At 53.9% G+C, this 70,253-nt stretch overlaps 2 long non-coding RNA genes across 2 annotated transcripts; one reads left to right on the top strand and one right to left on the bottom strand.

The window, feature by feature from the left end:
• Window positions 1-368: 368 nt before the first annotated feature.
• Window positions 369-37,291, top strand: LOC145533227 (uncharacterized). The gene is made up of 2 exons (XR_014073926.1): window positions 369-690; window positions 36,330-37,291. It is a non-coding gene; the product is annotated as an uncharacterized LOC145533227 (long non-coding RNA).
• Window positions 37,292-43,559: 6,268 nt separating this feature from the next.
• On the bottom strand, window positions 43,560-54,844 carry LOC145533228 (uncharacterized). The gene is made up of 3 exons (XR_014073927.1): window positions 54,692-54,844; window positions 52,457-52,601; window positions 43,560-45,305 (listed from the first exon to the last, which is right to left on the bottom strand). It is a non-coding gene; the product is annotated as an uncharacterized LOC145533228 (long non-coding RNA).
• Between the last annotated feature and the right edge of the window lie 15,409 nt (window positions 54,845-70,253).

A 70,253-nucleotide genomic window follows, 5' to 3' on the forward strand; every position in this document is an offset into this window, starting at 1 on the left:
AAGGTTTTGAGCCAAGAAGGAATATCATCTCATTCATAGAGTCGTTTAAAAATGGGGCGATCAGAATAATAAATTCGAAATGTTCTTTGTTGTTTGGATGCTTCTTGTCTTTAGATTTCCCCAATAGTGATCTAGTGGTTGTTATTTCCTAAGGGTTCCTAGGGTTAGTGTCTGTCTCTCCTCCATAGAACACCAGGCCCGTGATATCAGAGACTTTCTTGGTCTTGTTTACTTCTCTTTCCCTAGCGCCAAGACCAATGCTTGGCACACAGTAGGAGCCCAGTAAATGCTTGTCAAGTGACTGAGCCCTCTCTGCAAGGTCAGCAGTCTCGTTTCATTTTGTCAAAGGAGGAGCGGAGGGTGGCTCCACAGCCAGCCTGGGATGGTCCTGGGAAAGGCAGGTTTTATTTAGTTCAAAATAAGGAGAAGTTTTAAGGCTGGAAAATCAATTCTGTAAGGGACTGAGCTCCCCGGTAATGGGGGCGTCCAAAGAGGGTGCACACCACCAGCCCCACGATACTCATCTCTGATTTGAGACAGACTCTGTGTTGGCTCACAGATGTCACCCGACAATGAATGAGGTTGGGGTGTTGCCCTGTCCATTGTGCTGAGAAGTCGAGACCTAGAGAAGAGGTGTGACATTCCCAAAGCCACACAGTGACAAGCAGGGGAGCCCACATTGGAATCCAGGTATGACAACGCAGGCTTTTTAACTCCTTGGTTGCCTCTCAGCTCCACCACTTCAATGCTGTGTGACCTGGGGCAAGTCACTTTACCTTTCTGATCTTCCGTGTCTTGCTACATTAAATGGGGGTGTGGATACCTGCCTTGCAGGGCTGCTGGGTGGAGTTACGGAGGTCTGAGTGGATGACAGCCACACATGGTGCTCAGAGCTCATGGACCCCTCCTCTCTCTGCTCAGGTCTTATGACTTTGGCCCTTCTCCTGGGCTGTGGACCCCTCTTCGGTCAGCCGCTCCACAGAGTCTGGTCTCCAGGCACCCGCTGCCCACTGGGTGTTGATTCACCCATGCCATGCGCTTCTTGCCTTCTGCCTGTGTTTTCTTCTTCCTCCTTTTCTTGGTAAACCCACTGCCTTGTCTGATTGCCAAAGGGCCTCTCAGGGAGTGGCGGGTGGGGTGGGGAGACCCCTTCATCCCACAGAATCTTTCCGCTGCTTCCTCATCCCTCCCACCCTCGCCACGCCAGCTGAGATCACTAGGCACGAGGCTTGGACCAAGGGTGCGGGTCACAGATTGGGGTTTCATTAATCATACGGAGCAGGTGGGGCTCTGGCTGGTTCAGGGCCCCCTATGTGGGGTGGGGGGCAGGCTGGCAGGGACCTGGGGTGGAGGAGGGATGTCAAGGGAAAAATTCTAGGAACGATGGTGCTCACAGTCATGGCAAACAACTATGGGGAAAAGCCAAACTGAGTGCCAGCGGGTGTGCAGTGATGGGGGCAAGCTTGGTGGTGGTGGGCGGGGGGGGGGGCGACTGGGTTTGGAGACATTTCGTGGAGGAGGTGTGTCTTGAGCAGGTGTGCAGAGGGGAGATGAAGGGCTGGTTGTTGGGGTCAGCTCAGCTGGGCTTTAATCTCCTCTCTGCCTCCTTTCCCAGTAGGTGAAGGTGGTCAAGTTCGCATCTCTCTCTGAGCCTCATTTAGAAAGTGAGATAATAATCATAGCATTCCACTCACAGAGGGTGGTGAGGACTAAGTGAGACGACACAGATTAAGTGTCTAGAGCAGGGCCAGGCACACAGCTGAAGCACAGACTTGGTAGCGCGGACGGAGTGTCCTGCAGCCCTGGGTCTGAGTCTCTGCCCTGCCTCTGTGACTTGCTGTGGGGCTTAGGACTGGAGGTGTGAAGTGTCCAGTCTGACACTTGGCACTTAGTATGTGCGTGGTCAGGGGGAAGGAAATTAGGATCTTTGCATGCCTGTGAGACCATCCTGACATCCCCGGTGGGTGGTGACTTCCCTTGTGAGGTGGGATGTTCCTACTGCTCTCACAGTGAGGAAACTGAGGCTCAGAGAGGTAAAGTCATTAGCCAGGAGGTTGGCCCCTCAGTCTGCTCAGCTCTGGAGCCTGTCTTTTTGTAAGCGGGGGTGTCTCTGGGAGTGTACATTGCTGGGTGTATGTCCCACTGGACCCCTTAGGGCCATGCTGGCTACAGATGAAACAGCCTTTAAATGGTTAAAGAAAGCAGTGAAAGTAGCAACTCTTGGCCCAAGATTCCGAGATCCAGCAGTGTGTTCCCAGGGTCCCTGTCCCAGGCTGGGGACCAGGAAGTGGCTTTGCATATAGGAGGGCTGGCTCAGGGTCTTGCAACAGGGGCAGCTCCTACCAGGTTTAGCCTGGCCTTTCGCTTCCCACCCAACCAGCCTCATAGCCCTCTATTTATTTATTTTGTTACTATTGGTCACTTTGGGCCACTTTTTTCAATTGTCCGAAATCTGAATCTCCTCCTGATGTTTGGAGAATTCCTGGCTCTGTGAGCAGATTCTACTTTCCACAAAGGAGGCTGGGAATATGAAGCTAGGTTTCCAGCCTCCCTTGCAGCTAGGGCATAGGCATGTGATTGGGCTCGGCCAATCAGATGCACCGTCCTGGACCCGGAGGGAGTCCATTCTGCCTCTATCCAGAGACTCTAGCTTCAGGCAGGTCATGTCCCTCTCCTGCTCAGAATCTTCCATGGCTCCCCATTGCCTTAGAATAAACCCCACATTCCTCCCCATGTCCCACAAGAACCTCACCCCCCCCTCCCCCCGAGCTATCTCCTCCTCACTTCTCCAGTCACACGGGCCTCCCTCAGCTAAGCTCAACACTTCAAGCTCGTCCCTGCTTCAGGGCTGTGTGCTTCCTTTTCCTTCTTTTACACAGATGAGGGAATGAAATGAAGGGAACTAGGCAGGGCAGAAGGGGAGTTGGGGCTGAGGTTGGCCTGGCCTCTGCCTCAGTCTTGCAGGCGTCTCAACCCTTGTCCCAGAAACTTCTACCTTCAGGAAGACAAGATAGATTCCTTCCAAGAGCTGCAACTGTGTTTGCCTCAGCTCAGCCTAACTTGACATTCTCAAGGGCAATGGGGTGGCTGCGGTGGGGATGATACTGCCCCCAAGAGGGTGGAAATTGATTCTTGTGGGGTGAAAATCTCTTAAGGTTTTTATGTATAAAGCACAGACAGATATATGCACAAAAAAATAAACGGATATGCAATAGTAGATTAGAAGATAGGCATCAAAACTTCACAGGGAGGCAATTAGGAAAAAACTGTCTTAAAAATGCTCCTTGCATGCATGAAAGCATGCTTAGGCACTCAGTCATGTCCAGCTCTTTGAGACCCCATGGACTGTACCCTGCCAGGCTCTTCTGTCCATAGGATTTTTCAGGCAAGAATACTGGAATGGCTTGCCATTTCCTCCTCCAGGGAATCTTCGCAACCCAGACATTGAACCCTAGTCTCCTGTGTCTCCTGCATTACAGGCAGATTCTTTACCCGCTGAGCCATCGGGGCAGTCCACACAAATGCTCTTAGGGGCAGCAATTAAAAACAGTTGATTAACTTTGGTTTAACTCAATTCAGTTTAAAACTCACCTAAACTTGATTTAACTGAACTCCTCAACTCAACTCAACAAAACTCACTTCAGTTTAAACTCACACAGTTTAACTCCTCTCATCTCAGTTCATTTTGACTCAGTGTACATCAGCTCTGTGCTCCTCAGTTCAGTTTAAAACCCACTTGGATTTGATTTGACTCAACTCATCCTAACTTAACCCCCCTTACCTCAACTCAGTTCAGTTTCTCTCAATTCAACTCAGTTTAATTTACTTCAGTTCACCTCAGTTGCACCCACTTCAGTTCACTCAAGTCAATTCAACTCAACTTAATGCTCAACTCAGCTCAACTTCACCTCATTTCCTCAACTCCCCTTGTCGAAACTTGACTTAACTCCCCTCAGCTCAACTTGGCTCAGGTCCCCCACCTCAGTCACCTCACTCACTCCATTTGCCACACCCCCCTTCACAGATAGCCTTATGGCCTCGCAGAAGAGAGATGCCCCAGACTTGGTTCTGGCTGCCAGCATCCTCCCCGTCTAGCTGACATGTCCCTCAACAGGTGCTGTGATGGGAGAACTCAGGGTGCTAAGTGAGCAGCATATGGAAGCCCTTGGGAGCGCCAGATGACTTCCTGTAGGAGGAAGAGTTAGTTCCAGCAGAATACTGGGAGGAAGGACATTTCAGCAAAAGGCACAGCATGTGCAAAGGGCCAGAGGCAGGACATTCAGAGAACTGGAAGTTGCTCAGGCCGGAAGCATGATGGGAGGATGTGGGTGGGAGAAGAGGTGGCTGGGAGCCTGCACCAGCTGCTTGAGGCACTCTGGCCTGGGGGCAGTGGGGAGCCACAGTGGCATGGAGCAGAGGAGGAATGTGACTTAAAGGATCCTTCCTGTTGCTGGGAGGAAACAGTCTAGAGGTGAGACCGGGCAGTAACAACTAAGAAATCCAGCACTGGGAAGTTGGTGGGGAGCTTGCTTAAAGAAGAATTTAAGAAATGGATAATATTTGCTTATTCACTTAGTCGTGTCCGACTCTTTGAGACACTGTGGGCTGTAGTCCCCAGGCTCCTCTGTTCATGGGAGTTTTTCAGGCGAGAATACTGGAGTGGGTTGCCATTTCCTCTTCTACGGGATCTTCCTGACCCAGGGATTGAACCCACATCTCCTGTGTCTCCTGCATTGCAGGTGGACTCTTTACCAGCTGGGCCCAGTGTATCATATATATTAACTAATTTAATCCTTCCAACAACCTCATGAGGTAGCTACTACTGTTACTATTAACTTTATTTTATAGATGAGGAAACCGAGGCTCAGAGAGGTCAAGACATTTGCCCGAGGCACACAGCTTCTTCTTCTTTTTTTAAAGGAACCCTCTTACTTATAATATTTCTTTATTTTTGGTCACGCTGGGTCTTCACTGCTGTGCACTGGCTTTCTCTGGTTGGGGTGAGTGGGGGCTACTCTTTGTTGCAGGACGCGGGCTTCTCACTGCAGTGGCTTCTCTTGTCATGGAGCACAGGCTCTGGGCACATGAGCTCAGTAGTTGTGGCATGGGCTTCGTTACTCTGTGGCATGTGGGGTCTTCCTGAACCAGGGATCGAACCCACGTCCCCTCCATTGGCAGGTAGATTCCTGTCCACTGAGCCCCCAGGGAAGTCCGGCACACAGCTTCTCAGGGGCACAGCTGGGATCTGAACTCGGGTACTGATGCTCCAGAGCCCTCAGGAAGACTGAGCGTCCCCTTCAAGTTCTCCTGGCAGGTCCATCCTGCAGATTCTCACTCCACATAGTAGGTGCTCAGGAAACTCGTGCTGTGTCAGTGTATGGGGCTTTAGATCATCTTCTCCATGTGAGTTGGGGGAGGGGGGGCCCGTCTCCATTTCAAAGGAAGAATCTGTTATCTTTGTTTCACAGGAGAGGAAAGTGAGGCCCCAGGTCTCAGAGCCAGGGCGTGGTAGAGCCAAGCTTTGACTCCCCAGTGGGAAAGTGTTCTACAGACGGGCAAGGTCATCATCATCAGGGTCTACAGATGGGCAAGGTCGTCATGGTCAGGGTCTTCAGCCGTCTGGATGCTAACTTTACCTGCACGTGTGCACTGAGCAGGCCCTGCACATTGCACAGCCAGCTGACCCCACTCTGGTCCCTTCCCTACTTAAACTTCTCCTGCCGCTGCCCGCTGACCTGAGGATGCAATCCAGGCTCACACTTGCATCAGGGCCTGCCCGCCTCGCCCATCCTGCCTGCCTCTCAGACCTTGCCTCCCACAGCTCTCCCCTTCTTCCTCCCTGCTCCAGCCTCCTCCAACATGCCAGTTTCTCACCCCAGGGCCTTTGCACATGCACTGCCCTCTGCTTGAAACCCTCTTCCCATGGCAGTTCCATCTCATCCTTTGGTCTTCAGCGCTAATGTCACCTCTTCAGAGAAGTCCTCCTTAAGCCCTTGAGATCAGTTGCTCCCTATCACATTAGCTTAAAAAATGCCCTACTCCTCTGATGGTTTCTTACTTGTTTTATCATCTATTTCCTCTAGTAGAATGAGCTCTTGTGGGCATGACCACGTCTATCTTGTGTGCTACTCGACTGACTGACATCTGCGTGCTTATGTGCTCAGTCGCTTCAGTCGTGTCTGACTCTTTGCCACCCGGGGACTGTAGCCCGCCAGGCGCCTCATTCCATGGGATTCTCCAGGCAAGAATACTGGAGTGGGTTGCCATGCCCTCCTTGATAAACATTTGTGAATGAATGAATGAGTGAAGGAATGGATGGACACAATTGAGTGATCTCAGTGCTGAGAAGAGGAACAGACGTCTCAGGGCCCAGGCTGGGGTCTGATACCTCCTTTCCCAAGGTCCCCGGGTACTGGGAGGAGCCGTGCTGGGGCAGGAGGGCAGGCATGGGGGGCAGTGGGCAGGACTGGGCGAGGCCTCCTCCTTCTTACTGTTTTCATCCTCTCAGTAATTACGGGCTCAGACACTCCTCGATGCCTTTCCCAGAATAATAGCTGGGCCTGTTATCAGCAGCATCTCTGGGACCTTTTCACAAACAGTCATTAATCAGATCTCACCGCCACCCTGCCTTCCTCTCAGTGGAAACCGAGGCCCAGAGAAGTGAGGCCACCTTCTCAGCATCACACAGCCGATGGGGGGTGGGGGGCACAGATAGGCTATTTTGCTCCCAGCTCTCTGGTGTGGGATGGGGGCTTCTTCTTTGTTTTGCTGAGCAGGGAGCCTCCGAGTCTGCCATGGCTGGGGGGCCCTGCCCCCAGCCTTCCCCGAAGCCCCAGGGGCCTTCCAAGGTGGCCTCTTAATCACTGCCGGTTAATTAAGGAGGTTAAACAGCTCGGAGGACCCACGCAGGCCTGCCTGGGGAGAAGGCGGCCTGGCTGTTTCTCAGTGAGGCCGCTGATACCCAGGCCCCGGCTGGCAGGGTGCTGGGCCACCTCTGCCCTCTGGGGGTCGGGGGGTCTCTGGGGAAGGTGCCCTGGGGCTGCGTCGTAGTGTGTGCCCCCTCCCCTTCTTCAGGTGTGTGTGGGAGGCACTGGCATCGCTTAATGAGGCCTCCACAGCTGCCAAGGAGAGCTGGAGGAGTTGAAACAGGTTCTGGGTGAGGTGAGTTTCGTGGGCTGGGCAGAATCCATGGCTCTCTGCCATGTGGGCGCTCCCTGGGGCGGTGGGGGGCAGGCGTGGGACCCCTGCCTCCTCCCTCTGCCCCTGTGGGGTGGGGGCAGAGGACGCCCCGGAGGGGGCGGCAGGAATGACAGAGGACGGTGGTCAGGACCGGAGACTCACACCCCACCTGCCCAGCAACCCTGCGAGGAGCCTGCCTGTGGGAACCACACCAAGTAGGGCCAGGCCAACAGGGTCTGGGATTCCCAAGACATGGCTCACCTGCACTCTGACACTGTTGCGGGCCTCGGTTCTCCAATCTGAGAAATGGGGGTGCTTGGATGTGACGACATCAGGCTCAAAGTTTTAGGAACGATCCATCCCAGACAGAGCGACCTGACTTGCCGTGTGACTTTGGGCAAGTTGCTTCCCTCCTCTGGGCCCCTGTAGATCCAGCTGTACCCAGTGATGGGGGGTGGACCAAGTGATGATGATGAGTGGTCACTCACTCCTATGAGAGGCACCCAGACCCCCTTTCTCTGGGACACACAGGGAGTTAGTTATTCAGTCTGTCCCTACTGGTCCTGGGGAGACTGAGGCCCTGCAGTCAGGCCGAGGCAGTGAGGCAGGAAGCATCTAACTGGTGCCTGGGTGCTCCTCGAGGCCAGGCTGCGGGTCCCAGTATCTGGAGAGCCAGGCTCTGTGCATTGCTGAACCCCTGGGGTCCACAGTGGAACACGCTCAGGCATGGCTAGCTCACGGCAAGACCCACTGTGTTCCCAGAGCCTGTGTGGGTTGGGGCCTCGCTGGCTGTTTATTTTCTCCAACTTTTCTTTTTTAAAGTCACCTTTTGGGAAGTATAATGCAATTAAGGTCACTTTATTGAGGTCACTCTTTTGGTGCACAGTTCTCTGAATTTCATTGCATAACCACCGCCGTGACCAAGACATAGATTTCCATCATTCCAGAAGGTTCCTTGGTTCTCCTTTGTGGTCAGTCTCTTTTGATACCACCACGTGCGGACAACCAGTAATCTCCCCCAAATTTTTATTTTCAAGATTTTCAATCTTTCTAGAAACGTGCAAAAACCTTACATGGAACTGCAGTAGCGCCTTCATCCAGATGCTCCAGCTGTCAACACTCAACACTTGGCCCCATGGGCATTCTTGGTCTCTCTCTGCGTGATTTTTTGCTGACATGTTTGTAGGTTGCACACATCCCAACCCTTCACCCTAAATACTTCAACAAGCACCTCTGAAGAGAGCGGGCATTCCCAGGCCCAACCCCAATGCCATGATCACATCCAAGAAAGTTAACATTGATCTGGTCATGTTACTTAATATCCAGTCTGTGTCCAAATTACTGAGGTCGCTCCAAAGTGTCCTCGATGGCTCTGCATGCGTGTGTGTTTATTTTTCTTGTCTGGACTTTAATCAAGGATCAGGCCCTGCATTTGATAGGATCTCTTTGGTCTCCTTTTATCTGGAACATTCTCTCTGCCCTGGCTTGATATATAATATGCTTCAGTTTTTTTGTTTTGATCGCACTGGGTCTTCCTTGCTGCACTTGGGCTTTCCTTAGTCGCAGCGAGCGGGGCTGCTCCTCGTTGCGGTGTGTGGGTTTCTCCCCGTGGTAGCTTCTCTCGGGTGGAGAGCAGGCTCTCGGTGCTCAGGCTCAGTAGTTGCAGCCCACGGGCTTTAGTGGCTCTGCAGTGTGTGGAATCCTCCTGGACCAGGGATTGAATCCATGTCTCCTGCATTGGCAGGCGGACTCCCATCCTCTGGACCACCAGTGAGTGAAAGTGAAAGTCGCTCAGTCGTGTCCGACTCTTTGCAACCCCATGGACTGTCCATGGAATTCTCCAGGCCAGAATACTGGAGTGGGTAGCTTTGCCCTTCTCCAGGGGATCTTCCCAACCCAGGGATCGAACTCAGGTCTCCTGCATTGCAGGGGGATTCTTTACCAGCTGAGCTATCAGGGAAACCCTAATATGACCACCAGGGAAGTCCTAAAATGTACTCGTCTTAAAAGCTGCCCCCAGGATTCTTCATACCTGGGGCTCAAAGGCAAGTCCCAGGGGGACGTGAGTGCTAGGCGAGGGGGATGGCTGACATGGGGACATGGGTGTTCTGAAGGCCTTTTCTTAAAAACTTTGTTTAAAAGGAGAGGAAGGGAGGGAGGGAGAGAAAGAGAGAGAGAGAGACAGACAGATAAGCAGGTTCATTGTTTTAAGATTCCAGCAATGCTGAAAAATTCAAAGCAAAAATTAAAACTCTCCCAAGTGGAATTGAGGGGGCCCTGTGGCCCAGTGGCCATGGCTCTCATCTCGCTCTGCCTGCCCTGACCGTGAGACCTTGGCCAGGTGACTGCCCCTCTTGGGCCTCAGTCTCCCCACCTGTGAAATGGGGTTAACATCAGCCCCTCTTCCTCCCCCCACCTTTGTGAGCATTAATGAATTGACAGAGTGTATCAACAGCAGCGACTCTGCTTGTTAACAGTGTCCCGACAGACGTTTCTCTCGGTGCCTACATGCACGGGTACCTGTGAACACCGTATTATAAGGGTTGTGTTGTCTCCCTTTTCTCCTCTCAGCAGCTCATCAGAAGCATTTCCCCACATCCCCAAATGCAGCATTCTTCTATCATTTAAACTTCTTTAAACATGTATTAATTTCTGTTGATCGATAATGCATTTATATGGTGCCAAATTCCAGAGGTACAAGTGATGTGCAGTAAAGTGTGTTTCCCTCCTGCCCCTGTTCCCTCAGTTCCTCGCTGAGATGTTTTCTTGTTTTGCTTTCCAGAAGAGTTCTACGCATAGATAAACAGAAACATATTAATTTCTTCTTGGTTTCCTTATAGATATTGGAAGACCCCACACACTGTTTCTATGCCTTGTTATTTTCCCTGAACAGTAGACCTTGGAGAAGGTCTGCATAGGTGCATAAAGGACTGTCCTTTTTGCTTTTTTTTTTTTAAGCCCATGTGGTAGGCCTTATAGAAATGGACTGTTTAGTGAACCAGTTCCTTATTCAGGGATATCGAGTTGCTTGTAGGCTTTCACCACTACAAATTGCAACAGATAGCCTTGTGCAAACATCTGTGTGCCCATGTGCAGGTCTGGAGGATGTATTCCTAGAAGTGGAACTGTGGGTCAGGTGTCATGCATGTTTTCAGCTTTGCTCCACCACCATTTTCAATGGCTGCATGAATCCCGGTGTAATTTAACAGTCCCCTGACTGGTGGACATTTAGGTGGTTCCAGTTTGTCTCTCCCATAAACAATGCCACAATGGACATCTTTGTGCAGCTGTCTTTGTGTGCCAGAGCAGTTGGCTTAAGGGGAATTCCCAGGAATCTGAAGGCAGAGCAACAGGAAGCGCTGAGAACAGAAGACTGGCCCAAAGGGGCCGAGGGAGCCCCAGGGCCCACGGCCTGGGCGGAGGTCAGATCCTCAGGGAAACAGAGGCCTCTAAACTTGCACTGCTAGAATGTGGTCTGGGATCCACAGCGTCAGCCGGGCCCACCTGAGAGGCTGTAAGAAATGCCGTCTTGGGCCTCGCCCCAGCCCTGTCAAATCAGGACTCCTGCCATATTTGGCCGGCGCAGCCGAGTTTGAGAAGAGCTGCCCTAAAACAAATCTAGAAACCCCAAGACCCATTACTGGAGGAAGTGGCTCGGCCTTGGGTCTGGGGCAGACCTGACGCTTAACCCTGGCTTCATCATCTGCTGGCTGTGTGACTGGGAGTGAGCTGGGGGACCTCTCTGTGTCCCATCTTTACAACAGGAATGCGATAACACTCAGCTCACGGTGAGTGAGACTCCAGCACGATTATTCACGTAACCAGGTGCAGCGTGTGCTTGCATATGGGAAGCGTTCAGTAAACCCTGCCATTGTTAGCGAGGTGCATATCATACTGAGGAGATGCGGCCATCAGGTCCTCCCCGTCTGCCTTTTGGTGCCTCCTGTCTCTGTCATCCTTCTCTCTGTCTTTCTTTCTCTGCACCTGTCTCTCCATGTCTACCTATTTCTCTTTATTCTGCTTCTGTGTCCCTTTCATGTCTGTCTCTTTCTCCCCATTTCTTAGTGTTTCTCTCTTTTTATCTTTACCCTATGGGGGCCATATAGGCTTAATAAGCATCTATGAAAATGCTAAAAAGCCGGGGAAATGGGGCTACAAGACAAAGAAGAAACCTCAAACTAAAATTAACAACAATATAAGGGCAAAATCATACCATTACACAAAGTCAGGAATATCAAGAGCAAAAAATACACGTTTTCAGTGGGATGTGGGGCCCTTCAACCTGCTTGGTGGTTGGGATGGGGTCTGCCAGGAGACCTGGCCCAGAGCATCGTCACCTCTCTTTCCCGCTCCTTCGGCCAGTATGCGGCCTTGGCCCTGGGTAGAGCTAAATGATGAGGAGCAGAGATTCTGGTCCTATGCGGTCACGGAGTCGCTTCTCTGTCGCATCCTCACTGGGTGACCCCGGTGTTTTTCCAGCTCATTCACTGAGCACCTGCTATGTCAGACCCGGGCACGGGACACTGAATGATGGAAACCCTGCCTTGTGGTGCCTATATCCTCGGGGGTGTGCGTGGGGCAGATGAAAGAGAAGTGAGTGAATCAATACTCAGAGTAATTTCAGATAATGCTAAGTGATGGGACTAGAATAAAATAAGGGTGGGACTACTTTGCCCCGGGCTTCCCAGGTGGCACTAGTGGTAAAGAACCTACCTGCCAGTGCAGGAGACGTAAGAGATGTGAGTTCTATCCCTGGGTCGGGAAGATCCCCTGGAGGAGGGAAAGGCACCCACTCCAGTATTCTCGCCTGGAGAATTCCATGGACAGAGGAGCCTGGAGGGCTACAGTCTACAGGGTCACGAAGAGTCGGACACGACTGAAGCAACTTAGCACACACGTGCTTTGCCCTGGTAGGAGGGGAGTGGGATCTGGAAAGGCTGCTCTGAATTCAGAAACCAGAATGATGAGAAGGAGTTTGGGCACAGGAAGGTCTAGGAAAAGGGCATTCCAGGAGCGGGAACAGCATGTGCAGAGGTCATGAGGAAGGAACGAGCTTGGGGCCAGTCATGATTGCAAGCTTTCAGGGGATGCAAAGATCTCAGGAACCAAGCAGTCTGCTGAGTGTTTTGAACGAGTCACTTGCCCACTCTGAGCCTTTGTTTCCCTCAGTGTAAAATGAGAATGAATGATAAAGACCCAACCCTTAGGGATGAGTGAAGATGAAATCTGGTGGTGGGCCAGAATTCCTCTATTTGGGGGGACTCCGGAAATGGGGTGTGGGAGAATTTGTCTGCAAACTGTGGCACAGCAGGACCACTCTTTGTGCTTGGATTATCCGGGATAGCTTTTGAGGGGTGACGATGGAGATTATTTTGGGCTGAAAGCAGTGCTCCAAATTCCCCAGGGCTCAGCCTCTGATTTCAGGAGTTAATAGCTTACAGCACTCGGCATAATGCCTGGCACAGAGCAAGTAGACAGGAATGGGGAGGGCATTCCAGGTGGGAGGAAAGGCGTGGAGCTGGGAATGTTTAAGGTGTGTTAGGGAAAGAGTGCAGAGACCAGCTTGGCTGGTGGGGAGGAGTGAGAGAGGAGGCTGGAAAGACAGGTTGAGGCCCAGGATGAGACCTTGAATGCATGCAAAAGGAGGGTGGGCCTCAACCTGTAGGCAGTGGGGAACCAGAGTGCTTTCCGGAGCAGGAGAAGCCTTGGAAATGGTTTTTGGTTTCGGTTTGCTTTTTCAGTGACATATTTCAGACATTCAGAAAAACATTTAAAAGATAGTATAATCAGCTTTCATGCAGCCATCACTTACTCAGCTTAAGAAGAAAACACCCCAGTAGGGATGAAGCCTCTGCCCCCTGCCCCTTCCCAGTTACATTTCTCCTAGAAGCCACTGAAGACCTGGCTTGGTGTTCATGGTTCCACCGACGTCTTTGTCCTTCTGGTGTTTGTTTGATGCAGATATAACATGTACACAGTACAATACACAAATCTTAATCGTGTAATTTGATGGCCCAGGGGATCACTACCTGGATCCCGTCCCAGGCCATTCCGAGCCTTTGGTGTTGCTATTCTCAAATCCATACAAATGGAATCATCCTGTGTGTGCTCTTCTGTATCTGGTGCTTTCTCTCAACCTTGTGAGATCTATCTGTGTTTGTGTCAGTGGTTCATTCCTTTTCACTGCTGTGTCGTAGTCCACTGGTTAAGTAGACCACAGTTCATATAATCGCTGTACTGTCCATGGAGACGTACATTTTTTTTCTGGTTTCCAGTATTTCAAATAGCACTGTTATAAACATTCTTATGTATCTCTTTTGGCAGAGATAAGAACACAGTTCTTTTAGTGTATGTTCAACAGTGAGGTTATAGATGCACATATTTAGTCCTTATAGCTATGGCCAACTTCCCAAAGTGGTTGTACAACATCTTTATGCTTTTAAACACACACACACACACACACACACCCTTAGAGATCTGGGGTACTGTTTTGGTTGTGGGTGTGATTCAACAGATGGTGTCACTTGTACTTTTGCTTCTGCAACTTGTTTTTTCCCCCACTCAGTGTTCTGTCCTCAAGATCCGTCCCCATTGGTACAGCAGCTCGACTGCATCTGTCTATTTTTGGTGTAGGATCTGCCCTGTGAACAGACCACAGCGCTCTCCTCCAAGCTCTCGCGCATGGACGTTTAGCTTGTTCCTGACTGGGATTCTCTTTCCGGATTTTCATAAGCATCTGTTGTGTGTAGGGAGAGGCCAGAGAGGATGGGGGTGGAGGGGCGGCTGCACCCAATCAGGTGGGAGGTGAGGAGGAGGGGCCGCTGCAGATGGTTCCAAGGGACAGTTCACAGACCTGGTTGAGGTACAGCAGGAAGGAAACCAGACTTGGATTCTGGGGGCCAGAAGCCCGGGGTTGAAGCCCTCCTCCCACGTTCTGGCTGTGTGACCTGGGGCATGTCCCTTTGCTGCCCACAGCCTCAGTGTCCTCATCTGTAATTTGGCACCATTCGCCCTGCCTGGCAGGGGCTGAGTGAGCAGAGACGTTCAGCAGTCAGGGTTTGGATCCATTCATTAGCTGATTGACTTTGGGTAAACTGCCTCTTCTGAGCCTCTCAGTTTCCTCATCTGTAAAATGGGGACAAGAATAATACCCACCTCCCAGTGATTTTGCAACAATGAAATGCGATTCTGTGCATAAAGCACTTATTGAATGCTCAATAACTGGTAGCTACTCTTTATCATCACTGTCACTCTGGTTGACTTCTGTCTTTCCCACTAACTGGTAGGTGCTGGGAGGGCCAGGCTCCCATCTTTTGCCCCCATCTTTCTCTAGAGGTCAGCGGAAATATTTAGAGTCCAGCTACATGTTACTGCTGCATCCTGGGGGCCCTTGGGAGAGCCCAGGCCCCTCTCAGAACCTCTATTTTCTCTTGTAAAATGGAGCTTCTGGCAGTGCTGGCCTGACCAGGTGGCTTTCCACCAGGCATGTGGTCTCAAAAGGAGAAAGAGCTCTAGAGCGGGTCCGACTGAGCCCCCAGGAGTCACGATTTCCTAGCAGGGTTGTGGCTGTGGCAGTCTGGGGGAACTCCCAGAGATACGGGGGGTTGTCACTTCCAGTTGAGCTCCTTTGGGAAGGGCATGTGGGGGCCATGAGAGGAGAGAGGGCGGGGGATCCCGGCTCTGCCGACCCTCCGAGGGTGGGTTTGAGCAGCAGGGGTGTACAAGCCCCTCGCTGCAGGATGCGGACACTCAGGCCACGTGACTGGGAGGCTGGCATCGCGGGCTGCTGACCGGCCTCTGACGCTCGTGCGCTGTGTGGCCCTGGGAGCCTGGCACACCTGCTCTGTGCCCTGATCTCCTTGGCTGTGATTGTCTCGGGGGAGGCCTTGCTTCCTTGTCTGCTGGATTTTCCGGCCCCCTTGCCCCCGTGGAGGCTGAGGCCAGGGCTCAGCGCCAGGGCCGCGCACCTTGACAACCCGCCCACGCCGGGCACAAAGGCCCATTGTCTGGGCCCACGTTGGCGGGGAAGCGGGTGGGGAGCAGCCGCCTTTCACCCAACCCGCTTGTGGTCGCGGGGACTGAGGAGCAATTCACAGAGGTTCCCGCCTCCTGACCGGGCACCTGGCCAGGCCGCCTCCCGGGCAGGCACTCGCGCCAAGCGGGGCCAGCTCCCACCTTGAGCTGAGCCTCAGTTTCCCCCGAGATCCTCGGGGCTCTGTCCTCCCCATCACTGAGAAGCCAGCCTGCCGTGCTTGAGGTGGCCATGGGCACCAGGGCTTTAGGGTTCTAGTTCTGGATGGTTTGGGGCGCGTCTCTTTACCTCCATGAGCCCGTTACCCCATTGGTTAAAGGAGGCTTGGAATCCACGACTCTCGGGGTGAAAGGTACAAAGTGATGCCACAGGCAGCATTCATCCGGCTGTTCGTTTATTCAGAAGTCCATGTCGTTGTGTTTATCGCCCAGTCGTGTCCGAATCTTTGCGATTCCATGGACTTCAGCCCGCCAGGCTCCTCTGCCCATGGAATTCTCCAGGTGAGAATACTAGAGTGGGTTGCCATTCCCTCCTCTAGGGGATCTTCCCGACCCAGGGATCGAACCCAGGTCTCCCTCATTGCAGGCAGATGCTTTACCCTCTGAGCCACCAGGGAAGTCCAGAAGTCCACACTGGGTGTCGGCTATGTACATGACTAGTTATAGAATTTTGCAAGGGTGGAGGGGGCCTGTGCAAAATTAAATGCAGTGTCTTTTATTCAAAATGAAGAATTTCAAGATGGTGCCAGTAAGGGAGCTTCTGAACATGGGGCTCCATGTGAGGGGCCTGGTCGCACGCCCACAAAGCCCACCCTGATTGTGTGCCAGATACCACTCCAAGCATGGGACACAGCTGATGAAAGAGGAAACTTCTGTCCTCCTCGGACCTAGGAGTCCCTCAGGGTTGCCAGGTGCCCCGGAGGCCTGCTCCTTCGGGGCCTGCTCACCGGGCCATGCAGGGTGAACTTGGGGCGCCCAGGCTTCCTTGGGAGGCAGTCTGGGCACCCATAGCAGTAATGGCTGACATTTACCGAGTGCAGGCTCTGTGCTGGGGCTGCTCAGAGCGTAGATGTGATGAATTCAGAGCATCTCTGTACTAGCCTCGTGAGGAGGCAGGGTGATGGGGCTCTCTCCTGTACAGAGGGAGAAACTGAGGCAGCGTTTAAACCCAGGCAGCCTGGTGCCAGAGCCTTTATCTCCCCATCTTACCCTCTGGCAGGGGGCCAGTGCCGAGCCAGGTGCCGTGTGCCGGGGACAGAGGCCCTGCTGGGGTTCGAGGCTGACAAGGGTGCGGGTGTGCTGGTGGCCCGCCAGCTGCCACCTGGGTTGGCCCTGCTGTGTGGCCCTGAGTCACGGCCCTGTGTCCTGGGAAGCTCTCTGTGCCCTGGGCACCCGTGGGGCCTGAGTCATAGTAGAGCACGCCCTGCCACCCTGCCCACCTCCCGCCTGGGCCTTGGGACAGACAGGCCCTCGGAGTAGGTCCCTAGTTGGAAAGTCACATTTCTATCCACTTTCAGGGACAAGAGAGAGGTATCTATTTGCAGCCCCAGACGCACATTTCTGCCTTCTCTTCTTGAGCCCAACCCCACTCTTCCAAGCCACTCCAGGATGGATTAACTGGCTAGTGAGTTACTGAGCTCCCCATCACTGGGAGCATTCAAAGCAGGAGAGCCTGTCAGTGGTGCTGAACAGTGTTCCTGCATCAGGTGGGGCCTGATGCTGGAGTGTATATTTCCAAAGCTTGCAACTTTATTCACGTACTTACTTTTGAATAGCTCCTGTGAGTAAAAGGTACAAACTCCAGAAAGTACAAAAGAATATGGAGTGAAAAATAAGTCTCCGCTCTTCCTGACCCCCAGTCTCTAACTTTCTCCCCCAAGAAACAGCCACTGTTTACCAATTTTTTTCCCCCAGAGCTAATTTATGTAATACAAACAAATTTATAAATTGTCCTTTCCTGTCTCCCTCCTACCCACACAAATGGTATCCAATGTCTTTCATACCTCAGTCTGCCCCTCGTTTTATTTTTGTTTTATTTGACAGCTTATCTTGGACCCTGTTCCAGATCGGCACACACAGATCTACTCTATTCTTCTTATCTTTCCACACGGTATTTCTTATTTTTTTCTAATCTGTAACACATTTCATTAAAGGGCTTTTCAATCTTGAATTTACCTTTTCGGAATCTTTGCTGTCCTTTGCTCTGGAGGTAGTGAGAGAAAAGTTTTTCAGTTTGCCTGGAAACTATAAGCTTTTCCCACATCTGCGCGGATTTTTTGAGTCTGTTTTGCTTGAAGTTATAAAAGAAATGAGAGGGAGAGAGAGAGTGAGAGTGAATGAATGAGAGAGAGAAAGAGAGGACTCCTTCCACCCACAGTCCCTGCATGCCAGGCGATGGTGATCCGTGGTGAACCCCAGAGTATCAGCTCATCTACCCGTAATGTGGCCAAGCTGCTGAAGGAGGCACCAAGTGTGGTACCAGAGAGCCCAGAAGAGAGGACTTCCTGTGCGTGTGTGTGTGTGCGTGTGTGTGTGTGTAGGGGGTCAGGGATGGCTCCTCAGAGGAGGGAATATTTAGGTGGAGCCACCGGGATGCATGCGAGTTCGTATGAGACTCATGGAGACTGGCTTACCAGGCAGAGGGAATAATATGAAAAGTAGCGCTTGCTGGATGCAGAACAGCTACCAGCTTCCATTTATTGATCACCTGCTGTGTGCGCTCACGAGTCACTGCTGCACATAAACGGCCTCGCCTCTAGGCTGTTATCACCCCTCTGTGACTGATGGAAACTGAGGTGCAGAGCACTTTGACTTGCTCATGGCCACGAAGCTCCAGGTATTGAGTCTGGATTTGAATCCAGGCAGCTTGCAGCCGCGGCTATTCTGCTGTTCCATAGGATGAGAGGAACAGTTGGGAGGCCCTGAATTTTCAGCTTCGACCGTCTGACCCTCCCAGCTCAGGTCTCGCCCTGACTCAGAGGCCTTCGGCGGTTTCCCAGGGCCCCAGGACTCGCTGTGCCGAGCCATCCTCTGTTCTTCCGGCCAGCGTGGGTGCCGTGGGCAGCACAGGGCCTTTCTGGGTCTGGCTTTGTGTGCTGGGTTCTGCAGGCGCTGCCTAACTATCAGGAAGAAGCCACAAATGCTAATTATGGAGCAAGGGAGTCGTCGGGGGGACACAAACCCTGGGCTGTTCCCATTGGTGGATTTCAGAGATGGCTGGAGATGGGCCTAGACCTCAATGTCTGAGTGGCCCCAGGCCTCAGGGCTCTGTCTCAGGGGTCACACTTGGGCGCAGCCTCCCTGGGCTCCCAGGAAGAAAGACAGTGAGCAGACCCTGGCCCCAGGGAACCAGGTGGCCACTGGGCCTGGGGCTCTGTAAATTTCGCTGACCCTGCAATGTGGGGATTCACTACTCCATTTTACAAAGGAGAAAACAGAGGATCAGAGAGTGCAAGTGACTTGTCTAAGGCCACACAGAGAGTCAAAGGCAGAGCCAAGATGTGAATCCAGATGCTGAGTTTGACTCTTAACCACCCCACATTCCTGGCCCTGTTCAAGAGGGTTTTCCAGTCTGCCCCTTGCCAGGGGCTTAATCTCTCTATCTTACCTGGTCTTCAGGGTCAAAGAACCCCTTGCCCTGGGGAGCTTGATTGCTGTGCCCAGGACCTCGGGATGGAGGGGGACCTATGGATGGCCTGGGTGCTCCCCCACCCCAGGATTCAGGACACAGCTCCCATGTTCCCTCTCGCTTCTCCCACAAGTGAGAGAATAATAGTCGGTTCAAATGTCAGGCCAGCTCTGCTGCCTGTGGGGAGACTGGTTGAGCAGGTCTGGGGGAGGGATGGAGGGAGGAAATTATTAATAATTGCAAAGCAACCTGCCCTGCTGCAGGCCTGGAGATGTGACCGTGTGTGTCTGTGCAGGTGTGGGGCTGGGGGTGCCAATTCTAGGGATCCCCATCCTGGAGTGGGGGACAGTCTGAGGATCGGCTGCAGCTTCCCGGGGGCCTGTGTATGAGGGGCGAGGTGATGGGGGACACTGAGTTAGCCTCCCCAGGTTGAGGCACACTGTGGCCTCCCTGCCTCCCATCAACCCAAGTTAGGAAGAGTTTGCCAGTATCAAGAGGAGGCAGGAAAAAGCCCACTCTGGATCTTCAGGAGGAGCCTCAGTCTGTGCCAGATTTAATTCTCACAGCGTCACAGGAGGAAGACCTGCAGTTGACGCCGTTGAAGAAACTGAGGCACAAAGGTTTAAGTGGATTTGAACTCAGAATGTTGGGTCGCAGCCTGACTGCCCTCACTGTCCTTTCTGCTGGGAGTAGAGGGATCCCCCTTCCCTGTAGGAGGCACCTATCCACTCCCCCAGCATCAACACACCCCGGCGGATGGGAGTTAGTCTGGAGCATCTCTGGACCTCAGTCTCCTCATCTGTAGAATGGGCACCAGGGTTAGGGCCTCCAAGCAGGGGAGGAGGTAAGGAGACATCCTTTCTTTCCTCTCTTCTCCAGCACCTCCTGCAAGGGCTGCCTGACAGTCACGACCACAGGTGGCTCTCCACTGGGTCTTCCTTGACCCCTCAGGTGCTGAACAGCGGCGATTCTCTAGCTGGGATTTGGCAAAATCACTCTGACATGTGAGTGATCCATTTACATTTTGCAGGAACATGGCTCGAATGGTGGAACTTGAGGCCAAGTTTTGGGGAACAGACAGGAGGAATGCTTGGAGCCCGAGGTGAGCCTCTGGACCTGGGACTAGCTGACACCCGGATTGCGTGCCACCGAGCCCCAGGACAGGCCGCGTCTGCGGGGACCTCTGGGGCGTCCCCTCCCTGGTCTGCCCCGATGGGCTGATAAGACCCAGCCTCGGAGGAGGCTAATTACAGGCCTTCGTGGTGGCGGGCAGGCAAGTCATGAGGTGGGGGTGACTCAGAAGATTGCTCCACGGGCAGGGCGGGGGTGGGGGCAGCCCATCTGCCTCTCACCAGGCTGGCCTGAGGGGGCCTGAGCACCCCGGGGGAGGACCTGCAGGGCTAGTGGGTGCGGCCAGGCTGGGGTCTCACCCCTGGGCTTGTGACCCAGGCCTTTGTACCACTTGGCATCCTTGGCGCTTGACATTGTGTCGGGGCTGGCTGGGTTTTCCCCTTGCTCAGTCCCGGGCATTGGCTTCTGGGAAGTGGGAATCTGGCTTCAGAGGCACCAGACGCCTTGCAGATTTCCTGAACCACAGCAGCAGGGCTCCGGGAATCCCAGGGGAGCAAGAGGTAGAGCCTCAAGCATGCGTGGACTCCGAGAAGCAGCAGATGATGGTTTTTGGAACCAAATGTTCCCAGGTTCAAGGATTCATGCGTTAGCAGGTTTGTAGAATTACAGATACGTAAGGGAATTGGTTACAATTGGTTCCAGAGAATTCATACATTCTTTGAGCAAGAGATTTAAAAAGAAATAATTACAACAGCTGAAGAATTTAGGGATAAATTATCTTGGTGTCTTCAACTGGCTCCCATATGGATCAGAAAGGAAAAATAAGACAGGAAAATAAAAGTATAAATATCCATCTTTCTCGTTCTATCTAGTGAGAGGGAAGCATACGAGGCTAAAAGTCAGTGTTGAAAGTGTTAGCCACTCAGTCGTGGCCGACTCTTTGCAACCCCATGGACTGTAGCCCACCAGGCTCCTCTGCCCACGAGATTCTTCAGGCAAGAATACTGGAGTGGGTTACCATGCCCTCCTCCAGGGGATCTTCCTGACCCAGGGATCAAACCCGGATCTCCCACATTGTAGGTGGATTCATTACTGCCTGAGCCATGTCAGTTGACTGGTGAAATTGTAGGCTTTCGTGGTCCTGTGTTTTCTTTTTATTTATTTATTTACTATGCATTTAAAATTTGTCAAAATAAAAAGCTGGCCAAAAGTAAAATAGAGACTGAAATGTGAACATAAACTGTAGCATATTAGGTGATACAGCTTTGGTGATCTGCAGAATTACGACTTTCTACTCTACACATCCGTGATTGTCTTAAGGCAGTGATCGTATTTTTTATTTATACACTTATGCAGAGCACCTACTGGGGGCCAGGATTTTCTAAGGGCTCCACAAATGCGAACTATTGAGTTCTTACAACACCCCAGTAAGGGGTGGGCCGTCATGGCGCTCATTTCACGGGCGAGGAGCGCGAGGCACGGAGCAGGGGTGCCAGGTGCTGTGCTGGACCCCAGGGCAGAGCAGCAAGCAGGACAGACACGTCCCTGCCCTGGGGAAGTTGGCAGGACAGACAAATAGGAAACTAACGTGTGAGATGGCCCTAAGTGCGAGGAGGAATGAAGCTGCTTTGATGGCAGGCAGGCGGTGAGGCTCCCTCCCTTGGAGGCAGCAGGAGGCCCCTCTGAGGAGGTGGCATTTGAGCTGAGACCTGAGTGAAGAAGGAGGTTCCTCGGGCAGAATGCCCGCTGTCTGCCCAGGCTGTGCCTTCTGCTCAGAGCGCCCTTCTCTCCACTTCTCTGTGCCAAACTCCCACTTTCTGTTCCAGGTCTGGCTGGGCAGACACCTCCTCCAGGGGTGGGAGGTGGACTGGGGGGCTTCCTCGACCTGAGGGGGAGCCTGTCCTCCAACCCCTCAACGGTCTTCTCTCCTCCCTGTTGCCCGGGCAGACCTTAGATATAGGGCGACCCCATTAGAATCAGCTACACCACCTGCCCGCCAGAGATGGAGGTCCAGAGAGGTGAAGAGACCTGCCCGAGGACACACAGCTAGCAAGCGCTGGAGGAGGGGTCTGCACTGGGGGTTCACAGGCTGCCTGTTGGCTACTGTTCACCTGCCCTCCTCCGGTCAGAACTCCAGAGCTTAGCTCTGCCCTCAGGGGAAGGCAGGTGGGACCCGAGCTTCTGGGCCCCCAGAAGCACCCTGTGTCCACTGCCACCGTCCGAGCCCCAGGGACCCCAGGGAGCTCACCTGGGACCAGTGGCCCCCGCCAGTGGCCCCGGGACGGGTCCAGACTCTTTGCTCCCCAAACTGGTTCCTGGCACCAGCTGGCATAAGGCCAGGCTGCCCACACACCTGGCTCCCAGCTTGGTCCCCGGGGCCCCACCTGGTGGTGGGGACAGTGAGGTCCTCAGGAGGCTCTGTCTGAGATAAGGGGTGTGTGTGCAAGGCAGGGCTCCGCTCCCCTCCCCCAGCTTCCTCACTGGTGGGGAGATGGAGCCCAGGCGCCGGAGGCCCCAGACTGAGTTCAAGGCCAGCTTTGTCCTTTAGAAGGCCCTGAAGCCTGGGACACCTGATCTTAACTGCAAAATGGGGACCATAAAACCACTGTCTGGGAGGATGAGACAATAGTGTGGTGACTGGCACACAGCTCAGTTCAGTTCCGTCGCTCAGTCGTGTCCGACTCTTTGCGACCCCATGGACTGCAGCACGCCAGGCCTCCCTGTCCATCACCATCTCCGGGAGCTTGCTCAAACTCATGTCCATCGAGTCGGTGATGCCATCCAACCATCTCATCCTCTGTCGTCCCCTTCTTCTCCCACCTGCAGTCTTTCCCAGCATCGGGGTCTTTTCCAAGGAATCGGTTCTTCACATCAGGTGGCCAGAGTATTGGAGTTTCAGTAGATGCTCACCAAATGCCAGCTCTTTGGACTGCAGACTCCACTGCCAACGAGTTCTATGATCTGGGTTTCATTCGCTCATTCATTCCACCAGGATGTACTGAGATCCTACTGTGCGTCAGGTCCTAGGCAGAGGGTCGTGGTCCGATCGTAGAACAGACAAAAGAATCTCCGCCTTTGGACAGACAGTATGCGAGTAAGGGAACAGCATCATTTCAGACCAACACGGCAGGACGGTGTGACGGAGAGTGGCCGGGACTTCCTGAAGTAGGGTGGTCGGAGAGTGCCTACCCGAGAAGCGGCTGTGACCTGAAAGAGGGCTATTGATGGTGAAGCAAACCCCAGAGGCCAGGGCCCTGAGGTGGGAACAACTTAGGGGCTCCAAGTACAGGAAGGTGCGTCAGAGCCGGGGAGAGGGAGAGGGTCGGAGAAGGAGGGAGCTGATGGGTCCTTCAGGGCCTCGGAGGCAGGAGGAATCTGAATCTCATTCCAATGGTGATTATTATAAACAAAGGCTAAAGTTATGAGTGACTACAATATACAAAGTGCAAACTCATGGTGATTCACTTCCAGCCCAGAGCCTGGGCCCTTTGGAACTGGCACCTTAAAGAAAAGCACCTGCCCACCCCTCCCTGCAGCTTTTCTGTTTTCAAGAAATACAAAGGGGACAGGTCATCCCAGTCTGTTAGATGGGAATGTGAGTTTGTCAGCTGGGAATGTCTCTGGACTTCCATGCTTATGGAGGGGGTTGCTGGGAAGGGGAATGGTATCACCTGCCCCAATTTCAACAGCGCCTGTCAAATGGGGAAGGCTCGGCAGACCAGCTGGTCCACCCCCTGACTCCCCGATGAGGAACATGAGGTCCAGACGAGGGGAAGTGAGTGGCCAAAGGTGACGCTATGAGTCAGAGGCAGACGCTGGACTTGAACCCAGGCCCCCTGACTTCCAACCCAGAGCTTCTGAGAAATGGGTGTCTTGCCAGGGGCTTCCCCTTTGCTCTTTCCTCCCAGAGAGTGTCAGCTGCCCTCAGGGTCAGGGAGGACGCTGGGAGCAGGGGACAGGGGACGCTGGGAGCAGGGGTCTAGGGGGGTCGGGGGTCGGGGGTCGGGGGTTGGGGCCCTCCCTTACTCGATTACAGAGCTTCTCATCTGCAGCATGGCTGGCTTTTGAAGCAGATCATTCTCTGTGGTGGGGAACGTCCCGGGTGGAGCCTTCAGACCACTTCTCAGCTGCACACAGGGCCCTAGGAGGGCCTCTCAAAGTCATGGAACTGCAAAGAGGGAGGAGAGAAAGCAGTTTAACTCAGAGTTAGTGATGACTCCTGAGGGTTCAACCCGTAGCGGCATTTGCGGGATATTAAGGTTAAACAACTGACATCAACAGGATGAATTAACCGAAGAACTTCTCCAGGGTCAGGAGAACAGGTCCTTTGGTTTCAGGGGCAATTTCCAGACAGAAAAGGTGTCATGTGGAGATGAACAGGCTGTGTTCTGGAAACGTGAGGTCTGAAGCTCACCGGTTGGATAGTAAAATAGAACAATAAAGCTGCTGGTATAGAAGACGCGTCAGTTGGGTTTGGAAAAAGTCATTACATGACCTAGAAGAGTGTATAAGGGACTTTCCTGGTGGTCCAGTGGTTAAGACTCTATGATCTCAATGCAGGGGCCTGGGTTCGATCCCTGGTCAGGGAACTATGATTTCACAGGCTGCAGCTAAAGATCCTGCCTGCCCAAATTAAGATCTGGCCCAGCCAAATAAATAAATATTTTAAAAAAGAAGGTATAAGAGGGCATATTGGAAAAAGACACTAGTTTTTAAGGATGACTTTATTTTTTACAACAGTTTTAGATTTACAGAAAAATGAAAAAGGTAGCACCCTACACCTAGCTTCTCCAACAATGAACACTTTAACGTTCATCTGGTACATTTGTTGCAGTGAATGCACCAGTGTTGATGCATTATTATTAACTAAAGTCCGCAATTTATTCAGGTTTGTAAAATTTTTTACCCAGTGTCTTTTTTTTCTCTGTTTGAGAATCCCATTTAGGATTCCACACCACATTTTGTTATCTTGTCCTTTCGGCTCCTCTTGGCTGTCATGGTTTCCCAGACTTGGCCTTCCTTTTGGTGAAGTGACAGTTTTGAGGAATACCTGTGACGTTTTCTGCAGGCTGCTCCTCTATTGGAGGAACTGGTCGGCTGATTTTGTCACAGCTAGGTGGGGGTTATGAGTTTTGAGGAGGAAGCTCTCAGCAGTAAAGTGCCATTTTTATCATATCACATCAAGAGTGCACACTGTCAACGAGATTTATCACTGTTGATGTTGACCTTGACCACCTGGCTCAGGCAGTGCTTGCAGGTCTCTCCACTGTGAAGTCACCCTTTCCCCACCCCCACCCTCCTCTACATAGTGCTCTTGGGAAGGAAGTCGTCCTGCTCTCGCTCAGCCGTGTCCAACTCTTTTGCGACCCCGTGGACTGTAGCCCGCCAGGCTCCTCTGTCCGTGGGATTCCCCCAGGCAAGAATGCTGGAGTGTGTTGCCATTTCCCCCTCCAGGGGATCTCCCCGACCCAGGGACTGAACCTGTGTTTCAGCGTCCCCTGCATTGACAGGTGGATCCTTTAACCACTGAGCCACCTGGAAGAGATGGGAGAAGGAAGTCCCTCTGCTCGCCTCCACCCAGGGAGTAGGCGGTTACTCTCTGCTGTGCGAATGATTCAGGGTTCTTCTGCCCACATCTGTCTGTTCTCTTTTATATATCGATTTATTCAGTCATATCAGCATGGACTCCTGGCTATTTATTTCACTTATACTTTGAGTTATAATTCAATGCTAATTAATTTCATTATTCAAATGGTTGCAACTTTGGCCAGTGGGAGTTCTTTGAGTTGGCTCCCTTGCCCATTGGTGTACCACCATCAATGTAGGTGTTTCTTTCTTTCTTTCTTTGAGCATTTGCTGACTTCCAGTGCAATAAATGCTCTAGGCTCATCTTGTATATTTCTTGCCCCAAACTTAGACTCAGTCATTTCTCCATGGAGCCCTTGTTCCTCTCTGGAATGTGGTGTTAGAAACTAAGATGCCACCAGGGAAGTCCCATCTGGGTGCCATGCGTGTCCACTGCTAGTGGGTGGCATTTCTTTTAGGCCTTCTCAAAAGTGACAGAAAAAAAAAGAAATATTGAGTTGGCCAAAAAGTTTGTTTGGATTTTTCATACCAGCTTACAGAAAAATACAAAGGAAATTTTTGACCAACCCAATATATGTGTGAATACATGTCTATTTACTAACTCATGTATATGATTCTGTCTACAAATATTTCTGCATGTAATAAGCTATATCTATATTTCACTAGACATGAGTTCATACTGATATCTCCAGAATCCATTGTGTTTTACACTGTGATTTGAAATAGCGATGTGTCACTGTATTGATAATGATAATTATCAGTGCCACTTACTTTGTGCTTATTATCTGCTACCTATTTTCTAAGTGTTTAATGAGCATTATCTCCTTTAAGCTACTTGGCAGCCCTAGACCCTAGTTGTTCCCCTCAACCTCATTTTACCGAAGAGGTATTAGAGGCACAGAGAAGTCAGGCTCTTGCTCAAAGTCTCCCACGTAGTAAGTGATGAAGTTGGTGTCAAACCCTGGTTCAGTCGTGTCAAACGTAAAATGCATCTACTTCTTCCGTTAAAGAGAGTTTATATACAGTCAAAAAGAAAGGAAGAGACATTGTCTTACCCTTTTGCCTGGTTGACATAGTATTATATTTCAAAGATATTTCACGTCTGTGTCATGATTTCCTTTGAAGCCAATACAGTATTTTGGATCTCAGACTTCTTCTGCTTGAAGCGCTGTTGTCTCTGACGACTGACGGATGAAAGAGCTCAGGCACTCCCACCCAGTCGCCCTGCTGGGCCATCCTCAGGGTCTCCCTCCAGCCAGCCTCATGGGAAATTTGCGAGGACACAGAGTCTTCAGGGAAGCAAGTGCTAGGCGGCTCAGATCCCAGAGGGCCCAAGGAAGGTGGAAAGGGAGCGTGGGTGCAGGGAGGGGGCGGGAGGCCGTGGTGTTCTGACCCCCAGGTGTTCTGGTGTCAACCTGGCCCGGCCTGCTGGGCATCTTCAGCGGGGAGTCTTGGACAGGAGACTGCCCTGACCCCCAGCGTGGCCTGAGAGTAGCCCAAGGTCCCTCCTGCCTCTCCACAAGCAGGCTCCCTTCTCTCAGCTGGCCCCATCCTCCTCTAGCCCAGGGCCAGGCTGATGCTACCTTCCCGAGGAAGCCTTCTCTCTGTCTACTTCACCGTCAATGATGTCCATGTTCTCAGAGATTCCAAGCCCAGACTCAGGGTCTCCAGCTAGGGGCCCTCAGACACACTTTCTTTTACCTGCACAGCGCTTTTTGATATTTTGATTTGGTAGCTAGCATTGAAGGGCAAAAAGTTTCACAGGAAAATGTGGACCCCCAGGCTCTCTTACAAAGGTTGAAAGCCTGGCATCCCTGAGCTCACATCCCACTCAGCTGGTTCAGCCCTGTGCCTGGTGCAGAGTAGGTGCTCAGCCACCGCTGAAAGCATGAACGGGCCAAATGCATTCAGCTTGGAACCCTAGCTTTAGAGGCAGACAGGATCGACTTTCAGCCAGGCCTTCCTGGCTATGGAACCTAGGAAAAAAAAAGGTTTCTTCTCACTCAGCCTCAGTTTTTCCTCATCTGGAGAATAAGCTTAAAATAAACCTCATAGGGTGGTTGTGATGCTGAAGTGAACTAACATATGGGATGGGCTTAGGACGGGGTAGGCGCTCAGGGAGCCCTGGATAAATATTTCCTTTTCTTCTTTCTTCCCATTTCCTCATGACCCCATTCGCCACCTGTTCAATCCACAAATGCCTACTGTGTGCCGGACACATAAGCTCTAGTTGCTGCCTTCAGAGAGCTCCTCTTCCCGGCCTCGCTGAAGGGAGAGCCGTTTCATTCATGTGCACTTTCATTTACTTATTCATTCACCTGTACAGCAAATGTTGTTTATTGAACACCTACTGGGTGCCAGGAGTTATTCAGAAGACAGAGGATACAGCAGTGAACAACCCAAACGGAGATCCCTGCCGTCGTGGAGCTGGCATTCTAGTGGTGGCTCAGGGACCATAAAACAATACAGGGTCAGGCAGCAGGAAGTTCTGTGAAGAATGATGGGCATGATGGAAGTGCTGCTGTGAGCAAGGAGGGAGGGAGCTATGTGCCTGGCTCTCTGACTCAAGAGCATTCCAGGCAGAGAGAACAGCAAGTGCAAAGGCCCGGGGGCAGGCACAGGCCTGGGGTGTTTGCAAGGCAGTGAGAAGGCCAGTGTGACTGGAGGAGAGTGAGGTACATATTTCCGTGATGTGCGAACTCCTCCCTTCCCTCTCTTCCTCCTTTCTTTCCCTTCCTCCTCTCTCATTGTTTGTTGTTGTTTTTTTTAATAGTGAGTCTCTTAGTTTTGTAATCCAAATACACAATAATTTATAAAAATAGAAATAATATCTGGGAAGCCCTTGGCATGTTGGTATGCAGGAACACTGACTGCTATTATTATCATGTCTTCTTCTCATTTCTGGTAGGAATGAATCACTTACTCCTAAAGTTTCCTAAAGAGGCAACAGGCCCTGGAGTCCTTGTCCCGCTCTGGCATGCCTTTCTTCTTCTTTTCACTTTCCAGCTTCATTGCAGTATCATTGACCTATAACACTGGGTAAATTTAAGGTGAACCACATGTTGATTCATGTGTTGATGCACCAGAGGAGCCTGGAGGGCCACAGCCCGTGAGTTCGCCAAGAGTCGGACACGACTGAGCGACTTTCATGTGTTGATTGGATATACTTAGAGATCTCAAAATGATTGCCACCAGAGAGGCTCAGCTCACACCTCCGGTGGAGGCCTTCCTTCTGTCCCATTGTTCTTTTTGGTCGAGTGGAATGGCATGCGGGATCTTAGTTCCCCGGGGATCAAATCCACACCTCCTGCTCTGGAAGCATGGAGTCTTAGCCACTGGACTGCCAGGCAAGTCCCTTCCCCATCATTCTTCGGGTTTCTGGAAGGTGAGAGTGTGGGGTAGGCGTCCATGGGTCTGTGATGAGGGCAGGTGCCGCTTCCTTCTCTTCCCCGCCCCCGACCCACCCTGCTTCTTTCCATCTGCAGACTCTTCAGCAGAAGGAAGCACCCAGATTCCTAAGGTCTTGTCTCAGGGACACTGAGAATGTGTGAGTCCTCTGGCGTGTGTGATACGGGTGGGGGCTGCGGGGAGGAGCAATTCGTTGTATCAGGAAACGGGGGTTCACAGAGCGCTTGAGGCTGAGCCCTAAAACAGGCTCCCGGTCCCCCTGTGGTCCCTCCACCGTCACCAGGGCGGGACTTGAGGGCTCCTTCCCATCTCCCCACCTCCGCAGACTCAGCCTGGTTCACACCCGCTCCTCTCTGCCCTGATCGGGGTGGTCGCCCCTTCCCTGGGTGCCCTGCTTCCACCGAGGGCCCCTCGGTTGGTTCTCTACCCGCAGCCAGAGGTGTCCCTTGGAACTGAGGCAGTCCGTGTCCCTGCCCTGCTCAGCGCTCTCCCAGGACCCCACCTCTCTAGGAGGCTCCACCAGGTCCCGTGAGGCCTGGTGTGATGGGGTCGTGTCACCACGCTGAACGGGCCTCCCCCGCCGCCATCCCCACCTCGCCTCCTCGGGGCTCCAGGAAGAACTCCTGCTCCAGCTCTCTGCCCTCTGCACCCTCCCCAAACACACGGCTGTTTCTTCCCCTCTCTCTGGGGGTCAGCTGGCCCCCAGCAGCCTGCCCTGCCCACGACTCCTTGTCTCCACCCTCCAAGCCCTTTAGCTCTGTTTGGAGAAACACAGTCAAGGATCCGCTGATGTGAAGATGCCTGTGTCCCCTCGGGGTGTCTGCTCCAGGAGGGGAGCTGGGCCTGGGGGCTGTACCCCAGTGCCTGGAACGATTTTTGGCAGGCAGCCTACAGTAGGCGCTCAGTGGGCGCTTGGCGAGTGAGTGAGCGTTAGTGCTTTAAAATCGGACCGAGGAATCTTTGCAAGGTTCTTAAAATCTCTCCAGCAGTGGTGACTCAGAGGCACGGAGACTCAGCAGCTCTGGGGTCCTTCTGCCCCCGTCCCCAAGGCCGGCTCTGCGGGCCCCTCTCTGTCTCCCTCTGTCTCTGGGTCTTCCTCTTTGTGTCCGTCTGCCTCTGTCTCGTTCCCCTCCTTCCCGCCGCCTCTCCCCTTCTCTCGGTCTCTCTGCTCTCTGCCTTTCCTGTCCTCCTCTCCCTCCTCCTCCTGTCCTCTCTGTCCTCTGTCTCTTTCTCGGTATCTCTGTCTCTCCTCTCTGAAGCTCCCCTTCCTCGGGCAGCAAGCCAGCTCCTGGCGCAGGTTGCATTCCCGCTTTTCCAGCTGCCATCTGCCCCACCAAGGGGCCCCCTCCAAGCGTGACAAAGCTGGTCTGCCCTGCGGTCCTGCAAGGCGCAGAGAGGCAGCCAGGAAGGCTGGTGCCGGGCAAGGAAGCTCACTCGTTGAAGTTGATAACCTCTCTGTTCCCTGGGCCCTGTTCTTGTCTCTCCGAAGAGAAGAACAATTTCAGGGACTTCTTTAATCGGCCTTCCAATCTTCTTATTCTATTGGCTTGTGGTGATACTCAGAGAAGTTTATGGCGGGCGCATCTTTACCCGCACAGTTTCCATGGCAGCAGGAGCCGTCCTTTGCCGGGAGCTGACCACGTGTGGCACCAGGTTGGGTATGTTCCCTGGCTTACTCCACTGTCTGTCCTGGGCTCAGCACGCAGGGCTCTTTCTGCCCCACCAGGCCTTGTTTCAGGAACCTGAACTCATTAGGCTGCCTCCAGTCTCTTGGCAGTTTCGTCTGTTTGGGATGCTCTTCCTTCTATCCTTGGCCCAGTTAAACTGCTACTTCTTCTTCTGATTCTTGCCCAGGCAACTGCCTCCTCCAGGAAGTCCTCCCTGATGACACCCCCCTACCACGAGCCAGGTCACCCTGTTAACTATTTTCCATCACTTAGTACAGTTGTAATTATTTATTTGCTTTCAGACCCCACAAGGCTCCCCACCCCGCCATCTGCACTTAGATTCCCCCGTCCATCCTTCCCTGTGGAAGTTGGGAGGCCCATGCCCACGAGTCAGCAAAATTCTCCTTCCTCTCTTGGCACTTTCTCTGGGGAGATTGGGAGCTGGCTTCCTCCAAGGGGTATTAAGTTCAAGGATGCATAGGTAGAGGGGAGGTGGGTGGGGCCTCTCCCCAGCCGCTGGACCAGTCATTCAGCCCCAGACAGCTTTTCTCCATCTTCATCTCCATGACAACCCCTCCCTGCCGGAGCCACCTTTGACATACTCTCCTGGTCTTCCTGCCCCACCTAGAGAGGCCAGAGGGAGCTTTTCACAAGCCAAATTTAACCTCCAATCTGTCTTGCTACGAAATCTTCCCTGACTCTCAGAATAAAGCCCAGCCTCCTCAGTGGGTCTATAAGCCCTCTATGGCCTGACCTTGCTTCTTTCCCTTCACACATCAACAATACCCAGCTCCTTGTCACTCCCTGTCTCCAGATCTTTGCACTTGCTGTTCCCTCCAGTTTGAACACTGTTCCCCTAAATGGGTGAAAGCTGCAAGGCTTGCTCTCTCTCTTACCTGCTTCAGGCCTTTGCCCAGATGTATCCTCCCAGCGAGGCGTTTCCTGACTGCACTATTCCCTTCTCCCTGTCCCTCCTTTTTTACTTCCTATAACCTTGACACCCGGGACAGGGCACGTAGGTCACCAATTCATCTTGTTTCTCATCTGTCTCCCTCGTTAGAATGAGGAAGCTGCCAGCTCTCAGGGGGCAGGTCCTTGGTCAGTATTGTTCCCTGTTTATCCCCAACAAGCAGTGGGCCCAGGGCTGTGTGGCTTTGGGGCCAGACAGTCCTGGTTCAGAGTTCTGGCTCAGTCGCTTCTTGGCTTTCTTCTTTCTGGGTCTTGGTTTTCTCACCTGAGGAATGGGAACAAAAACTTAGAATTGGAGTGAGGGTGAAATAAAATCCTGTGTGTGAGGGAAAAAAAGGAGGAAAAAAAGAATGAAAATGAAAACTCATTATCCATCATTTTGGAGAAATGAGTGAGTCCATTCTGGTCTGGCCACACCATGGACTATTATGCAGCCATTAAAAAGAATGACTCATGGTTTTCCCAGGTGCCTTGTGTGGTTAATCTTTTCTGTTTGTTTTTGAACATTCTTAGTTACATAGGCATTTCTCCCCCTAGGGTTTATTTTTTAACTGAAAAAATTCAAAGAAAAATACAGTGTATACGGTATTCTTGTTATTGCTTAATTGCTCAGTCGTGTCTGACTTTTTGTGACCCCCATGGACTGTAGCCTGCTAGGCTCCTCTGTCCAGTAAGAATACTGGAGTGAGTTGCCATTTCCTTCTCCAGGGGTTCTTCTAGACCCAGGGATGGAACCCATGTCTCCTGCATTGGCAGGTGGATTTTTTACCCCTACCTTTGTTCTCAAAAGGAGGAATGTATACATTTATGTTTCTTATAGTTAAAAAAATTATGATGAAATTCACAAAACATAAGTCATTTGGTGGTTTAGTCACTAAGTCATGTCCGGCTCTTGCGACCCCATGAACTGTAGCCCGCCAGGCTCCTCTATCCATGAGATTTTCCAGGCAAGAATATTGGAGTGGGTTGCCATTTCCATCTCCAAGTCATTTTAATTAATCGTTAATTAGTTGCCGATTTTAGAGTGTACAGTGCAGTGACGTTTAGCACATTGACTATGTTGAGCAAGCACCTTCTCTGTGTAGTTCCAAGACACTTTCATCGCCCCCCAAAAAAGAGACCCCTACCCACTCAACAAGTCACCCCTCATCCCAGCCTGCTCCCAGTCACTGGCAACCTTTACTCTGCTTTCTGTCTCTGTGGGTTAATCTAGTCTGGATATTTCATGCAAATGAAATCATACAGTACATGACTTTTTGCATCTGGCTTTTCAATTAGCATAATGTTTCTGAGGCTCCTGTATCGTGTATCAGTTCTTCATTCATTTTCGTGGCCGAATAACGCTCTATTGTGTGGATATACCACGTTATGTTTACCCATCCATTTTTGCTGATGGACATTTAGGTGTTGTCACCTTTTGGCGATTATGAATAACACTGCTAAGAATACCTGAGCATGAGGTCTTGTTTTGTGTATTCCTGAATGAGAAAAGCAAGATGCTGACAAACAACGTGATCCCGATTTGTTAAAAAAAAAAAAGACAGATAAAGAAATCCCTTGTCCAGCCGGAATCTGCATAGGATTTTGATGCTTACAGAAGAATATGCAGGATACCATTCTCAACTGTCAACATGGTGAGAGAGAAGGCTTCTGCAGAAAAGGAAAAGCAAAAAAAAAAAAAAAAACGGGGCTAGACGCCAAACCAAAACAGTAAACACAAAATAATTCCATTTAGGCATGTGTGACAAGTTACACATTGAGTCATTGTGTATGTTGGTATTAAAAACAACAAAAAAAATAAAACACCAACCCCCTACCCCTCCAAGTATTCTCTGCAAAAAGGGTTGGACAGGGGCCTGGGAAGATGAACTAAAGAGGAGAGAGTACCTCCAGGAGTCTGCTCTCCGGAGTGTGTCCCCCGTTTCCCCTGCCCCCCCACACCAATTGTGAGGTCCCATTGGAGCCAGATTCCCTCAGTGCTGCCCGTTCTCTGACTGGGACCCACGGTCCCAGAGGGGTCCCAGAGGCACACAGCAGTTCTGCTTGGGGGCCCCTCTGCAGTGATCCCCCATGCGGTTCCCATTTCCTGCAGGGAGGTTCAAGCCAAAGAGAAAGTGGGAAGGAGCCCAGAGGAGCGAGCAGCAGCGGGTGAGTGTGGACCCTCTGACCTCCACTGACCTCAGGGTGTGCCCCCAGGACCCCGGATGGGCTGGGCTTCCTGCCTGCTGAGCTTGCTTTCTCTCTGGTCGTCTCATTCTTTCTTTAGAAAATACATATCAACCACCCAGAACATCGTAAGAGATAGTATAATGAGCCCCAGGCCCGCGTCACCTGGCTTCCTCACATCTCAGCATTGGGCCATGTTTATTTCATGTCTGTAACATTCAGCGGCTGGCAGGAAACAGACCCTTCTCAAATGGAGCACCCTATGGAGGGTTTAACAAAGAGACTTTTCGGACAGGATTAAGGGAACTTCTGAGGAAAGGTGCAGTGTGGGACTGGCCGCAGTGGGGAGCTGATGCTTGCAGGGAAGGACTGCACTGAAAGGGCCCTGGCAGGAGCTGAGTCCTTCCAGAAGGACAGCCCGCAGGGAGGGAGCTGTCCCCACACTCCCCTTGCCCTCCCCGCTGGGTCTCTGATGTTTCCTGCATTCAGGGAACCCCCCAGGAAGCCGAGAGTGGGGCTGGTGGCATTCACGTGGGTCTGCTTCCCAGGCAGGTATTAAGATGGAAAAGGCACTGATCTAGAGGAACGAAAGAGGACATATGTCGAATTCCCTGCTGACCCAGTGGTTAGGGCTCCATGCTTCCACTGCAGGGGGCACGGGTTCAATCCCTGATCGGGGAACTAGGATCCTACACGCCATGCAGCGTGGCCAAAAAAAAAAAAAAGAGGGCATGTGCATCACTTTACACCCCTACCCCCACCTGTGGTAGCCCCTGGTGTTGCTCTGATTTCAGTTCTGGCCCCTGGGATGTGATGGGTGATGAGGCTGAAGGGGCAGTCCTCACACTTAGTTCCCTTTTTGCAGCTGCTATGTGCCTGATGGTAACCTTTGTCATTTTCAAACTCTGTTTTTTTAAGCACCTGGCAATCGAGTACTTAACCTTCTGAGTGTTTCACACAGCTGATAACCTGAGTCCTCTCCTCACCAAGGTGTGGAGAGCAGCAGGGTTTTGTGTAAGGCCAGGCCGGAGCTGGACTTGAACTTGGAGCAGTTGTTGGGGAAATCCTAGCCCTTAGCCGTGACATCCTCTGCTCCACGGTTGAGGTTTCCTCCTTCTCTACTCTGGGAGGTTCCCAGGAGAACCTCCTGCTCACAGGATGTGATGCCTGGCTCCAGCTGAGGGTCCAGGGTACCCTGCCCCCTTCCTGGGAAAGGCTCTGCCACTTTCCCCTGCATCAACTTGTGGAATGATTTGATGTTCCAGGACTCAGTTTCTCCATCTGGAAAACGGGCACAGTGTGGGCCCCTCCGTACAGGGAAGTTTTAAAGGTTCGGTGCAGTGACGTGCAGGAAGCCTAGGACTGGGCACAAACAGGAGGCTGACAATTGGGCCCTGCTGGGTTTCTGATTTCCCCGGAGACGCCTCCTGGGGGCCGGATCTCCAGGTGGAGGAAGGACAAGGCCGGGCCCTGCCAGCCTGGGGGACCTGGTCCCAGGACAATGCAGAGCATTGAGTTCATGCCAGCCCAGGTTTGGGGTTAGAAAAACAGGAGCATAATCTGGCCAGGACTCAGACAAAGGCCTGGGGCCTAGTCGACTGGGGGCGTCAGGTTACCCCTGCCACGCAGTCATCTCCCCTAGTAGCTCATGGGGGTGTGTGCTTCTCCCAAAAGATTATAATTAAACGAATGATCAGGGCCCCTGGCTGAGGCCTTGGCAGGAGGGTTTCATTACAGGAAGGACTGCAGATCCAGGACTTCCAGGCCTGGGTGGGGGTGGGGGTGGGGGGCGTGTCCCTGTGACAGTAATAATACGAGCAGCAGTGATCACGCCAGCCTGTGGAGTGTTTCCTGCCAGCCAGGCCCCAGGTGAACAAGGCCCTGTGTGCCTCGTTTCTCTTGCGGCCCTGAGAGGCAGGTCCCAGGTCCCAAATAGGCAAACAGGGGCTCGGAGATGCTTCGGAGACCCCAGCTCACCTGGCGGTTGCTCCCCTCACCCCTTCAGCAACGTCGGGGCGAGGGGAGGGGGTGCAGAGTTGCCTCTCTATGTTCTCTTCTAGAAAATGCGAATAACCTGACCTCATTGAGTTGTTGTGAAATTGAGTGGGCACGCAGGGAGGATGCAGAAGATGCCCCTTCTCTTCCTTCCTTTTTACCAGAATGAAGGAGGGCCAGACTTTTGGGAGTTCGTCCCAGGAACGCCCTGTTCCTCACCCACCACCTCTTTCTGTGTGTGTCAGGCCTTCAGGCGGCATGCAGGGTGTGAGGGGAGGCTTCAGAGGAGGCTGTCTTGGGGCAATTTCTGCCAGGGAGGAGATGGTGAGAGTCTGGTGTCAGCAGAAGCAGCAGCCAGATCCAAGGTCTGATGCTGGAGAGACAGTCTAGAGAGCACTGCAGTGACTGAGTTAGACCATGGAGCTTGAGTTTCAGTTCTTTCAAGTCTTTGCTGTGTGACTTCTGGCAGGTCACTGAACCTCTCTGGTCTCAGTCTCTTACCCGTAGAGTAAGTGTGTGAGGAAAAAAACCTTGCCCAGAGGGCTAAAGAGAACAGTGCTCAGGTGTTTAGCATTATGTACCACATAAGATAATTCTTAATAGATGCTGTTTATTTTCACTTCCTCCAGGAAGCCCACCCTGACCTCCTCTGGTTCTTGAGGCCACCTGGACTTCCTCTGTCGAAGAATGTTGCCTCTTTCACATGCTAATCTCCCATCCCAAGCTGGACCCTCTGGGACCCAAATGAGGGCTGTATCTCTGGAGACCGGCAAGAACCCAGCACAGGGCAGCCATGGGGGCCAGGTGTTGGGTGAATGATATGATTGGGCACATGTTACGTGCCGAACCCTTCACACACAAGTCCAGCATTTAACATCTTTCTTCTGGAATGCTGCCTTTGCCAAGACTGGCACATGGTAAGCACTCCAGAATAACGTGATGGAAGTGCAGAGATGAATTCCTCTGGTATTTAGAGGAAAGAAGACTTCCTGAGGATGGGGCCTTACCAGATTGCGCTCATGAGACAATCATAATAAGAAGAAAATAATAAATAGTTCATCTTCCCAGGGGGTTAGTACTGCTCTTGTGCCCATCTCACAGATGGGGGAACTGAGGCACAGAGAGGTGAAGGTGGAAACCCCAAGTCACACAGTCAGTGAGTGGCAGAGCCAGGATTAGACCAACGCTGTTTGACTGAGGAGCCTGTCCTGAGCCTATTACAACACACCTACCACTACTAAAAAGAGAAGTGCTGATTGCTGTACCCATTTTGCAGATGAGGAAACAGAGGTTCTGAGAGGTGAAAGGGCTGGCCCCTGTCTGGAAGCAGAGATGGTGGCTCAGCTGGAGACGTCCAAGGGAGGGCCCCAGCCTCCCGGGTTAGTACTCTGAAGGATGGGGAGCTGTCCCCTGCTTGTTCGTGTGTCTGGCCAATACCCTAGCCTCTGTTTACCCAGCCCAACACCCAAGAGCTGCCTCTTCCGCCTGCCCCGGAGTCGGAGTCTCGGGTGCCTTCACAATAGGATTCTCTGTCTGTGCAGCTGGTTTTCATTCAAGCCCTTTGTGCTGAAAATAAAAAATGGAAAGAAAACTTGGCTCCTCCCCCTGCTTTGCTTCCCAGGGAGAGAGGATCTCAGCCTTTTCTTTCCCGCATTCTGGGGCCCAGAGATGTCCATCGTCTGTCCAAGATCACACAGCAGGGTTGGAGGCAGGACCTGGCCGTGGGCTCCTCATCCAGTGCTCTGCTCCCAGTCCCCTCCCTCCGGCTTCAGGGCTGATCACCACCTCCTGGCCCCTGCATCTGCTTCTTCCTGGCTCTGTCTTCCAGGCCTGCGGGGAGCAGAGGAAGTGGGGCTGATGCTCCCCGAGGCTCACGACGTGCTGGGCTCCCCGCCACCTGCAGATCACAGGCTGTTTACTGCAGCGCAGTGAGGTCTTGTCCCCTCTCTGAACAGAGGAGGAAACCGAGGCTGCGAGAGGCGGAGGGCCTGAGGTCCTGAAGCTGGGGAGTGGCAGAGCTGGGATTTGAACTCGTGTTCCCATGGCTGAGTTGCCCTGGATGGAGGCCCCAGCCCCAGGAATGGTGGAGGATCCTAGAGGGAAGTGAGAGCCTGGGCAGGCCCAGGGCCCTGGAGCTGAGTCAGCTACAGGAACAATGGGTCCCAGAAATGGGGGTGGCCTTGCGTTGGGCGGGAGCTGGAGCCAGGGGCTGTGGGGCGCGGTGGCGGGCGGGCCCGGGAGACTCAGCGTCTCCCTTCCCTTCCTCCAGCTCCTGGGTCAGGCTGACACCCACACCCAGACAGACCCAGGGCTCCAGCAGGAGGCAGGATATACGAGGCAGGGCGGGCCCTGTGCAACAGGGATGACTGATGCCCACACTGGTGTTGACTGAGCACTAACTTCAGGCCAGGTGCTGCACTGAGGGGCTTCCTGGGGCTCACAACCAGCCAGGGGGCTGCGACTGTGATTCATGCCCTTTCAAGGGTGTGGAAACTGAGGCCCAGAGCGGCCCTCAGTGCTTGCCTAGGGCCACACAGGGACCAAGAACTTTGGAAAGCGGGGCCCTCGGGAGTGAGTTGCCTGCCCCAGGAGGCATGCAAGCAGAGGTGAAGGGAACTCAGTGGGGGTCAGTGAGGACTTGGAGGGGAGTTAGGGTGTTTCACTGAATGTGGGGCCAGGGAAGCTCTAAGTTGGGGAGCGAATGAAGCCTCTTGAGCTGTTTGTTGTGGGAGATGAAGCAAATTACCGGGTGCTCTGGATTAGAAATGTGCCTGGTATGGAGTAGGTGCTCAGCATCCTTCATAGACCATCTACTGTTTGCAGAAACAGTTGCTCACACTTACGGAGCCTGCCATGGACCAGGCCCTGTGCCTTGATGTTCTTGAGTGCTCCCTGTATCTCAGCCACTGTGCTGAGTGTTCATGGATTCTTGAGACTCATGACACCTCAGATGGGCACCTGCTGTCCTTTTTTTTTTATATATATATATTTATTTATGTGGCTGGATCCAGTCTTAGTTGTGGTACACAGGATCTTCGCTGCATCACGTGGAATCCTTTGTTATCCACTCTAACCCCACATCCAATCCACGTAGGCTCTCTAGTTACAGCTCGTGGGTTCCGGAGCTCGGGAGCTCAGTAGTTGTGACATGTGGGCTTACTTGCCTCATGTGTGGGATCTTAGTTCCCCGATCAGGGATGGAACCTGCATCTCCTTTTCCTCTTATCCCAGTGAGACCTTCCATGCCTGGAAGAGTAAAGACATTTAGCTAAGCCTTATAACAAGAATCTGGGCTCTAGGTTAATTTCTCTTCCCTTCTTTTTTTTCCTCATGGGCCCTGGTGGCTGCTGTGGCACCAGACATCACATCCCACATGACCACATCCTAACCAGGAAGGGAAGGGGGCTGGGCAGGAAAGAGAGCTTTCTCATCTAGAATTTCACTCTTTTATCAAAGAGGAAAGTATTGTCTAAATGTCCCAGTAGACTTCCCCTAGTGTCCCATGTGACAGTGGAGTCACATGTTTACTTTTAAGCTGGAAAAGAATTCCTGTGGCTGACTTTAGACCAGTCAGGACACAGTCTCTCCATCTGCCCCAGAGAAATCTGGGCTCTAAAGGTGATGGGGGCTCATCTGGGCCGGCTGCCAGTTCCAGTCTCACCGACATCCCACATCCAGCCTGCATAGGTGGGCTTGGGTTTGCCGGGACGTCTCTTATTTGTCCCCGAGTCACTCCCCGCCCCTTGGGCACTGTCTTCCCAGGGCTGCAGAGGCTGGTCTCTCTGGTTCGCCTCTGTCCTCCCTGCCTGTTCTTTCTCAGGCCTCACAAATGGCCCTGGAGGTGGAGTGGAACCCTCTCCTGCCTTCACCTGACCCCATGCCTGGCGAGCTCAGCCGCCCAGGGCCCCTCGTCCTTGACCAGGTCTCCGCAGTCCCTGTCCGGTGTCCATCGGTGGCTCAGGCCACTCGGCCTGCCTGAGACCAGCTTCTTCCTCCTTCCGGGTCTCTGTTTTGCTGTTTCCCAAATCAGAGACATGGATGTCATTTAACTCCCTGTGTCTTCCCTGGCTCAGAAAACAGCACTGCCCCCGACCCAGGAGGGGATCAGGTCTCAGACCCTGGAGTCACTCTCAGCTCCGCTCTCCGCCCACATCCACTCCATCAGAAGTCCCGCTGGCTCTGCCTCCTGACTGTATCCAGACTCGGCCTGTCTTTCCCCTCCTCTGCCAGCACCTGGTCCCTCCTCATCCCCTCCTCCCTGCTGCCACCTTCCAGAAGGACCCTGTTGGAACCTCAGTCAGCTCACCGTTCCCTGGCTATTTCACAGCCCTCCCAGGTCTCCCGCCTCCCTCCCCGCCCTGCAGACCCTGCCTCCCACCGCCTCCCCTCTGGCCACATGGACTTTCACATGCACCTCCTTAAACACACCAAGGTTTCCCCACCCTGTCCCCACCTTTGCCCTTGCTGCAGCTCACTCTGGAACACCGGAACACTGTCCTTCTGGATCTTTCTGAAACCTGCTCCCCTCCTCACTCAGGCCTGTGCTCCTGCGAGGATCCTCCCAGTTCACATGCCGCGGCAGCCCCCATCCTCCTCTGTCCCTGGCTCTGATTCATTTTTCTGGTGAGCTTGCCATCCTCTCTCTCTCAATTTATCTGGTCATTTGCTCAGTGCTTTCTGCCCACCCTGAACTCACTGTGAAGATGAGCTCTAGCAAGTGGGAATGGTCTCTTATTCACATAGGGCCTGGCACATAGTAGGTGCACAAAACACTGTGGGTTTTTCAAAAATTTTGTTTTAATTTTATTATTATTAAAAAAAAATTTAACCATACCATAGGGCAAGTGAGCTCTTAGTTCCTGACCAAGGATGGAAGCCGCGGCCCCTGTTTTGGCAGTGCAGAGTCTTAACCACTGGACCACCAGGGAAGTCCCCAAACACCGTGTTTGGCGACAGTCTCAGCAGCTCCTCTCAGTGATGCAGCTTGTGGGGTCCCTGGGTGCCAAGGTAACCCCCGGCTGAGAGCTAATGGGTCCCTCTCAATCCAGGGGCGCCACCTGGACCTGTCAGGGTTGGGGGGCAGTGAGGGAGGGGTCCAGGAGGTGGGGCGAGCAAAGGGTAACAGAGCCCAGAACTTCATCGCAGCCTGGGACATGACACTTCGCAGGAATGGAATTTAGGAATTTTCAGTTCACCCTCGGTGCTCCCTTTGGAAACATCTGTCTGATGGTTTTCTTTTCTTTTCCTTTTTTTCTGAGCCATGGTACCCACTGTTCAAAAGAAGATCCCATGGCAGTGGCCCACATTGCCCAGGGGCAAGCTCAAGCTCCAGCCCGTAAGGTGGAAATCGGCCGCGGCCAAGTTCCCCTCGGGGATTCCACAGGAAGGACACAACCCTCCCCGACCGAGGCGGGTGTACGCACTCCGTAAATTCAGCTGTGCCATCTTCCCAGCACCGGGTCCCACCCGGGAGGAGGCCTGGCTTGTGTTTAGGGGCTGCAGTGGAGGAACAGGGCCACGTCTGAGCAGACTCAGACCCTGGGGGAGCCGCTAATCCACGTCTCCCCCTCCCGGCATGTCTATTGGGCGATCAGTTCTTCTCTCTCTGAGACTTGATTTTTTGCTGAGCATGTATGGTTGAATTTCTGTTAAAGTGCCTAAGTTGTAACTGCCCTGAATAGAACATGAGTAAAAGGGAGAGGTCTGTTCTGATTGAAGTCAGGGATGGGAGACCTCCCGGCCTTGACCTCTGTTTGAGGGTGGCCCCAAGGCTCAGCCTTAGAATATCAGGCTTGGGGGAAGCCAGTCTGAAAGCCCACAATTGAGATCCATCCCTTTGGTTTCTGTCCAGAAAGTAAGTCTCTCTGCTGAGAGCTGAGGGAGGGGACAGTTGGGGGTGGGGGCTGAAGCAGCCATTCTAGGAGGGGGGCTCTGGGCAGGGCAGCAGTGGGGCTGGGCCCACAGCCAGGGCGGGATGTGGGAGAGGGCATCTGGAGGGCACATGTGTCTGTTGCTCCATTCATTCTGCATTTGCCATTTACTTATTCATTCATTCAACAAATATAAACACCTACTCTGTGCCAGGCATCGGGGAGACAATGACCACTGCCCACAGGGAACTCACAGCCTAGTATGGGAGCTGGACGTTAATCAAATCACCCTCGGAAAGGTCCATTTATGACTGACAAGGCTGACGTGATTTGAGGCCCTGTAATGGGGCTTCCCTGGTAGCTCAGCTGGTAAAGAATCTGCCTGCAATGCAGGAGACCCGAGTTTGATCCCTGGGTCAGGAAGATCCCCTGGAGAAGGGATAGGCTACCCATTCCATTATTCTTGGGCTTCCCTGGTGGCTCAGATGGTAAAGAATCCACCTACAATGCGGGAGACCTGGGTTGGGAAGATCCCCTGGAGGAAGGCATGGCAACCCACCCCAGTATCCTTGCCTGGAGAATCCCATGGACAGAGGAGGCTGGCGGGCTACAGTCCATGGAGTAGCAAAGAGTTGGACCCAACTGAGCGGCGAAGCACACAGTGGGGCAGGAGGGTTGAAACATGACTGGGGAGGGTCAGGAACCTAGAAGAGAACTGACCCGGGAACCGGAGCGTGAGCAGGGGCCGAGGACCCGAGGAAGGGAGGAACACATGTTTCAGCAGTGGGCCCAGCATGCGCAAAGGCCCTGTGGTGGGGCAGAGCAGGGTGAATAAGGGTGTCTAAAAAGACCACATAGGGGCTTGCCTGGTGGTCCAGTGGTTAAGAATCCGCCTTCCAATGTGGGGGGCATGGGTTTGATCCCTGGTGAGGAACTAGGATCCTGCCTGTCACGGGGTCTACGACCCCAGTTGCTGAGCCTGTGAGCCACGAGCAGAGAATCCTGCCCGCTGCAGCCGGAGAGAAACCCTCGAGCCACAGCTGGCGAGAAGCTCACCGGGCGCAGCGAGGAGCCCACGAGCCACAAGACTGGACGCAGCCAAACAGATAAACATGAAGAGCAAGCACAAAATAAAATAGAAGCCCACGAAGCTGGAGCTGGGAAGTGGAGGGGGAGTGAGGAGTGGGAAATGCCGAGAGCTGGACGGTTCCACCGGGACAGCAGCCCGCTCTTACACTGGAGGTGGTGGAGAGGCTGCCCTTAGGGTAAGAGGGGGGTGGGGTCCAGAGGGGGTGGGGTCCAGAGGCCCCTCTGCCCACCTCTGCCCTCCCACTTGACCACCGGTCACAGCCTGGCTCAGTATCTTTCACAAATTTTCTTCTTGAATCTCTACCACAGACCAACTCCTGGAGGTGTCCAGGGTTGGACCCACTTGCCAGATGAAAAAACTGAGTCTCTGCATTGTCTCATGGCCCCACCCACTTCCTCCTGCCCAGAGAAAAGAGGAACAGGGAACAGACACCCCCATGGTCAGCTGGAAAGAGTCTGAGCTGGGAATGGAGAGGGTGGGGCCCTCGGAGGTCCGCGCCCGGGATGGGCAGGGGCCCTGCTTCCGTTTAACCACAGCCGTGTGACATGCCTCAAAAGGGAAGCAGAGGTCGCCTCTCTGCACCCCCTGTACCCAAGGGAGGGGGCTAGGGATGCCCTGGGGGAGGGCAGGAGCCCGGGCGAGGTCTCTGTCTCCTCCCCGCCCCCCGTTCCCCCGGCTACAAGACTGAGTTCTGGGAGAACTTTGGGGTCAACTAAACCCAGCCGGGTGACCTCAATCAAATCTTGTCACCTTGACTTCCTCCTCTGTAAACAGAGGATTGGAGTCTCTCTCCAAACTGTTCTCAGGTTTAGCACACATTGGGGACTTGCTGAATGGCCAGCCAACAGTTGTTAGTTAGAGGAGCTAGCAATGTTTTTGTATCTGAAAAAAGTAGCCTGTTAGACAAAGAACCCATGTATTTGACCTTCCATGATATTTCTTGAGCAGTGGGTTCCAGGCATTGTCCTGGGTGTTGTGAAGATAGCATCGAACAGACCAGACATGAATGCTTGCAGACGCCCCACCGTGCCTGCTCTGTGGCAGACATCACTAATCCATCACCTTTCCACTGAAATCAGCATATTACCCAGCCCTGTACATTCTCTGGTGGATGGCACTTAAGGGACCACCTTGTTATTCCCAGGGAGGGACAGTGAATGGGGGCTCGGAAGATCCCAGTGAGAATTCCCCTAGGTGATTTATGCTATTTCCTCTCAATTTCAACAAATATCTATTAAACACCTACTGTGTGCTGGGTGCTGGGCACAGAGTGACCAGGGTGGGCACAGCGCTTGTCTGCTGGCATTCTGGTGAGGGAGACAGACAAACAAGTAAACCAATAAGTACACAGTTTCGGGGCTTCCCGGGTGGTTCAGTGGTAAAAAATTTGCCTGCCGAGGCAGGAGATGTGGGTTTAGTCCCTGGGTCAGGAAAATCCCCTGGAGGAGGAAATGGCACCCCACTCCAGTACTCTTGCCTGGAAAATTCCATGGATGGAGGAGCCTGGTGGGCTACAGACCATGGGGTTGCAAAGAGTCAGGCACGGTTGAGCACACAACCCTCCAGGCCTGGGGGGTGCTACGATGACATGACTGGAGGAGCACAGCGTCGGGTGTCAGGGGAGACGTCAAGGGTGGCCTGGGGAGGTGGGGGTGGGGTGCTCTGGGAGGAGGTGGCACTTCCTGAGACCTGATTAATGAGCTGCAACCACCAAGGAACAATATGGAGGAACAGTGCTACAGGTGGAGGGACCGGAGGGAACGAAGGCCTGAAGTGGAATCAGCTTGGCTTCCTTAAGGAGTAGCAAGTTTTCCCTGGTGTTCCTGGGTGGCGTCAGTGATGGGGAAAGAAGTAGGAGACGGTGTTGAAAAGGGGAAGGGTACAGACATCCTTGGGGCTTGGAGGCCAGGATCTGGCATCTGGATCTTATCCTAAATGTGAAGGGCAGTCACTGCGGGGTTGAAGCGGGGCGTGACTTGCTCGGGGTTATATTTCTGATCCCTCCAGCCACCATGTGGAAAGGTTGTGTAGGGGACAAAGGTGAGACAGGGAGACCAGGTTGGAAACAACTGCAGATGTCCAGGCGAGTGTTGATGGCGGCTTGGACCGGCGTGATGGCAGTGAGCACAGGGCTAGATGGCCAGGGCTGGCGGGAGGCCCAGGGCTCTGCGTTCGGTTTCAGGTTTCCTTCTTACACGATCCACCCTAGGGCTGTGGGTCACTGGACTTTCCCGAGCGTGGCTGAGAGTCCACGGCATGCTGGCGATCCGAACTTCTCTTCCTCCTGGCCCCCTCCTTGCCCGGCGCTGGACCCCAAACCCTCTCTCCAAGGGCAAGCCCAGTCCCAGTTGCTATGTTAACATCTCCCCAAAGCCCAGACCTTGCTGGTGGTCCCCTCAAAATACTATTCCAGGGAGAGACCCGAGAGTCAGGGCCAACAGGTGTAGATATATTCCAGGGTCCCTGATGGCAGAGAAATACCCGAAGACAGCTTGCCAGAGGGCAGCCTCTTTCTTGAGAACGTTTTCCTCTGATCCAGACTGTTGCTGAGTTGGGGGAGCAGACTTTCCCTCTCTACTTACTGAGGCCTCAGGGGCTTGGACTGGCAGTGGCTGAAGAGCTGTACTGAGGCTGCATCTGGACTCCTAGGAGGGAGAACCATAATCGATTAGCAATGCCTATCGGTGCTGGAAAAGACTCTTGAGAGTCCCCTGGACAGCATGCAGATGAAACCAGTCAGTAACAAAGGAGATCTACCCTGAATATTCATTGGAAGGACTGATGCTGAAGCTCCAATACTTTGGCCACCTGATGTGAAGAGCCAACTCATTTGAAAAGACCCTGATGCTGGGAGAGATTGAAGACAGGAGGAGAAGGGGGCAACAGAGGATGAGATGGCTGGATGGCATTACCGACTCTATGGACATGAGTTTGAGCAAACTCCAGGAGATGGTGAAGGACAGGGAAGCTTGGCGTGCTGCAGTCCATGGGGTCGCAAACAGTCGGACACGACCTAGTCACTGAATAGCAACAGTGCCGAGTGGGTCCAGGACAGAGTCTAGGGGTCTTGTTGGCCTCATCTTTGCATCGCCAGCGTGCAGTAGGTCTTCAGGCTTACCCTCTCCCATTGTGCCCCTAAATATCCAAGTACATTGATGCTGTTTGAAAAAAACCCGTGGACTTGCTTTCCTCATCTGTGAAATGGGGATGGCGACAATACCCTAAAGAGGTGGGAGGCGTAGAGGAGAGGCGTCTCTGCTCCCCAGCAATGACGGGAAACAGGTGCTGAGCGCTGCCTTGTCCAAAGTCACGCAGCTGGGAGATGGCCGGGCTGAGATTTGAACTCAGGGCCCCTGAGTCAGAGAGGGCAGGCGGAACGGTTGGGCCGGGGAGGGGGAAGATGCTGCCTGGATCTCCCTGTGACCCTGGGCCTTACTTCTCCTTTCTGCCCAGTGTGCTCAGCACACAGGAAGCCTGGCTGGGGCCTCCCCTGCCCGTCCCGTCTGCAGCCGGGTGGACACGGGGTCCTGGCGTCACTGGCCACCACCCCGGGCCTCCCACTTCCTGTCTTGTGTAAGACGAGGCGTCCCCAGCGTGGAAGGGGCAGGCGGTTCTGGCGGAGGGGTGGACGGGCGAGGACGGGCCTCTCGGGCAGGGTCAGTGTCCGCGGTTACTGCTGGCCGCCCTGGCCGAGCCCCCACCCCTTCCTCCTCCTTGTCTGTTTCCCCAAAGTTCAGGCAGCCTTGAGCAAGAGGCTGGGACACCTGGGAGGTTTGACCCAGCCGTATCTCGTCTCAACAGAACAGGCCTGGGTTTGGGTCCTCAGGGAGAGGGTTCCCAACCACCACGACAACCACAGTAATAGTGGCTTCCGTTTACTGAACGCCAGAGACACAGGCCCCCTCTCACTGAAATGCAGATATTTATAGAAGCACCTCCTGCTACTTGCAGGTACTGTATTAAGTCCTTCATATCTTTGTGTCCCCTTGAATCCCTGCAGAAAATCCTGTGAGTTGACTTTTTGATTTTAACAATCCCCTCCTTCAGATGAGGAAACTGAGGCTCTGAGAGGTGGAGGGACTTGCCCGTGGTCATGCAACTCAGTTGCATCCCACTGAAGGTCACTGTCTGCATCCTGGGGCCAGCCGTGTTCTAGAGACCCAGAAGGGAGGGGCACTCAGCTGCTCTCCCCCTGAGCAGCCCGGGGCATGCGGGCGGTCTCTGTCGGCCTCCGTTTTCCCGCCGGTACCAGCTCTGGTCTCTCGGGCTTATGTTTGTGGGTCAGAAGGTCTGCGGCAGGGCCAGAGTGGGCAGCGTGGGGAAGAAGGAAGACCTGAAGACCCCTCTGGAGGGGCACAGCCCCAGGTCCTCGCGATGCCCACCTGGGAGCTCACACTGTGGTCATTGTCCTCACTCTTTCTGCTTGAGGGCTTCCTTGGGCTGTGGAGTGCCGGGCAGAAGGGTGAAACTGTCGCCCACAGAGGTGGGAAGGGGTGCGTGAGTACCCGGGTGCATAAATGGTCTTTCTCCCACAGCTTCCTGGGGGCTGAGCTCACAGAGGTAACCCACTCACCCCTTCCTTGTCCCACTTCTGCATTCCCTACTGATGTTTCTGGGATCATCCTCCCAAATACACAGCTTGTACCCTAATCTTTGTCTTGGGTCGATTTTGCCCACCTAAGCCCACAGCTGTACCACTCTGAGGTTAAGAGATCAGGAATCAAGATCTGAGTTTGAATCCTGGCACTGCTGACCTTGTCTGTGACCTTGGGAAGCGGTCTCCTCTCTCAGAACCTCAGTTCCTCCATCAGTGAAATGGGAACTTAGTACCAGAGATGAGTGATGACCAGATGCAGCGTGAGGGGATGGGGGCCAGAGCCAAGTTCCCAGCCGCAGGGCCCATAGGTGATGTTGGGCGTCATCTCTGAAGGCTTCTGGGTTGGGATGAGTAGGAGCCGGGCGGTGGTGTAGGCAGGGAAAGAGGGGAAGGGGACCAGGCTGGACAGGGGTGCGGGGAAAGAGCTGGCCGTGAGTCCTCAGCCTTGTTTGGCTGGCAGGGGCGGTGGGTGGAGAGGACCGTGAGGATGGAGACAGCCTGCTCCCTCCCATCTCTGCTGCCTCCTGGGATTCCAGGGAGCCCAGTGGGATGCTTGGGTACAGCACAGAGCAGCGAATTCACTTATTGTGGGGTGAGAGGTCGGGTGGGTCAAGGGTGCTGTATCTGCAGGGTGCTCACCAGGGAGAGCATCTCATCTCTGGGGTCTCAGATTCCAGGGCTGCCTGTCCATGGGGTCTCTTCACTGGTTCTTTGCTTGAGGTAGGGTTGTGGTGGACGGTGCTCAGTGGCTAAGTCGTGTCCAACTCTGTAACCCCATGGACTGTAGCCCACCAGGCTCCTCTGTCCATGGAAATTCCCAGGCAAGAATACTGGAGTGGGTTGTCATTTCCTCCTCCAGGGGATCTTCCCGACCCAGGGATCAAACCTGTGTCTCCTGCATTGGCAGGCAGATTCTTTACCATGAGCCTCCTGGGAAGCCCTAAGTACCCTCTTTAACTCTGGGTGGGTCCTCATGCCTAGAAGGGCCCCCAACCTCTACCAAAGACCTGGAGTCTTCCCCACTGTAGTGATGTCACCCCCAGCATGTGACTGCCCAGGCTCCAGACCTGAGTTTCACCCTGGCTAGTCCACCAGCGAGCTCATTCAAAGGTCCAAGGGCCCGTCTCCACTGCCCACCTGGTCCAGCACCACTTTCTCCTGCTGGGACTTTTGCAGCTGCCTCCTCATGGGTCTTCCTGCCTCCGCTCTTGCCTCCTAAGCCAGAGGGATCCCCTTAGGACCCAAGACAGGTCCTGGCCCTCCTCTGCTCAGAACACTCCATGGCTCCCAATGCTCTCAGAGCAGATGCCAAAGTCCTTACAGCCACCCACAAAGCTCTGGGGGGGTGTGTGTGTGACCCCACCCCCCATCACCTCCTAGCCCCCTCTAACATCCCTCCCTTCCCCCACCCAAGCCCACCAGCTCTCTCCCATTTTCTGCTCAACTGTAGCCACGCTGACCTCCTCCTTGTGCCACGAACACATCAATCATGCTGCTGCCTCAGGGCCTTTGCACTTGCTGTTTCCTCTGGCATAGAGAATGCTCTTCTCTCAGCTCTCCCCAGGCCTCAGCTCGGAGGGGCCCTCCTTGGCCAGCCCCTCATTTCCATCACCTTATGTTCTTTTATTTTCTTCCTAGGATTTAGACCTTATCCTAGAAGATTACCTTACTTGTTAATAACATTTGTCTGTCTTCTTCCACTGGAATGCCACCATCGTCAAGGGGGGAGGATTGTCTATTGTTCCTTGCTGCACCTCCAGCCCCCAGCATGGTGCCTGTGCAGAACAGGTGCCCAGCAAGCCTTTGTGAATGAATGAATGACTAGTTCCTTGACAGAGCAGGGGGCTAAGGCCCAGAGAAAGCCCCATGGGGCTCAAAGTCCCACGGTCCTTCTCTGGACTCACCTTGACCTCCAGAACACTTTGTGGCCAGTGGAGCAATTTGGGGTTCTCGGTGCATGTCTCAGCTCCTGCTTGTCTTGTTTCATCCTGTGGGACTGTGGGCAACTTAACTTCCTCATCTGAAAGTTGGGTCATGTGAAGGTCCCAGTGGCACAGGATTGAGGTGCCGGTGGGCTGGGACAGTGTGTGGTGAGGGCTCAGCATGTAATAGGTGCTCAGGAAACAGGAGTGGGGTTGGCTGTGGCGGAGGCTCTGGTCTACAGTCCCCTCCCCCTCTGCTCCAGGCCCTGTAATTACCACTCACCCCACTCAGTGGGCTTGAGAGTTTCCGTGTGTGGGCAGGCCTGTGGCCAGGGTGCCCGCCTGGCCTCCCGGCAGGTCCCACGGGCACTGTCCGGCCCAGGCCTCGTGGATGACATTCCAGGCACTTCCCAGCTCTACGGCTGCCACAGGTCAGCACGGGCCGGGGTAGGGGGTCACAGGCTCCAGGCTGGACAAACCAGTCAGCCTCCCAGGCTGGCCTCCGGCCTGCCAACTTCCTGCTGGGCTTCCTGAGGCCCAGAGGGGTCTCCAAGCCCTTCCTTCCGCCTCCACTGTTGCTGTCACCTCTCACCCGCGCTGGTACAGAAGTCTGCATCCCGTCCCTCCAGAACTCCCTTCTCCACTCTCAGCCAGATGGGTCCTATAAAACTATGCAGCAGCCCACCTTGCTCCCCCGCTGAGTCACATCCCCAGTGCTCCGAGGATCGAGCTTGAGCTCGTCCTTTGGCTCACAAGGCCCCGTATCAGAGGGACCTCCCCTCCCTCCTGCCCGCTCCCCACTCACCCTTCCAGACATGTTGGCTTCCCTGTGTCTCTGAAATGACCCAAGCTCACGCTGCCTCAGGGCCTTTGCACTGGCTGCTCCCTGGTCTGAAACAGTTTTTCCCCAAGTGTCCGCAGGCCCCCCTCCACCTCCCCTTCTCACCTAGTGTTCCATGTCCCTGTCCCTGCTTCATGTTCCCCTGAGAGTGTGCCTCACCTTCTGACTCTTTGAGACACTATGTACTGTAGCCCACCGGGCTCCTCTGTCCATGGGGTTCTCCAGGCAAGAATACTGGAGAGGGTTGCCATGACCTCCTCCAGGGGATCTTCCCGAACCATGGATTGAACCCCCATCTCTTATGTCTCCTGCATTGTCAGACAAGTTCTTTACCACTAGGGCCACCTATTCTTGCCCAGAGAATCCTGTGGACAGGGGCACCTGGGTTGCCAAGAGTACCACAGGGCCTAATGCACCATTGTTGCTGTTGTTCGTTAGTCACCCAGTCATGTCCGACTCTTTTGTGACCCCATGGATTGGATTTTCCAGGCAAGCATACTGGAGTAGGTTGCCATTTCCTTCTCCAGGGGACCTTCCCAACCCAGGGACTGAACCCAGGTCTCCTGCCTATGTCTCCTGAATTACAGGCAGATTTGCTACCGTGGAGCCAGTAGGGAAGCCCTTTTGACACACTGTAGACTTTAGTTATCCACAGAGGCAGGGGTTTTTATTTGTTTTGTTCTCCGTTGGGTCTCCAGTGCTCACTATAGTGCCTGGAACGTAATAGGTAGTTGCCAGTTGCAGAACGACTTAATGAACAACTCTGTGAGCTGTTGGCAGATAAAGACACCGAGTCACCACCCAGGTGGTACTAGTGGTAAAGAACCCGCCTGCCCATGCAGGACACACAGGACACGTGGATTCAATCCCTGGGTCGGGAAGATCCCCTGGAGAAGGAAATGGCAACCCACTCCAGTATTCTTGCCTGGAAAATTCCATAGACGTAGGAGCCTGGTGGGTTACAGTCCATGGGACTGCAAAGAATCAGACACGACTGAGCAACTAAAACAACAACAGCAAGGACACTAAGGTCCCTCTGGGTAGGTGACCAGCCCAAGGCCACACGGCTAGTCCAAGCTGAAGCCAAGACAGGAGCCCAGGTTCATCAGATCCTGGAGCCAGCCTCTTGGAAACTGCTTCGGGAGGATAACAGATGGGATGGAGGCCCTGGCAGGGGGTGCTGTTGATTCTGCTGCCCCGGCAGGCCAGGCAGCGCTTGGGCCGGTCCAGGAGTCCCAGTCGCCCTGCCTGCCGGGCATTCCAGGCTCCAACCCAGGTTCTGAGCTTTCTATTTTGAGCCTCCTAGTCCCGAGGACTGTGTGTTCCCAGCAGGCGGCGCGGGCCAGAGGCTGAGCCTGGGTGTGGCCGTCACCCTATCTGAGGCCTGGTGGTGGCGAGAGCTGGAGGTGGAGCTGGAGCACTGCCAGGGAGCCCGGGGACCCGGATTCCTAGGGGCTTAACCTATTGGCTGCTGAGGCCTCTGACGCAAGTCTTGTTCTCCGCCTGGCTGTCCCCCATTCAAGCTCCTGCTCTGCTGACTTGCAGAGCAAGTACCGACTGGTACCGACTCATCCCACCTTGGATTAAACCCCTCCGACTGGCCCCAGGACTTCAGGGCCCGTTTGAATGGTTCTGCCCCTTTACAGCTGTGGGACCTTGGACAGGTCCCTCATCCTTTCTGAGTCCATTTCCTTATCTGAGAATTGGGGATGATAAGAGTACTTATCTCTTGGGCTTGCTGAGGAGATTCAGTGGGATTAAAGTTAACGGAAGTGCCTTGCACTCAGGAAAGTACTCAGTAATTAGCCGCCATCCCTGGAGGCACTCCCCACCCCATGTCCTTGAGTTCTTTCTCCCCTTGCCCTCCTCACCACCTGGTACTCTTGTGTTCATGTGCAGGTTGGTTTCTCAGCTGCCTGCCCACCTAGGACATCAGCCCCTCCAGGGCAGGGAATTTTATTAGCCTTCTTCACTGCTGCATCCCTTGTAGTCCAGCACAGGACCTGGCAAACAGCAGGTGCTCAATAAATGTTGAAAGAATGAATAAGTAAATAATGACCCCGTGGGGAATACAAGCCCTGAGCTCTGAAAGTGTCCTTAGCCCCCTTCCCTAGCCCAGGTAGGGGGTAGGGTACCTAGGGTCCTTGGGTGCTTGTTGGTACCAGTCAACCATGACTATATGCTCCATCTGGTCCAGCAGCCAGCGAAGCGGTCCAAGTCAGCATCATCTTCATTTCACAGATGGAGAGAATGAGGGTCAGAGAGGGGGAGTCCCTTGTCTAATGTCACACAGTGGTCATTGTCTGAGCCAGGATTCCAACCCAGGACTGTGTGGGGCATGGATCGTATTTTCCATGGAAAGAGTCGGTGATGAGAGCCCGGTGGGGCCAGGAGGGGGTCCCAGGGTGGGAAGGAGGGATGGGAGATGTCACTCACCTTGAGTTCCACGTCTCTTTGCATCTCTGTTTCTCTTTTGTCTCCCTGGATCCCTCGTCTCGGTCTTTGTCCTGTCTCTGTCTCTGTGTCTCCCTCCCTTGTGCGTGCGACCCACTGCTCACGCGGGAGTATGGGCAGCAGACCCCTGGTTGTGGGGAGGAGGGAACTGAGGATCTAGAGCCAGACCCTGCTGCAGACCCAGCATGGGCCCCAGGGTCTTGGTCTCAGTCTCCAAATTTCAGGGTAGAGAGAGCCCCAGGCTCAGTTTCAGAAGATCCAGGTTGGAATCCCAACTTTGTCCTCTCCCCGTTCTATGGCCTTGTTCGCTTAGCCTCGCTGTCTATAAAACGGCGCTGTTGAACCCCTGTCTCATTGGGTTTTTGGTGATTATTATTGAAACCACTCCTACCTTTCTGAAGCCTCAAGTAACAAGGGATTTTTGGCCACGACCCGTGTGGGATCTTCGCTCCCCAACAAGGGACTGAACTCACACACTCTGCGCTGGAAGGCAAAGCCCTAACCACTGGACCATCAGAGTGTTAGCCGCTCCGCTTGTCCGACTGTTCTCGACCCCATGGACAGCAGCTCCTCCATCCAGGGGATTCTCCAGGCAAGGACACTGGACAGGGTAGCCATGCCCTCCTCCAGGGGCTCTTCCCGATCCAGGGATCAAACCTGGGTCTTCTGCATTGCAGGCAGATTCTTTACCGTCTGAGCCACCAGGGAAGTCCCTGTAATTATTTCTTCTTAAGAAGTGAAGAAAGTGAAATCCAGACTCATTTCACTCACTCATCAAATATTATTGAGTGCCTACTCTGTGCCAGGTGTTCTGGTTTGCATTCACTATCCCAAGGGTTGGCAAACCATGGCCCATGGGCTAAATCTGGCCTATAGCTTGTTTTTGTAAATAAAGTTTTATTGGCACACAGCATGCCCATTCATTTACTATCATCTATAAAGCCTGCACCCTACAACCACATGTTGAGGAGTTGTGAGAGAGACCACATGAGCCCCAAAGGTGAAAATATTTACTATCTGGTTCTTTACAGAATAAGTTTTCCAAGCCCTAGATTAACCCATCACAGCCCTGGGAGGAAAAAGGGATCATAACTCTGATTTTACATATTAGAAGCTTTGTCCAGTGGCTTACAAGGTTGGATCTCAACAAACCCTATCTGGGTCTTACTCTTCTTCTCCTGACCTTTAGGGGATGTCGAGTGGGCAAATCGAACCCCACAGTGCAAATACGGATTCACACACATGCAACATCCAAATAACAAACACAGTCCCACGAAAGGACAAGCCAGAGTGGCCCACCCCAAAACGACATGCAGAAAAACACCCCTGCCTCAGCCTTTTTCCCGGCTCCCTCAGCAGGTTGATATGGCTGCAGTGAATGGTGAGCGTGAGGCATCTGACCAAGAGCACTTAAGGGCTCCGTCGAAGTGGTGGGGGTCTCACTGTCGCCTCAGTCTGCCCTAAAGTCTTAGTGTCTCTCGCCTGGCTCGAGGTTTCAGTCTGGTCCTTGACTGTAGCTCCCTCGTCTCCTCCAGGCTGCTTTCCCTCCTGCTAGCCTCGGGGAGCTCTAGGTTTGCCCTCCACCTTTTTCCAGGGGACCTAGGGTCACCAAGAGGCCATCCTTCCCACTGCCTGGAGGAGGTCCCTCAGGAACCTCCAGCTTCCCCAGGCCCAGGGCCCGGCATCACAGTCAGACGCTGCTGAGAACGGCGGCGACTCCCATGATGACCTTGACTGCTGCTTGCTGTACCCTCGACTAGAGCAGCCTTCTGCGATGAATTAACCCAGTAATTCCTTTTCTCAGCGCCAGGTGACAGCCTGGGCAAAATCCCTGCACCCTCGGCTCTGCGAGCGGGCCGTGGGTGTACCCACCCCGTAGGAAGTTGCGAGAATGAAAGGAGTCAGTGGGAAGACGTTCTTGGCGTGGCCCCGACCGTGGTGGGCACTCAGGACATGTGCTCTGGGATTTATGCGAGGGTCCCTTGGATGCTTCCTAAGGGCCCGCTAAGGCACTGCGGCGAGGGGAGGAGGGGAGCAGAGGTGCCAGTCACAGCTTTTGTCTTCATCTAAACGCTGGTGATTTCCAAACGCGTCTCTCCAGCCGGGACACTTGCCCTGACACCAGCGTCCACTCACTCCTCCTAGTTGTCACTGGGGTGACTGACAGGAGCCCCAGACTCAGCCAAGCTCCGTGAGTGGGCCCGTCTCCTGACCTACCTCCAACCGCCCCATCTCAGCAAACTGCTCCTCCGTTCTCCAGGTGCTCCCCAAACCCAGGAGTTGTCTTCTATGCCTTGTCCTCACGCTGGCAGCTGATTGCTCACCACGTCCTGTCAACTCCGCCTCTGCGTCCAGAACCAGCCTGCCTCTGCCCAGCTCCACTGCTCCTGCCTGGTCTGTGCCAGCAGCACCACCCTGCTGGGGCCCTCACACTCCGCTGTCCGTTCTCCACACACAGCCAGAGGGAAGCCCTTAGGACTGAAGACAGAGCCCGTCCCCCCTCCTCAGAGACCTCTCAAGGCTCCCACCTCACTCAGAGTCAAAGTCAGAGTCCTCCCCAGGGTCCGCCAGGCCCTGCGCAGCCTCCCGACCCCAGCAAACCCTATCCCTCTCTGATGACCTCGTCTCCTCCACTTTCCCCCTGGCTTATACCTTCTGGACCGATGGCTTCCTTGCTGTTCCTCTAACCAACCATGGATTATTCTACCTCTGGGCCTTTGCACATGCTCTTCCTTCTGTCTGGAACCCCCATGGACCCCGTATTCCCGTGACTCCCTCCCGCAGTCCCTTCAGGTCACAGCTTGACGTCACCCCTCCGAGCAGCCCTCTCTGAGTGCCGCCCTCACCAGCTGAAACACCCGCCACCTCCTAAGCTCTCTCTCTGTACTCTGATCCTGCTTTATTTTCCCTCCACGGGAGGAGGAGGAGAAGGCACCAGGGAAGGAAGAGCCAGACACTCCCAAGAAGAGGAGTGCTCGGGAGGGCAGTCCCACTCGGGTCTCTCCTGATGGTTGTTATGTTCCCAGCCTCCATTATGTGCCAAGGCCCGGAAGCATGAACAGGGTGAGGGGTGCAGGGTGCTGGCTCAAGGGGAGACGGGTGAAGACATGAGGGCAGGGTGAGCGGCTCAGGAGACAGATACAGGGTGAAGCCTCATCCATGGAGGAGGAAGATGCACTCTGGGCCAGCAGCCAGGCGGCTGGGGTCACCCCGGCTCTGTCACTGCCTGACTGTGTGACCTCAGGATGCCATGCCTCCATCTGGACCCGAGAATCCACAACTGCCATCGTTGTTGCTGTTTAGTCTCTCATTCAGGTCCGACTCACTTGTGACCCTATGGACGGTAACCCGCCAGCCTTCTCTGTCCATGGGATTTCCCAGGCAAGAATACCGGAGTGGGTTGCCATTTCCTTCTCCAGGGGATCTTCCCAACCCAGGGATCGAACCCGCGTCTCCTGCATTGCAGATGGCTTCTCTACCGCTGAGCCACCACGGAAGCTCTACACAACTGCTACTGGAGACCACCGAAGTGGATCCATTATTTGACAAACGGGGAAACTGAGGCTTCAAAACTGCTTTTCTGAGCTGGTTTAATCCTCAGGGACAAGGATAAGCTGGGAGCTGCTCGCAGTCACTCATAGCTTCGTCCGAATGAGATCCCAGATTCTCAGCCACCTAGTGTCCCTTAGACCCAGGGGCCCTAGGAGGCGGGGTGAAGGCAGGCTGGGGCTCCCTGCATGGCTCTGGTTGCACAATCACAGTGTCCGTGGCTGTGACCAAGGCAGGTGACACATGCACTCTGGGGGTCGCCCTCGGGCTCTGCAGCCTGGGGCCCAGGCTCCCGCCTCCCCACACAGCCCAACTTGCGCTCCCTCTGCCATTTCCTGACTCTGTGCCTCTGGGCAAGTCACTTCCTGTCTCTGAGCCTCAATTTCCTCTTCCGGAAGAGGAGATGATAGCAGTACCCATCCTCCTGGCTGTTGGGAGGATTTTCTCTGCCCCGGCCCCACGGGCCCGCTGGTCGGTCCTCACACACACCAGGTGTGGGCGTACCTCAGGGCCTTCGCATGGGCTGTTCCCTTTGCCTGGAACACCATTCCTGAGGGCGGCCTGCTCTCACTCCTTCAGGTCCCTGCTTAATCGTCACAGCTCAGCCAGGCTGCCACTAACGCCTGACACCCTCTTCCCGGTTCGTCTCTGTAGCTCTTACCACGTCCCGATAGAGCCTGGTTTTTCCTTGTCTGTCTGCTGTGTTCAGGATGGCAGCTCTACTTGTGACTCTCTTGATCATCGTTAGGTTCCCAGCCCCCAGCATGGCACCTGGCCAAAGAAGATGCTCGAGAGACTTGCAGAATGGATGAATGGATGAATGAATGAATGTAAGGTGCTTGGCACTGTGCCCTGCCCACAGTAAGCACTCCACGCCCCATGTCCTAATGTGGTGAGCGGTGTTATTTTTAGCTTTCCAGGGCCCCTTCCCCCCAGCCCCCTCAGGCCCCGTCCTCACCAGCGCTCCCTGCCCAGCCCGGCTCCCCAGCCTGGCTCTCGGCTGCCCGCATGGTCTGGTTCCTGGGTCAGGGTGACCTCAGGGAATCGCAGGCCTGCGGGGCACGTGCCCTCAGGCTCTGCCTCTGGCTCTGCTCACATCCCCTGGGGGCAGAGGCTTCTGGGAAATGGGCAGGGCAGTGCTTTGAAGCTCCCTCTCGTCAGACCCGCTGAGCTCCTGGGCCTGCCTCCGTCATTGCCCGGGGCGACCCCGTGATTGCATAAACGGAGACGGGGAGGCTGGAGAGGGGCCCACCACGTTGGGGGGGCTAGACCTCAGGGCTCCTGAAATGTCCAGGGCAGCTTCTGGAACCCCGGAACAGGGCTGGGGCTCGAGCCTGTTTTCCAGATGGGCAAGACTGAACCTCACACAGGCTTCGGGGCCAGGCTTGGCTCTCAGACTCCCACCTCCTGGCTGCGGCATGACCTGAGGCTGGTCCCTCGGCCCCTCTGAGCCTCAGTTCCTTGTCTGTAGAAGGAGGCACATGCGTGGTACCCAGCTCACAGGGCGTTTGGGAAGGCAAGACCAGCCACCCCACCGGCATCTAGGATCTGGCCCCTGCCATTGGTCACCCCCGGCTCCTGCGCCCCAGGGACCCTTGCCCCATTCAGGGGCCTGGCATCGTTACCTCTTTGTTGCGGTAACTGACGGCCCTGGAGGTTGTTACTGCTTTATTTTTTCCCTTCTCTGGCTTCTCCCCTCCTCATCCCAGCCTCCCTCCTCCAGAACAAGCTTGTTTTTGTTTTCTGTTTTTACGGCTCCATAAATGAGTCACGGGCCCGATTTGATTTAATTTTCGTTGTAATTGTTATCTTTTCAAGCTTGTTTTTTTCCACTCGGTTACTCACGAGACCACAAAACCTAAACAGGACGGGGCCTTCCCCGGCCCGGCCTCCTGGTTCTCCGGGGGCTCAGGGCTAGGGTCACCAGCTCCCAGAGGACTGAGGTGGGGGTCCATGGGGCTCCTGGGAGGAGGCGGTTCGTGTCCCGAGTCCTCAGGCTATAGCCCTGTTTTGCATGCTGTGTGACTTGGGGAGAGTCGCTGAAGCTCTCTGGGCCTGATTCCCTAACATCCTCCCTGGCAAACTTCAAAACAGGGAGTCAAAAAACTCAGATAGCTTGGCAATGTGAAGAGTGAGGGGTGGGCTACTGGGTGCTGGCTGCCGTGAACTGGAGAGAACACGCCCTTTTCAGCTGCTTCTTAGCCAGCCAGATGCTTCTTCACGTGGCCCAGGTCTTTCCATTTATCAAGAGAAGCCAGAAGTCCGAGGTCATGTGTGAAAAGTCTGGATTTTTAAATGCCGGACCAAAAAATCAAATTAAAAACAACACACAGAATGCAAGTCGGTGGACACCTCTGGTTTGGAAGGCTCTAGAAGCTGTGGCTGGCGTTCTTCCTCCCACCACGCCTTTGCCTGAGCAGCGCCTTCTTCCTGGGGCACTCTGTCCCCTTCTCACCTCATCACCCCTTCACGTGGGCGTGTCCCTGCCATCCCCCAGCTCCCTGGGCATCCCTGGTCACCGAGGAGTTCGGACCAGCCTCTTAGTCATTTTTCCCATGGACGGTGAACTCAGGAGGAAGCAGCTTTCGTCCACTTTTGTATCCCCGGCATCTGGCGCCTAGTGGATACCCAAGCTGCTTTCATTTTTATGGTATTACTATTTTCTCCATGGCGCGTTTGTCTTGTTTATTTGAGACCACCTTTGTAATAGGAAAACTAGCTCCTTCATTGTTAAAAATTGTAAAAATATGTTTTCCTGGTTTCTTATTTGTTCCTGAAGTGGGGCACAGTAATCCTTTAGTTATTCAAAAACTGGAGGTGCTGGACTCGTCCCTCTTGGGATGTGGAACGGGCTGCAGGAGCCAGGGAGGGGCTGAGGGATAGGGACTTTGCAGGAGGGAAGGCAGGCAGGACCCCAGCGGGCCTGAGGAGGGGCTGGGGGCTGCTCCCCAGAGGCGTGGTTACAGCCACGTGACCAGCGCCCACCAATCAGGTGCATCTGGGCCTGTCTTCTGACTCAAAAGCTGGAGGTGGTGGAAGCGGTACTCAGGAGTCCATTCTGGGGTGGGCGGGGCCGCAGCGTCCTCTAGGTTTCCAGAGTTTGTGGTGGGCAGCCCAGTTAGGGGAGCAGGGACCAGGGACCCTGGGGGTGGCCACAGCGCAGACCAGATAACTCTCTCCATGATTATGTCAGGTTGGTCACATGCAACGAAAGGGATATGTGCTGTCATGCCATTTTATTTACATCTATTTAAATATATCAACACTCCCTTTGCTTTGATCATCCTAAGAATTTGTATAATTTGTGTTATTGTGTTAGGTCAAGGAGAAAAACCAATTTATTTTCACTTTTCTTTTGTTTTTTTACTTTGCAAGACAGGTTCTAGGCAAATTTCTCTATGGTTGATCTTCTTTTCTGAGGTTTTGGCCCAGTTCTCAGTGAATTCACATTAGGTGGTTTTTTCTTAGAACAAATTGTCCACCTTTATCTTCTGAGCTCCTGCCTGGGGTCTTCGAGAGTGCCCTCCTCCACACTCCTAGGTGGAGCTCTTGTTCTGTGAGGGGGACCAGGGTCTCCAGTGGCCGGGCACCCCGAGGACCCCTCCTAGGCTAGGGCCTGTCTCTTATTACCACCACCTGTGGCCTCAGCCTCCTCACCTGGCCCAGCCTTTGCCTCCCTTTCTCTCTTGCCTTTCCGTTTTTCTCTAAGCTAGGACCTAACTCTCTCTTTGGTGATGCTCTGGCCTGGAATGGAAGCTTGATGGATGCTTAAGACCATGGAGTCCCAGTCTGTAGAATTGTTCTCATCAGGACAAAGGTGTCACCGGTTCACCAGCTCTCAACTGACGGAAAGTAAGAAACTGTTAATCAATCAATTGTGTCTGACTCTTTGTGACCCCATGGACCATAGCCTGCCAAGCTCCTCTGTCCATGGGAATTCTCCGGGCAAGCATACTGGACTGGGTGACCACTCCCTTCTCCAGGGGATCTTCCCAACCCATGGTTCGAACCCAGGTCTCCTGCATTGCAGGTGGATTCTTTACCATCTGAGCCACCAGGGAAGCCCCTCAGTTGACTAAGCCCCTGCAATTCTAGAATTCTAACACACTGGAGGCCTGGTATACCGAGTCATCTGTTCGCTCAGTAAGCATTTATTGAATATCTATTATGTGCGAAGGGCTTCTCAAGTGGCTCAGTGGTAAAGAATCTGCCTGCCAGGCGGGAGACACATGTTTGATCCCTGATCAGGAAGATCCCCTGGAGTAGGGAAATGGCAACCCGCTCCAGGATTCTTGCCTGGAGAATCCCTTGGACAGAGGAGACTGGCAGGCTACAGTCCATAGTGTTGCAAAAGAGTTGGATATAACTTAGAGACTAAATAGCAACGACATTTTGGGCTAAGCACTGGGAGAACAGTGAACAAAATGGAGTAAAACGATGGATGAACTCTCTGCTTTCATGGCCCTTATATTTGAACCAGGGAGATAGTCAAGAAACAAACGAGATAGAGTATGTCAGATAGTGGAATAAATGGAAGTGTGGGGGTAGGGGGCGGGAGTATGGGGGCTGTGGTGTCACTGAGGCCATCACAGAAGGGCCAGGAGGCTGGAGGAAAGTGAGGGACTGGCTCTGTAGATGTCTGGGGCAGAGGGTTCAGATGCTGGGAACTGCAGATGCAAGTGACCTGAGGTAGAAAAATCTTGCATTGTTGAGGGAAGATAAGGAGAGTGATCTGGCTGAGTGAGCCCATGGGAGGGTTGAGGGGGGACGAGATCCGAGAGGCCATCAGGGTTGGGATCACCCGGGGCCCTGTGGGCGACAGGAGGCGGGGCTTGGCTGCAAGTGAAGTGGAAGCCCCGGGAGGGTTCTGAGCGCAGGTGTGCAGGGCCTGACTCAGGCTGGATCACAGGTTTCTGACCCTGGGCCTGTTGACACTTGGGCCAACGATCCCCTGTTGTGGAGCTGTCCTGTACATCACAGGGGTCAGAGCAGCACCTCTGGCCTCTCCCTCCTGGCTGTCAGGAGCACCCCCCTCTCCCACCCAGTCCTGAGAGCTAAAAATATCTCCAGACATTGTCAAATGCACCCTGCCCCGGATCACCCCTGAATTGAGAACTACTGGTCTAACAGGATCCCTCTGGCTGGGCATGGGGAAGGCGACAGCAGGGATTCTGGGATGAGGAGGGAGTGGGGCTGGAGGAGTGGTTGGATTCTGGATCTAATTTTTTAAAATATTTATTGATTTTTATTTGTTTATTTGACCGCACTGGGCTTAGTTGTGCCTCATGCAGGATCTTTAGTTGCAGCATAGGGGATGCAGTTCCTGCTGCTGCTGCTGCTGCTAAGTCACTTCAGTCGTGTCCGACTATGTGCGACCCCATAGACGGCAGCCCACCAGGCTCCGCCGTCCCTGGGATTCTCCAAGCAAGAACGCTGGAGTGGGTTGCCATTTCCTTCTCCAGTGCATGAAAGGGAAAAGTGAAAGTGAAGTCACTCAGTCGTGTCCGACTCTTTGCAGTTCCTGACCAGGGACCAAACCCAGGCCCCCGTCCCACCCCACCCCACATTGGGAGCTTGGAGTCTTAACCACTGGACCACCGGAGAAGTCCCTCTGGATCTATTTTGAAGGCGAAGTCAGTAGGATTTGTTGGCCCAAGCAAGGGTCGGTAAAGGTGCTGTCTTGCTGAGTGGGTGGGGGGTGGGGCGGGAGAGGCTGCATCAGGAGGTTTCTTTTCTCAGGTGCCAGTTCAGTAGGTCTGAGATGGGTCCCAACCTGGCCTTAAGTGATGCTGAGGTTTTCAAACTCTGCTTCAAATAATTGAAGTATCCAGAGGATGCACTTGGATGGCTGGCATGGGGGTGTCTCTTCCAGGAGTGAAGACACGGTCAAGTGGGCAGGGGGTCCCTCATTTCAACCAGATCTGGAGATTCTACCTAAGATGTTTCAGGAAGGGGCTCTGAGATTGACGAAAGCCTCAGAACTTCCACTCAAGGGTAAGGGTTGCAAACTCAGGTACCTCCAGGGCCAGGAAAACGGCACACACGGTGAACTAGCTGGTGAGAGGGACAGGCTCATCTAAAGTATGGGCACCACTCAGTTTCAGCCCAGTGTCTCCAAGGCGAGGGCTTGCAATTTCTCATGAGAAATGTAAGTCTGGATTGATTATTCGATATTGGAGTCAATCTATAAATATACAGGCCAGATTTGGCCTGAGGGCCATGAGTTTGATACCTCTGTTCCCCTCTACGTGCTTATGTGCTAAGTTGCGTCTGACTCTTGGAGACCGATTGGGCTATAGCCCTCCAGTTTTCTCCGTCCATGGGATTTTTCAGGCAACAATATTGGAGTGGCCTGCCATTTCTTTCTCCAGGGGATCTTCCCGACCCAGGGATCAAACCCGCATCTCCTGTATCTCCTGCATTGCAGACAGATTCTTTACCTGCTGAGCCATCGCCTCTCCTTTTGCAGATGGGGAGTCAGAAGTGTAGACGCTCCAGAGAGGGGGATAGGGTGATACAGGGCACCAGGCAGGAGGAAGAGCTTGGACTCAGCTCTGAAAAACAGTCAGATTCCAGCAAAAAAAAGAGAGAAGGCCAGGAGGTGGAGGAGTGTGAGCAAGGGCATGGAGGTGGGGGGGTATGCAGACTGCTTTTGAGGGTGAGGGAGGTAAGGAGAGATAGAACCAGGGAACCAGGGAAGGGAGTGTGATCATGGGGGCGGGGGTGGTGCTGAGAAATAAATGAAGGGGCCAGGCCGAAAGCCTGGCTGGAAAAATCACTAAAGGATTTTAATGATATTGATAATTTCACTTCCGAAATTGTTTGGCAACGAGCAGCTCGTTTTTTCACCACGGGCTCTGGGTTCTTGGCAATCCCCATGTACACCAGGGAGTGTTTGCCCAACAAGCAACATTCTCGTTCGCAGATTATTTTCAAACGCCATAAAAATTTTCATAAGTACTAAATTAGAAATTTAATAATGAATTGTGAAGTTAGAGTAGATTCATGAAAAGACATTAATTTCTATTTAGCAGGTTTCTTCAAGTGTTTTAGAGGCAAGACAATTTTTTTCCCAATCTCCCTTGCAAATTTTCCACCTCGCAGCAGCCAATATTTGAGGTGGCATGTGCAAAAATAGCTGATGTGTAATGATAGAAAGGGGTAAGTGAGGTTTAGAGAGAGTCCAGGAGAGTTCGCTTTCAAGGGGTGGATCAGAGTGGGCTCCCTGGAGGAGGTGGTTTTGAATCTGAGTGGCAGAGGATGGGGGAAGTGTAGACCAGGCACTTGGATTAAGGTAGTGAGAGCCTGCCAGGCGGAGGGCCCCAATTGTGCAAATGTGAAAAGGTGGGAATAATGAGAGGAGAGTCTGGAAAGAGTTGGGGGCTGGGCTAGTGATGGTGGACAGCAGCGTGAGAACCAGAAGGCAGAGGCCAGGGGCACAGCCAGGGCTGAGAAAACAGCATGTAAAGAGGAGCGGGGAACTGAGCTCTTCTGTGCAGATCACTTGCGGGTGCAGAAGGGTACTTGTGAGTGTCCTGTCCTGTCCATGTCCTGGCGCCCTTTCCCCTCATCCGAGCAGAGTCATCTTAGATGAAATGCAAGAACGAGTGACTGTGTTACTGCCCATGGAACGCCCAGCCCTGCGCGGAGGGCTCCTGCGCGGAGGGGTGTCAGCTCACTCGTTCCTACTGTCAGTGGTACGAGGGAGGTGTTACTACGATCCCCATGGTACAGAGGACTTGAAGGCCCAGAGACCTTAAACATCACGCCTGAGGTTGCACAGCTAGGAAGCAGCAGAGTGGAACTGGAACCCAGACCGGTCCAAGCCCAGAGTCCGTGCCCTCCCTGTCCTCTGTGATTACTTACGTGCTCCCGCATAAGTAAGTATTGGACCCGCAGGATCGCTTTCATTCCCTCAACACCCCAGCATGCTCACACGGGCATGAGAGCTCCTGACCTCTCACTCAGGTCTGGCTCCGTGTGATTTGAGTACAACCATCATGTTTGTCAGAGGGGTAAACTGAGGCTCTGAGAGATGGAGGCACTTGCGTGAGGTCGTACAGCTCAGAGGGGCAAAGTCAAGGTTTGAATTCTTGGGTCTAGCTGACCCTGGAGCCCACTTTCCTTCCACCAAGTAATATAACTGCCTGTCTTTCTTTGTCTCTATTTCCACATCTGATGAAGAGGGGGTGAGGACAATGTCCACCTCATAGGGTCCACATGAGGATCAGCTCAGTGCCTGGTGGACGGTAGGTGCTTTAAAGATGATGGCTGTGATTATTGTGCAAAGGTGGCTGCACATTAAATGAGTGAATTCATGTCAGGCGTCCAAGTACCGCTTCGTGTCTAAGGGCACGTTGTAGGTACTCCCGAAATGCTAGAATGTATTATTATTAGAGGACCCACCATGGGGACAGCCTCACAGGCTGCCAAACCCGCTTCCTTCCCATCCTGCCTTCTTCTACTACTTTGTCTCTTCATCTGACCAACTGGCTTCAGAGTCCGGGACAGGATCTGGAGGCTAAAAGGATGCAGGGTTTCCTGCCCATTAGTCAGAGAGATGCTGAGAGCCCTAGATAGTGAGTCCAGAATTCTGAACCTGAACTCTGGCCCTGCTCTGTGACCTCTGGCAAGTGCCTTGCCTTCTCTGAGCCTCAGGTTGGCCTTGCGTCAGCAGAGCCTGGGCCAAGCTGCCCTGGGAGGTGCCAGCCCTGCACAGGGATCAGGGTGGCTCCTGGGCCCCCTTTGGCCACCAGTCCCCACCTCCTGCCTCCCGAGCTGCAGGCCCGCCCGGCTCAGCCGTGACGACCAACCAGCCAATCTGTTTACTGAACTGGCTGACCCCTTCCGGGAACTCGGCCCAAGCTTCCCAGAACTCGGGTATTAATGACCCGGAGCCACATGACAGAGCATGACACAGCACTTTTGGGCACAAGGCAAGGCCCAGAGGGGTGCGTGGGGGGCCGCAGCCCAGCCCCCTGGAGGCCGGCTGGCTGGTGAGTCACTCCAGCCTCCGGCGGCTTCCCGATCCCGCCACCCTGCCGCCCTCCCTCAACCCCTGGTCCACCTCCCCCTGCCGGGGCCACCTTAGGACCCCTGGACCTTTGCCCCAGTGACCTAGAAGAGGTCTTGGGTGATCAGGACTGCCCTCTGGAGTTACAGACAGGGAAAGTGAGCCCCAGAGGCCTGGAGTAAAGAATAGTGAGCACTTACGAGGCACTTAGTGCATGCAAGGCATTGGGCAAATATCTTATCCTACCCTCGCCACAACCTGACGTGCCAGATGGGGAAACTGAGGCCCAGGGAGAGGTCCAAAGGCGTGCAGCAGGGCGGGGCAGCAAGGGATCCGAGCAGCTCTGTTGGACCCCACAGGATCTCCTTTCATTCCCTCAACACCCTGGCAAGGGAGAGACGGCAGTGTCTGTTTCCCAGCGGGGGAAACTGAGGCACAGAAGGGCTGGGTCCCCTGCCCGAGGCCTCAGTGCTCTGCCTCCAGGATCCCTGCTCGGAGCCGGATGCATCGGGCGCATCGCTAGGGCGCACTTCACATCTGTGCGCTGACCAGCCCAGGTGGGTGCTCACATGGGCATCTGTTGGAGCTCATGCGGGCATCCCTTGGAGTTGCATTCAAATTCCGGCTGTGCCTTTCTCTGGTGGCACCATGGCCTGGGCATGGCATGTGGCTGCACCCCACTGCACTCAGTGTCCTCACTGGTGGAGGGCGACATGGTGGTCCTGACCTGGCAGAGCAGCCCTCGGGGCTGTGCCGTGGAGTCAAAGGGGCACCTAGCCGCACGGCTCCATGGATGCCGACTTTCGCGTCTATATCTTCTCCAGAGCCAGGTTAGGGTCAGCCTTGGGGCCCCACGGCCGCCTCCCTCTCCCTGTGCCGCCCAAGGGCAAGGTGAGGGCGGAGGTTTTTATGAGGCTGGGAACCAGACAGGCTCTGGGGCTCAGAGGGGCCTGCCGGCAGCAGGAGTGGGGCCTCCTGATTCCCAGCCCCTGAACTTTGGGCTGGGGGCCACTCGGGTGGGGGGTGGGGGGTGCAGGGATGAAGCAGGGACAGGGGAGCGCTTTGACGTCTTCTCTTCATTCTATGCCTGTTGCTCGAGCACCTACTGTATACTAGGCTCCAGGAGACCCAGCAAGGTCTCTTCTGCATTCTGGTGGAGGAGACAAGATCAGTGAGCAAGCCCAGGACCAGAGAAGATCATTTCAGCGGGGGAGAAGCCCCATGACTGAAACACACAGGGGTGCTCGGGAGTTTCATGGATCAGAGAGGGCTTCTCTGAAGAGATGACCTGGAGAGACATCCAAAGGAGGAGAAGGAACAGACCCTGGGGGAAGGGATTGCAGTAGGGGTAACAGCCAGGGCAAAGGCCCTGGGGTGGGTTGGGGCTTGGAGTGTCCTAGGAAAGGCGGGGAGGCCAGGTGGCTGGGGGGAGTGAGGGAGGGGAAAGGTGATGTCAGAGAAGTTGGCAGGAGTCAGATCACGCAGGGAGCGCTGGGTTGAGTGCCCCTCATGGGATCTGAGTAGGGGCCTTCACTTTCTATTTTCACTTAAATTTCCTACGCCTCTGACAGATGAGCTAACGATGGCCAAGTTCACCCAGAAGGTCAGGGGCGGGGTGGGGATGAAACCGAGGTGGCTGGACAGATAGTTTGGGCCGACTCCCCCTGAGAAGAGGGAAGTCAGAACGCGGGCTGAGGAGTCGATGGCCCAGGGTCAGCAGTGCGGGTGCCCTTGCAGAGCCCTGAGCTCTGGGCACTTCCTGGCAGAGGAGGTGCCCTTTAAGCTGAGGCTGGGGCAGTTTCTGGGAGAGTGCTGGTGGGGGGGAGCCCAGAGGCAAGGGAGAGCAGGGTGGATCTGGGAAATTCATCACGGCTCAGGAGCTAGGAAAGAGGACGGGGTGGACTTGTCAGGATCTGATCCTGCGAGGCCTTGGAGCCACGGGGAGAAGCTGCAGTTTCAGTCTGCAGGTCGACTGTGTGCCCCGGCTGGATGCTAGGGACACTGAGATAGATGCACGTTCACCCTCCTGGGCCCCCTGGTCCAGCCCAGAGAGGGGTCAGGGCCATGAGGGGCCAGGAGGGGCACGGGACATGAGCTCCCATCCTGGCTTCAACAAAAGACACCTCAAGTGCAAATCTCAGTTTGCGGGGTGCCGTCCCTGTGTGGCCTGTGGCAAGTCACTTGACCTCTCTGAGCCTTGATTTTCTCATTTGTAAATGTCACTTGGAAAGATATTGTCAGAACTCAGTGAGATTATTCTTTCATTCACTTATTCACTGTTTTTTTGAGCACCTACTACATGCTAGGCACCAGACTGGGCGCTGGGGACAGCACAGCTTGGACGAAACCTCCTGCTGTGATGGAAGAGGTGGCATGGAGTGGCAGGCGGTGAAGAACACGGACTCTGAGGCAGAAGGCCTGGCTTAGCTCCTGGCCCACCTCTTATCAACTGTGTGACTTGGGGCAAGTTGCCTTACCTCTCTGAGCTTTTTCTGTTAAATGGAATAAATTACAGTACCTACCTCGTAGGGCTATTCTAAGAACACATGAGTTAATACGTGTTTTTAGCACAAGGTACACAGTACATACTCAATAAATGTTCTCCATGTTTTGTGCTCAAATGGAGGACAGAGACAGTAAGCAATCAGGTGAACAGACGTGGAGGTGTCTAAAGTGGTAAGTGGCAATACCAGCTCTTGGCGCCAAATGCACATGCAGTAGGTACTCAATAAACGGAGAAGGCAATGGCAACCCACTCCAGTACTCTTGCCTGGAAAACCCCATGGATGGAGGAGCCTGGTAGGCTGCAGTCCATGGGGTCGCTGAGAGTTGGACATGGCTGAGCGACTTCACTTTCACTTTTCACTTTCGTACATTGGAGAAGGAAATGGCAACCCACTCCAGTGTTCTTGCCTGGAGAATCCCAGGGACGGGGGAGCCTGGTGGGCTGTCATCTATGGGGTCGCACAGAGTCGGACACGACTGAAGCGACTTAGCAGCAGCAGCAGCAGCAGCAGGTACTCGATAAGTGTTTCCCCTCCTTTGTCTCCTCCTGAGCTGAAATTGGGCTAGGAGAGGAACCTGAGGTTTGGGAGTCTGTGTGGAAGATGAGAGGCTGTCTTCGAGGCTCCAGAAACCCAGGGCTGAGCCTTGGGGCCTGGAGGGAGAGAGGCACTCCCACCACCCCCGCGCCCCGTGTTCCCCGAACCCCATCCCCAGCTTTGTTCACAGCCTGGGTGGCTGGGGCTAGCCGGGGCCTGCCCGGCGGGTCCCTAGTAATGACACTCATTACGCAGGTGTCTGGCAGCTCAGGGGGAGGCAAGGGCCCCAGGGGCTGCGTTCGCATGGCACTCGGCCAGCCCACCTCAGGCCCTTCCTCGTCCTTTATGAGTCTGGTGCCCAGGGCAGGCAGGCAGGCTGAGGAGAAGACCTGGCACAGGGCCAGCTGGAGCCTGGAGAAAAGAAGGAACATTGAGATGTTTGGGTGCCAAGGGCTGGTATGGAGGCAGGGGGTGCTGGGGTGGTGGTGGTGTGTGTGTGTGTACATGCACATACCTGCAAGTGTGTTTAGGGCCACAGTGAGTCTGTGTATCAATACAGGTATTCTTCCAGCCCATCCATGCGGAGGTGAGAGGGTCTATGTAGGTGAAGCACTGACTGCCCCCAGAATGGGCTCAGCGTCTCCAACATCCATTTTACTTGTTCATTTAACCTACACTGATGGGTGGGTGCCAGGCTGTGCCTGGTGACATCAGATCCAGCACCGGGCCCATTGTCCGCTCTGCCATCTAAGGCTCCAATCCCTGGGAGAGGCTGACGCCAAACCCAGGGGATAAGACATCCCAACGAAGCCTCCGGTGGAGGAAATAAGGCAGGATGGTGAGACAGAGCAACTGGATAGAATCAGGGAGGGCCTATCTGGGGAGCTGACCTTGGAGCGGTGGCCTGAAGGATGTGCTGCCAAGGCAAGATCTGGAGGAAGCTTGTTCTGGGCAGGAGGAACAGGCAGTGCAAAGGCCCTGAGGCAGCACCAGCGTGGCATGTTTGCAGAGCACTGGGGAGGCCCCCGGTGCAGAAGTGACTGAGGGGAGGAGGTAGGAGGTGAGGTCAGGTGTGGGCCGGGCCAGGGCCAGGGTGTGAATCTTATTCTGAGTACAGTGAGAAGCTTGGCACATGGTGAGCACCCAGAAGGGGGCACCCCCCTGGGGAGGATGGGCTTGGAGAGAGTGGGGGCCAAGCCCACTAGGTGTGGGAACCATCGGCTCTCAGAGCTGCAGTCAGGAATGTGGGCTGCTTGATTTGTGTTTGAACCTATTCCCCTGGGTTCAAACCCCCTGGATCTGGGAGCCTGTTATTAAGCTGGCTGTACCCTGGGGCACCTGCCTTTATCCCCAGACGACCTGCCTGCCCTGCCTGCCCCGAGGTCAGCTCTGGCCTCCGAGATGGGAGTGGGTGGGCGGGATGGGTGAACCCCCTGTGACTGCCCCGGCCTCTGCCGGGCATCTGTGCGAGGCTCAATCTATTTCTAAAAGCTGGAAGGAGATTGCGGAGCAGTGAGCGTTTCCATTTACAGACACTGAAGCCCAGAGGAGAGGGTATGTCCCAGGGCCTCGTGGCAGGGAGCTGGTGGCAGCACCCAGGAAGTCTCTGTCATAACTCACATCTCTTCCCACTTCCTCCCTGTCTACTGGGCTCCTCTCAGCATGACTCTGGCCAGAGGAGCAGTTGGCATCTGAGCAGAGTCAGAGGGAAAAACTGGGGGGCAATTTGGGAGGCCTCTCTTTGTTGAGCCCTACAGGATGAACTGCCCAACAGTTTGGATAGTGAGTTCCCCATCATTGGAGGCATGTAAGAAGACCCAGATAACAGTCCTTCATCTGCTTACAAGGATCTGAATGAACGAGAGACCACTTCCTTTTAAGCTCTGTAATTCCACTGGAACTTGGCCCAATCTTTCTCTGTTTAAGCCTCGGTTTCCCACCTGTAATTTTTTGTTTGCTTGTTTTTTTTAAATAATCAGAGTGGCTCTGATAAGAGGACAGACTTGATGATGCAACTCCCCTGCTCCCTTGGTTCCCCAGTCCTCACGAGACAGCTCCACCCCTCACCGTGGCCCACACGTCCTGCAGCCCTGGCCCCTGAGACCTCTCCCTGCCTCTCTCTAATGAAGCCACTTGAACTTTCTCACTGTCCTTCAGGTCACTGTCCCTTCCTGCC

This window comes from Giraffa tippelskirchi, chromosome 13 (genome assembly GCF_054371585.1).
Source record: "Giraffa tippelskirchi isolate mGirTip1 chromosome 13, T2T-mGirTip1v1.2.pri, whole genome shotgun sequence".
NCBI lineage: Eukaryota > Metazoa > Chordata > Mammalia > Artiodactyla > Giraffidae > Giraffa > Giraffa tippelskirchi.